At 34.0% G+C, this 72089-nt stretch overlaps 5 protein-coding genes and 1 long non-coding RNA gene across 8 annotated transcripts; 3 read left to right on the plus strand and 3 right to left on the minus strand.

Annotated features, from left to right (window-relative positions):
• Window positions 1-14861: 14861 nt before the first annotated feature.
• Window positions 14862-18772, minus strand: LOC141683097 (pentatricopeptide repeat-containing protein At4g33170). Its single transcript, XM_074487794.1, has one exon. It carries the CDS (start codon window positions 18634-18636, stop codon window positions 15898-15900), a length of 2739 nt encoding a protein of 912 aa, XP_074343895.1. The 5' UTR covers window positions 18637-18772; the 3' UTR covers window positions 14862-15897.
• An 813-nt stretch (window positions 18773-19585) lies between these two features.
• On the minus strand, window positions 19586-39414 carry LOC141684752 (endoribonuclease Dicer homolog 3a-like). 3 transcript variants are annotated; one of them, XM_074489860.1, is made up of 29 exons: window positions 38423-39414; window positions 37110-38302; window positions 36321-36399; window positions 33090-33229; window positions 32558-32738; window positions 31932-32045; window positions 31289-31423; window positions 31087-31156; window positions 30552-30616; window positions 30309-30440; window positions 29530-29682; window positions 28914-29043; window positions 28027-28132; window positions 27921-27933; window positions 27744-27776; window positions 27395-27555; window positions 26777-26995; window positions 26405-26664; window positions 25326-25597; window positions 24731-25254; window positions 24549-24640; window positions 24184-24419; window positions 23877-24086; window positions 23233-23712; window positions 22850-23122; window positions 21939-22265; window positions 21414-21612; window positions 20219-20330; window positions 19586-20096 (listed from the first exon to the last, which is right to left on the minus strand). In XM_074489860.1, exons 4-29 carry the CDS (start codon window positions 33218-33220, stop codon window positions 19889-19891), a joined length of 4836 nt encoding a protein of 1611 aa, XP_074345961.1. In that variant the 5' UTR covers window positions 33221-33229; window positions 36321-36399; window positions 37110-38302; window positions 38423-39414; the 3' UTR covers window positions 19586-19888. The 3 variants fall into 3 exon arrangements, with proteins under 3 accessions (XP_074345961.1, XP_074345959.1, XP_074345960.1); XM_074489858.1 differs by having other exon boundaries at window positions 27744-27933; XM_074489859.1 differs by lacking the exons at window positions 36321-36399; window positions 37110-38302; window positions 38423-39414 and having other exon boundaries at window positions 27744-27933; window positions 33090-33300.
• A 1031-nt stretch (window positions 39415-40445) lies between these two features.
• Window positions 40446-44240, minus strand: LOC141684464 (uncharacterized). The gene is made up of 2 exons (XR_012560641.1): window positions 44046-44240; window positions 40446-42734 (listed from the first exon to the last, which is right to left on the minus strand). It is a non-coding gene; the product is annotated as an uncharacterized LOC141684464 (long non-coding RNA).
• A 9496-nt stretch (window positions 44241-53736) lies between these two features.
• On the plus strand, window positions 53737-55065 carry LOC141687077 (uncharacterized). The gene is made up of 2 exons (XM_074492230.1): window positions 53737-54036; window positions 54228-55065. The coding sequence occupies exon 2, from the start codon at window positions 54244-54246 to the stop codon at window positions 54751-54753; it is 510 nt and encodes a 169-aa protein (XP_074348331.1). The 5' UTR covers window positions 53737-54036; window positions 54228-54243; the 3' UTR covers window positions 54754-55065.
• Window positions 55066-56015: 950 nt separating this feature from the next.
• Window positions 56016-57355, plus strand: LOC141686437 (uncharacterized). Its single transcript, XM_074491472.1, has 3 exons — window positions 56016-56101; window positions 56333-56795; window positions 56903-57355. Exons 1-3 carry the CDS (start codon window positions 56016-56018, stop codon window positions 57353-57355), a joined length of 1002 nt encoding a protein of 333 aa, XP_074347573.1.
• Window positions 57356-57756: 401 nt separating this feature from the next.
• LOC141686438 (uncharacterized) lies at window positions 57757-58584 on the plus strand. Its single transcript, XM_074491473.1, has one exon. It carries the CDS (start codon window positions 57757-57759, stop codon window positions 58582-58584), a length of 828 nt encoding a protein of 275 aa, XP_074347574.1.
• The last annotated feature ends 13505 nt before the right edge of the window (window positions 58585-72089 follow it).

Below are 72089 nucleotides of genomic sequence, written 5' to 3' on the forward strand. Positions count from 1 at the left end.
ACTTGATAATCATTTGTCATGTTATACAGGAGAGCATGCTTTACGTGTTTATATTCTTGTCTGAATAGTTGCGCGGCTTTTTCTGGTTTGTGTGTTGAATTACATATCATATTGTGTTAAGGGTGGATACTCCTTTGAGCCAAAGAGTATGAATCAATAGCATGTGTAGTTTCTTGATATGCTTGCCGATTTTTTTTGGGAATTTACCAAAAATACTATTTTATGTAAAATTATTTGTGATTTTACTAACTTCTGAAAAAAAATTGTAAAAATATTATTTTACTTTAAAAATATTTGCAAAAATACGATGTTGCATAATAGTTGCAATTTAGTGTAAATTGTACAACTGTTTTAGGTTGCATTTTATGTTGCATCATAAGTTGCAAATATGGTTGGATTTTTGTGATATTAGTATAGTATGGTCCCGCAGTGCACTCATTTGCAACACACATATATATATGGTTGCTAGTTGCAGATATGGTTATAAATGTAATCTACCTATTTTTGCAAATATTTTTTGAATAATAGTATTTTTGCAATTTGTTTTAAAAAATGACAGTATTTTTACAAAAATTTTATAAAACTTGGGTATTTATGAAAAAGACCCTTTTTTCCATAGAGTTACCATACCTGGTTTTTGTTTTGCTTGCTTTCTATATTATTTAGAGATGAAACTATTTTAGTTTTAGGGCTGAGTTCTATGGAGTCCACCTTTTTATCGGAGTCCTCGGAGTCCATCTACGTTCTGCAAATAAAATATATTGTAAAACGTGTTATTTTGCAAAACATGTTACACAAATAGCATAACTTCAACAAAATCATGCAAATCTCATATATTTACGGTACAATATGTATGTTCTGCAATATGTTCTGTAACATGAACATTTATGTTCTGCAAACTAAACATGTTTTGTAGAATATATATTTTTGCAATGTTCTGCTTGTAAAATATATGCAATCTACAAGATTTTTGATAGAATAGTGATGTTTGTCGAAAAATAATATGTTTTGCAATATTTTAAGCTATATTTTACTTGCAGAACATATATGGACTCCGAGGACTCCAATTAAAGGTGGACTCCGTAAAACTTTACTCTTTAGTTTTATTCTTTATATCATGGAATGCTTGGCTTGTGTTTTTGTGCGGGGTTTTAGGATATTGGTTGCCTTTTTCTTTTTATTTTTTTTATTTTAAAATTCATAAATAATTTTTCATTAAATTTTATTGTATAAAATATGTTTTGGTTTTAGTAGTCAAACCGGCCATCTGGTTTTAATCAAGTGATCTGGTTGTATTTTTTAATGGTCAGCATGATAGTTTTTTTCCCCGTAATTTCTTACATGTTTTTATGGCTTTAAATCAATTTTATTCTTGTTTAGTAAAATTGTTACTAATCAGTCTTGCTTTATATAGTTTAGTTTTTTTTTTAAAACCCACTGGTATTGGGGCTGAGTATAAATTACCCAAACCGACTGAAACCGCCCAATTCAAACCGACCAAACCGAATTTTACGATTTACTAACGGTTTGGTTCGGTTACGGATTGTCATTTTAAAAACCGAATTTTTACGGTTTGGTTTCGGTTTTTACCTCCAAACCGACCGATATAACCGAACCGAACCGAATATTTAAATATATTAATAAAGTGTAATTAATAATAAAATTATTATGTACATGTAAACTAAAACATATAAAAGAACTAATCATAATATATTTTATTTTAAGATATAAATATTCATGTATGTGTTATATTTTCACTATTTTTATTTTTATTCAATAAAAGCATAAGAATTGGTTGTATTTTTTTCGTACGTTTTCTTGCCTCTTTTTTATTTTTCAAAGTCATTATTTTTATATATATTCTTTTTGAATATGATTATAATAGAAAATATAATTCTATAATATGGTACAAAATTTCGATTCTTATTTACAATTTCAAATTTAATTTAATTTCTAACTTTGTTTTATAGGAAAAACGGTTTAAATCGAAACCAAACCGAACCGAACCGTTTTAAACAGATTGGTTTGGTTTGGTTTTTTCACATAACGGTTTGGTTTTGGATTGGATTTTAGAGAAACCCGCTAATTTCGGTTTGGTTCGGTTTAGACCCTCCAAACCACCCAAACCGACCGATGCTCACCCCTAACTGGTATGCCTACATGTACTTGGTTGCTACTCCCCCTGTCTCATTGAATTCTATACATTACTTTTCGGCACGCTTTTCAATGCTACTTTAAAGCATAACTCCACAATATTTTTTTAATTTTTTTTTTCTGAATAAAAGTTTCATGTTTAAACTTTTATTCAAAAAAAAATTTAAAAGAAAACAATATGAAACTATACTTTATAGAATCTCAAAATACGTGCAAACAGAATACGTATAGAATCCTGTGGGACGGAGGTAGTAGTTTTTTGTGGACCCATAATGTTTATTTTTTTTTTAATTTTTTTTGTTAAAGTCGTGTCCGTTTTTTTTGACACGCCTTACTTTTTACTCTGTTTGGCTTGGAAATATTGGTAACTGGTTTTGTGTATTAAAGCTCGGGAATTATTGTTGTGATTTAAATATTGAGCAGTTACAATATGAGTATTTAATTGATTTTGCCTCGGTGATTCTATCGCTGCTTTATATTACTTAAGTTTGCATGTTTTATGTCTCGTGTTTTGTTTTCGGACAAGTTAATTACTTTGTATCAACTCCTTGTCAGTTTGAAATTAAATATGAAATATTGTTGTTCAAAGATCGAATGATTTTGTCACCAACAGGATTAAATTTCTGTAAGGTTGGATGATGTCAATAATACCGTTTGTGCGTTAACCAAACTACCTGGATATCATTTTATCAATGAATTATAATATGGAATATTTGATTCAAAAATATGATTGTTTTTTTGTTTTTTTTATGATGTGATTATATTTGTACAAAACTGTTATGTGTATCTTTATATTATCAATTAATTTTGTTGATATTTTAATTGATAATTATACTTACTAGTTTTGTATATTATATTGTTCTTTTCAGAAATGTCTGGAGTTGACGGAGTTAGCTTGTCTGGGCATGTAGCTGCCGATGCAGTGCCTAATGCGGCGACCCTTGTGGTGCCAAATACGGCTGTACCGGTAACCGCTCAAGCGGAAAAATCGGCGAAATTCAGTGGGCTGGATTTCAAAACGTGGCAACAAAAGATGTTATTCTACTTGACCACGTTAGACTTTGCGAGTTTCTTGACTGAGGATGCACCTAAGCTGAAAGAAGATGAGTCTGATGTTCAGCTAGTGAGTACAGTCCAAGCTTGGAACCACTCATATTTCTTGTGCAGAAATTACATAATGAACTGTTTGAGTGATTCACTATATAAGGTGTATAGTGTGCTAAAAATGTCCAAAACTCTATGGGACTCACTTGACAGAAAGTATAGAACCGAGGATGCGGGTACTAAGAAGTTAATAGTGGCCCGACTCCTTGAGTTTATGAAAGCCTTCCAAGTAGCCGTTATTATCGAGAAATTCCCCCCGGTTGGAAGGACTTCAAGAATTATTTGAAGCATAAGCGCAAGGAGATGACAGTGCAAGACCTTGTCTTAAGACTCCGTATCGAGGAGGACAATAATAATCGGTTTGTCGGCTCTTCAGATGCTAATGTTGTGGAGGTCAAGAAGAACTCCTAGTTCAAGAAGGGGAAACCAGACAAGAGGCCTAATTTGGGACCAAAAGCTGGAATTTCTAAGAAGAAATTTCAAGGAAAGTGTTTCAACTGTGACAAGATGGGTCACAAGTCAACTGAGTGCAGACTACCGAAGAAGAAAAAGAAGCACGAGGCCCACATGGTAGACGATGTGGCTCAAGACATATCTGAAATCAGTCTTTTTGTTGTGGTTTCAGAAGTGAACCTGATCGGCTCTAATCCGAAAGAATGTTGGATTGACACTGGTGCTACTAGGCACATTTGTTCTAGCAAGGAGTTGTTCCACACCTTCTCGCCAACTGAGACTGGAGAGAAACTTTTCATGGGAAATTCTGCAACATCTGAAGTCCTTGGGAAAGGCAAGGTTGTGTTGAAGATGACATCTGGCAAATAGCTGACTTTGAATGATGTCCTATATGTACCGGAGATCCGAAAGAACTTGGTTTCTGATTCATTGTTGAACAAGCATGGATTCCGTATGGTGTTTGAATCTGATAAAGTTATTTTGTCTAAAAGGGGAATGTTTGTGGGAAAAGGTTATGTAACCGAAGGGCTATTTAAGCTCAATGTAATGACCGTGAAGAGTATTAATAAAAATAATTATTTTGATTACTTGCTTGAGTTTTCCAATTTATGGCATGGTAGACTAGGTCATGTTAATTATGAAACAATGCGTATATTAATTAACTTGAACCATATACCAACATTCCAAATTAGTTCTCCACACAAATGTGAAATTTGTGTGGAGACAAAATTAACAAGATCATCGTTTCAAACAATTGAAAGGCATACAAAACCCTTGGATTTGATTCACAGTGATGTGTGTGATTTAAAATCAAATCAAACAAGGGACGGTTATAAGTACTTCATTACTTTTATCGATGATAATACAAGGTTTTATTATGTCTACTTACTTAAAAGCAAAGATGAAGCTATAGAGAAGTTTGAGCTCTATAGAATGAAGTTGAAAATCAACTTAAGGAAAAAACAAAATTAATAAGAAGTGACCGAGGTGGTGAATATGTATCCCCTTTTGGTGAATTCTGTGTGAAACATGGAATTATTCACGAAGTCACACCGTATTCGCCTCAATCCAATGGGATTGCTGAGCGGAAAAATAGGACCTTGAAGGAAATGTGCAATGCAATGTTGCTAAGTTCAGGGTTACCTGAGAATATGTGGGGAGATGTTGTCATGTCAGCAAATTATCTTTTAAATAGTGTTGTGCAAGACATGCCTGTATCATAACAAGACTAAGTCATATTGACAACCCTAAGATTAGTTGTATTGTAACCTTAATCTGTAATTCATACGTGTACCACTTAATGTCTGTAAAATGTAAATGGAGCAGACTGGAGCATTTTTCTCTAAACAGTGTCAAGCCTAAGAATTCTATCTGGAAGAAGATCAAGAAGATCAGGCCTCAGAAGAATTATGAAGAAGCTTGAAGTTGAATAAATCTGTTTGGTGTAAAACATTCTAAGTCAAGATCTCTACAAGTCACAGAATTAGTGTTATAGAGAAATCATTCGAGAACTCCAGAATGACTTATCGAGAAGTCATTTAAACTCCAGAGAGTACCGACGAATGAGTAACATCTACCCGAAGGATGAGCAATATCTACTCGACGGATGAGGAATGTCTACTCGACGATTAAGCCATCACTACTCGACGGATAAACAACATCCACCGGGTGTAGAGAAATCAGGAATTGTCTGTCGAGAACTCAGAGATATCAACAAGTATACATTCATTAGAGAACTCTGAGTTATCGATAAGCCAAAGTCCATTAGAGAACTCTTAGTTATCGATAAACCAAAATTCACTAGAGAACTCAGAGTTGTCGATAAGTCTAGGCAACAATGAAGTTTCAGAGATATCGACAAGCCAACATGCCTATTGAGATGTCGAGTTCTCTATAGCTTAACTGAAGATCTCGAAGTGAAGAAATTTCTCTAAGTACTGAATTGCAGAACAGTTCAATATCCAAGGTTGCAAATCAACAAACAATTCACACAGCTGGATTGACAAGTCTACAAAAAGCAGCTTGAGAGATGTGCAAGATCAACGACAAAGATTAAATGACAGAGGAGATTAAAGTTAACACGGGATGCTAAAGATATGCTAAGCCAGAAATGGAAGATTTGCTTTTCTATAAATAGAAATGACAAGTGACAGTTTAGAAAAGCTAATAGCATGTTTATTATCCACTGTGTAAACCAGCAGTTAACTGAGTTATAAAGTTAACACTGGTCCTCTAGTTAAGTTAAGAAGAACAATCAGAATAGAAAAGTGTGTGTTCTCTCTCAAGAAAGAAACTAAGTTCTAAAACAAGAACTTAGAGATTTATTAGCAAAACACTGCTTGATTTTTAATATAAAATTAAGTAAGTTTTGAAGATCTTTGTTTTACATATTTTGCACAGCTATATATGTTTAACATCCATTTTACTAAATCATAAACAACAACCAACTGCTAAAGCCTAAGTCGATCGAAAATCAAACATTTAACCCAAAACACATTCACCCCTCCCCCTCTATGTTGTATTCATACCTAACAAGTGGTATCAGAGCAAAATCTGAAAGTAAACAGATTAGATCTTGGAAAAATGAATACACAGAAAATCAGTAGTATCAAGATTCCTCCCTATGATAAGGCCAATTACACTTTATGGAAAAAGAAAATGTTATTGTTTATAAGAATGGCCAATCATCTCTACATTGGTATCCTCAAGAATGGGCCCTTCACTCCTGTAGTTAGAGTTGAGGGAACCACAGATGGAGATATGGTTATTCCAGCTCATTATGCTCCCAAGGATCCTTCTGAGTATACTGAACCTGATAGAGAGGAAGTTTCTCTAGACAGTGCTTTGCAACTGATACTAATTGAGTCACTTGACAATGTAATGTATAATAACATTGTCAACTGTGACACTGCTAAACAGATCTGGGAAAAGATTGAAATACTCTGTGAAGGAACTGAGGAGGTTAGGTCAAATCAAAGAAGGATATTGATTTCTCAGTATGAGGGTTTTATGGCTAAACCAAATGAGGGTATTACTGATGTGTTTGAAAGGTTTGATAAGCTGATAAATGAATTGCAGCTTCATGATAAATTTTATAATGTTGAAGAAGTGAATTTGAAGTTCTTGCTCACTCTCCCTGACCATTTGGAACAAAAGATCTCTGCAATCAGAGAAGGAAGGGATTTGAGTAGAATTACACTGGAAGTGCTCTATGGGGTTCTGAAAACTTATGAACTTGAAATGATTCAAAAGAAGTCATTAAGAGCTGGTCAAGAATATGTAATGGATGGCTCAAGTGCACTGATTGTGAATGATGGCCAGACTTCTAATGATGAGCAAAGATTCCCAACTCCAGCAACTTCTACAAGTGAGAAAAGAGTCAATGACACTGAAGAGCAAGTCATACTGGAATTGGATGAAAAAGATGAGTTCTACACTCTTGATGAGCTTGATGAGCTAGACAAATCAATGACTTACTTGGCTAGAAAATTCTATAATATTAGAGTAAAGAAACCAATATTTTTCAAGAGCAAAGGACATTCCTTCAACAAAGACAGCAGCTGGAAAGGAAAAGGGAAGTACACTCCTAATAGCAAAATTGGCTACAAAACTGGATCTGTTGATAGATAAAAAATAAGGTGCTTTAACTGTGATGAGTTGGACCATTTTGCTACAGAATGTAGAAAACCCAAGAAGGCAAAGAAAGACAAAGCCTATCTTGAATTGGAAGTAAAGTATGATACTCTTCTAAATAAGCAATAAAGGAAAGCTTATATTGCTGAGGGTAAGAGCTGGGATGATTCAGATAATGATGAAGCTGAAGAAGTTGGAAACTATGCATTCATGGCCTTGGAGAAAGGAGATTCTTCATCATCTAAATTACAGGTACCAACTCTTACCACAATTGATTTAAATGTGAGTCAATATAAGGAAACCGTTGAAAAAATGAGCACAGAAATGTTCCACATTCATACAAGCATGGTTGCTGCAAATGAGGAAGTTAGCAGATTGAAAAAGATCAATGAAAAACTTGAGAGTGAAAAACAAGAGACTGAATTGTTGCTGGTTGAGCTTGATACTGCTAAGCAAGAAAATGCATACTTAAAGAACAAATTAAAGTGTGCAAGTGAAATTGAAGCAGTATTGAGAGAAAAGCTGGAGAAGAATGAAGTGAAGCTGAAATCCTTCAAAAATGCTTCTGATTTGATTGGCCAATATCATGAAAAGAACAAGCCATGTGCAAACATTTCCATTGGTCTTGATTATGAGGATTTGAACAACAAGAGAAAGTCTGTCAGTGACAAAGGGAAATCAACTGAAACTGAAGATGTTCCAATTATTTTGAAGAAAGTTGAATCACCTTTGTTCAAGGTATGTGAAGTGAACTTCAGTGAAGAAGAGTTGATCATCAAACATGAGATAGCTGATGAGGACAAGGAAAAGAAAAATGATGAGACAACTCAGTCTTCCATCTCTGTTGAAACACCAAAAGCCAATCAAGAAACTAAGGAGCCTGTGAAGGAGATTAAAGCTAAACAGGTCAAAAAGAAAAAAAAGAATAGAAATGGAAAGATTGGGATAAACAAAAGCAATAATTTTGCTTATGTTGCAGATGCTCCTAGAAAGAGGTGTGAGAATTGTGGATCAATGAATCACCTAACTCATCTTTGTAAAAAGGCTGTTAGCAATTCACCTGAAGGAGTCTGCAAGTACAATGAAGCTAAGGCAAATGATCCCTATTCATTTTGTGACAAGTTTGATTGCATTTCCCGCAACATAAAAGTGATGAAGAGTTGCTACAAATTGAGAATTGATCTCATAGAATCAAAAGTTGGTTCTATATCTGAAAGGGAAAATGCTCAACAGTCTAAGAATTCCATTTTATCTCAAAATTCTCATTCTACGTCTGCAAAATCAGTTAACAAGAAGAAAGTGCCCAACACAGCTTGGGTAGCTAAACACACTTAATCCTCATTGTGTGCAGGGCAAAGGGAAGAAGGTCATATGGATCATTGATAGTGGATGTTCCAGGCATATGACAGGTGATAAGGCCCTACTATCACAATTTGAGGAGATGGTTGGCCCTTTGGTGACCTTTGGAGACAACATCAAAGGATTCACAATGGGATATGGCAAGATTGTTTCTGGAAATGTTGTCATTGAAGATGTAGCACTAGTTGCTGGATTAGATGTAAATCTTCTAAGTGTTAGTCAATTTGCAGACAGAGGTTTTCAAGTTGTTTTCAAAAAAGAAGATTGTGCTTTTATTAGCAAAAAGACCGGTGAAATTGCTCTTAAGGGAGTAAGAAAGGGAAGCTTGTTTATTGCAGACTTAGACTCAACAAATAAGGAAGGAGTGTGTTATTTCTACACCAAGGCATCAGAAGAGCAAAGCAAAATGTGGTATAAAAAGCTATCTCACTTGAATTTTAAAGCAATCAACACCTTAGTCAAGAAGGAGCTTGTGAGTGACATGCCCAGTCTGGATTTTACTCAACTGGAAGTTTGTGAAGCTTGTCAGAAAGGAAAGATGAAAAGATCAAGTCACAAGTCAAAATCTATGAATTCCATAAGTGCACCTCTGCAACTTATTCACATGGACTAGTTTGGGCCAGTAAATGTCTTATCCATTTCAAGGAACAAATATGCTCTTGTCATGGTTGATGATTTTTCAAGATACACTTGGGTTGAGTTCATGTACTCTAAAGATGAAACTCCAAACATTATAATTGAGCACATCAAGAAAATTGAGAAGCAAGCTGAAGAAAAAGTTAGTGTGAAAAGATTGAGGAGTGATAATGGAACATAATTCAGAAACTCAACATTAAGTGAATTCTGCAAAAGCAAAGGCATTGTTCAAGAATTTTCAGCAGCTAGAACACCTCAACAAAATGGAGTAGTTGAGAGGAAAAATAGAACATTGGTTGAAGCTGCTAGAACTTTGCTACAAGATGCTCAGTTGCTAACAAGTTTTTGGGAAGAGCCTGTTAATACTGCATGCTACACTCAAAACAGATATCTCATCAACAAAGCTCATGGCAAATCACCCTACTCAATCATGTCTAACAGGAATCCTACAGTGAAGCATCTACATGTGTTTGGAAGCAAGTGTTATATTCTAAAAGACAACTCTGAATATGTGGGAAAATTTGACTTTAAATCTTTTGAAGCAATTTTTCTGGGATATTCATTGGAAAGAACAGCCTACAAAGTTTATGTGATTGATTAAAAGAAAATTATGGAAAGCACATATGTGACTTTTGATGATGACAAGTGTCCAGGCCTAAAATGCCTTGATGTAAATGATGCTGAAACCCTTGCATTTGAAAACCTAACCATTGATAGTGATTCTGATGAGGAAGATGAAGTTGTGACACAACAAGTGATAAATGAAGAAACCTCTGAACAAAATCATGGAAATGAAAGCTCTCTTCAGACACCTGAAATTGATGGCACAAACTCAGGGGGAGAAGGAGAAATGGAAATGACAGTCATGGTAATACTGAAGAAAATGATGAAGGAACTAGTCAACAGACACACACCAGAAAGTGGGATATGAGTCATACAGTAGAAGCTATTATTGGTGATCCCTCAGCTGGTGTGAGAACTAGAAGTGCAACTGCTAATGAATGCCTACATGCATGTTTTCTATCTCAAGTAGAGCCCAAAAAAACTGAAGAAGCCCTATTGGAACCTGACTGGATATGTGCTATGCAAGAGGAGTTGAATCAGTTTGAGAGAAACAAAGTTTGGAAATTAGTCTCTGCACCAAAGAATAGAAGCATAATTGGAACTAAGTGGGTGTACAGGAACAAAATGGATGAAAATGGAATTGTTACTAGAAACAAAGTAAGGTTGGTTGCTAAAGGCTACTCACAAGAAGAGGGAATTGACTATGATGAGACTTTTGAACCTGTTGCAAGACTAGAAGCAATAAGAATCTTTCTGGCATTTGCTGCACACTCAAATTTCAAGGTGTATCAAATGGATGTCAAGAGTGCTTTTCTCAATGGTGAATTAGAAGAAGAAGTTTATGTGCAACAGCCACCTGGCTTTGAAGATCCAGAATTTCCAAACTTTGTTTACAAATTACTTAAGGCTCTATATGGATTGAAACATGCACCAAGATCCTGGTATGACACACTGTCAAAATTTCTACTCAAACATGGTTTTGCTAGAGGTACTATTGATAAGACTCTCTTCTACAAGAAGTATGGTGAAGATATGATCCTAGTTCAAATCTATGTGGATGATATCATCTTTGGAGCTTTGTCAAAGATTCTCTAGGCTAATGCAGAGTGAGTATGAAATGAGCATGGTGGGAGAATTGAGTTACTTCCTTGGCCTTCAAGTTAGTCAAAGAAGTGATGGTATTTTCATCAGCCAAACCAAAAATGTGAATGACTTATTCATCAGCCAAACCAAAAATGTGAATGACTTATTGAAGAAATTTGGTATGGTGGATAACTCACCTGCATCTACATCAATGTCTACTGCAACCAAGTTGGATGAAGATAAGAAAGGCAAGAGTGTGAATATTTCAAGCTATAGAGGGATGATTGGATCATTGCTGTATTTGACTGCTAGTAGACCAGACATCATGTTTGCTACTTGTCTATGTGCCAGATTTCAAGCCAATCCAAGGGAATCACATTTGATGGCTGTCAAAAGGATTTTCAGATACTTAAAGGGAACTCCTCACTTGGGATTATGATATCCTAAGGGAACTGGTTTTGAAGCTGTTGGATACACAGATGCAGATTTTACTGGATGCAGGGTTGATAGGAAAAATACTAGTGGAAGCTGTCAATTTCTTGGTCAAAGACTTGTGTCCTGGTATAGTAAGAAACAACAATCTGTGTCAACTTTCACAGCTGAGGCTGAATATATAGCTGCTGGAAGTTGTTGTGCTCAAGTGCTTTGGATTAGAAATCAGCTAATAGACTATGGTCTAGTGTTACACAAAATTCCTATTATGTGTGACAATAATAGTGACATATCTATAGTAGCTAATCCAGTTAATCATTCTAGAACAAAGCACATTGATGTTAGGTACCATTTTATCAGGGAACATGCTGCAAATGATACCATTGAGCTCATTTTTGTTCCAACAGAAAAACAATTAGCTGATATTTTTACTAAACCTTTAGATGAAGCAACCTTCACTAGACTTGTGAGTGAAATTGGAATGATCAATTCTTCATCCTAAGGCAAGAACTCAGCTAATATTTTGCAGCAGATTAATTTCTAATAAATCAACCTAGTCTGATTTAATTGGAAATTAACTGAAATATGAATTATAAATATTTTAGAATCTCTGTATATTTGTTTTTCTTTAAAAACTCAAAAATTAACTTAGAATATTTCAAATTCTAAGTAAACTGCTTAGTGGTTAATTTACATCTTAAATGTGTAAAAATTAGCACAAGGCAGAAAAACAGTACTAAAAGGTATAGAGAACTGAGTTCTCGATAAGTCAAAATGACTTATCGACAAGTCATTTTAGAGTTCTCGAGTGAGTCCTCGATAAGTCAATTTACAGACTTCTCGAATGACTTCTCGATAAGCTCTATTATGACTTATCGATAGGACCATGTAGAGTTCTCTAATAGTGTTAATTCACAGAGTTCTCGACAAGGATATTTTGAGACTTATCAATAACTCAGAACTAAAATAATTTAATTCAATGAATTATTTTAGACAAGTACTTTTGAAAAATTTATTCTGATTTTAATTTGATTCAATTCAAATAAATTAGAATTATTTCAGTCCTTTTTGGACACACTGGGCATTTATCAGAGTTCTCGATAAGTCACTTGACTTCTCGAATGTACCTTTTTCATTTTTAAAAGTACTTCTCGATAAGTTTAATATCAAATGTTTATTTGACTTCTCGATAAGTATTTTACTTTTTCTATAAATACCCAGACTTCTCCATTAATATTAACTTGGAATTTCTCAAAACTCTAAGTAAACTGGATATTTATTATGTCATATCTTCCATATGTGAACTTAATAAATAACAGATCAAAAGAAGCAAAAAGTATGAAAAACTGAAAAAATTTAATTCAAAAATTATGTTCATAAAAATACTTTTGACATACTTAGTCTCTAAATTTCTCTAACTTATTGACACATTTACATGCTTATATGATTTCTTGCTTACGTGGAAATATGTTAGTCCAATGTTAGTAGACTTGTACATTATTTGTGTTGCTTTGCGTATGCTGATAGTGATAATTTTATATGATTGCTTGCTGATAGGGAGAGTTACTTTTGTGTAGGGAGTACACACTTATTTGCATGGGGAATAGTTACTCTTTAAAATAAACTAATATTCTTGAGTACTTGCATGGGGAACAGTCGCTAGTCATTTCTAGCTGTCTAGTAGGCTTATGTGATTATTACTCCTATTATCCGGGTAACTCAAGAGTCTCTTGATTTCTATCTTTACTCCCTCTATAAATTAAAACGCTTCACTCTTTATCACTCATCACTCTCCTACTCTCAACAAAAACATCAAATTTCAAACTCACCTTCTGTTCATCTCTCTCTCTCTCATTCAAATGGATGCCCCAGTCTTCTACAGACTTGTTAGTGGAGCTTATCTACCGGTTCATCATTTGGATGATGATTTGGTATATTTTGATCCCTTCGGACTTCGTGTCCGCATCAAGGGGGTAGTTTACAGCCCCTTTGATGTTCCACTTGAGGTCTTTTACGGACTCTCGTGGGATGATCAAATTGACATTCTTTTCTTTGAGATGGAAGCCTCTTTCGAGCAGGAGAGGTGAGCAAGGGAGGCTGAGCAGCAACGCCTTGCTACTTTGGAGTTGCAGGAGAGGATCATCTCTCTTGCACACTCCATGTCCAGGGCTTACCAGCGCAGGGCAAGGAGGTTGGAGGCTGAGAAGAAGAAGTCTAAATTAGAATAGTTAGGATTAGGATTTACTTTATGTAATCTGCATCTTAATGTACTCTATGTTTAATGTTAATGAAATTATCTTCTTCTTTATCAATTTGTTTTTGTTGCTTGATTGTTTATGTCATGATTGCCTTGTGTTTACAAATTGATTGATTATTAGTTTTCCTGTCATAATGCATGTAACTGTATGTCTCAATGGTTATGCCTAATCAATATAGATAAATATGTTCAATTCATTACAGGTTCAACACAATCCACTCAGATAATAACAGGAGATTCAAGTTTCAATCAACAAGTATTTGTGTTAAACTGCAGCTAAAACATTTCAACACCAAACTGCGGTTTACCCAGGCACAGCAACACAAACACAAACTAGAACTTTCAGACAAGAATCAGAACTTTCATTAAATATGGAACAGCAACACAAACACAAACTCAAACACAATCCCACTCAGGTAACTCTCAAAAGGAACCTGTTTTATAAAAGGACAGCAATATCTTAATGACCTTCAGATTGATTCAGTTGTTTGAGAAAAGAATCCACCAAACATGAAAGTTTATCAGTTTACAGAATATTTCATGAATATCACTAATGCACCTTCATGTGCACAAACAGTCCTCACAGACTGAAATGTTTGAGGGTAGTACTCCTGAGGGGGAGCTATCTAACTCCTCTTCAATTCAATTGGAGGTTCCTCAAAATGGAACAACTCCCCTCATAACTCTAACAGAAGCCGTCTCAGCAGTCAAAGCTAGAAGAACAATTGCCTATGACAGTGTCATAAAAAGGGCAATCTTATCACATTTATGTGACAGTGCTCTGCAAGGTGCACAAAGGTTTGAGGCTGGTGTACATGACAGTAACCCAGTCAAATACTCTTCAATTCCATTGGAGGTTCTCACTACAAGTGGAGGACAACACACTGTCACAACCACAGAGCAATCTGTGAGTCAAACCGTGACCCCAGTCATAGATGCTTATGCACTCATTTTTCTGGTGAAATGAGTATGATTAGCCCTATATGGTCTTCCTCTAATCATATGATCACATATTACCTCTTCTCAGCCACCTCTTATTTCTGTAGGTCAAACAACATTTGAGCCTTTCATGTGAGAATAAGAGAAAAGATTGAGTGAAAAATAAAGAATAAGAGAGGCAGGATCCTTCCTGGAAAAAGGAAATAAATTAAAATAAATTTTTGTAGAAACCAAATAGGGAGCCATTTCTAATTAGTTTCATCTTTTGTGAGGGAAAACAATAATTTCTAAATAAAAAATTAGACAACAATTTCATCTCAAGGGGTGTTACCAAGATCAAGATGCCACTCATTTGAATATCAAAAGAGACTAATTTTTAACCCTATACATATACTCAAAGAAAACAGATGATTTCTGTTGTAATTCTCTTTAGTGTTTTGTGTACGAGGGGAAGTTGATGAACAACATTCTATATACACTTCTCGACGATGATACAATGTGCTATCAAGTATCAACAGTTAAGCATATTTCACTTGTGTACTTCTTGTTCATAGATGATGTATATGTTCCTCAAAGTCATCAAGTAGAACCCAATTTAACCAAGTCGCGGAAGGAATCAAGTAGATGCAACTCACATTGTTTTCTAAAGTTTCTGTCCCAGAATTTGGTGTTCCGCTCATCAATCCATCAGGCTCCATAAGATACTCCAACCTGAAGCTTGCATAGCCTCTGTATACTCAAAAGTCAGACTGATCCGATACAATAGCGATCTTCTTTACAGCAACTGTGCTTGTAGCAATAAGTAGAAAGCACATTGCTACAGATGACAATTGCTGTCTTCACAGATAGAACAACAATCCACTTCGTTACCATGACGACAATACTGTCTTCCTAACGTCAGCTTCTGTCAAAGAGAGCATGCCTTGCTGCTTTTGAATTTCAAATACCGTTGAATCGTGACTAGTCACTAGTCAGTGCATGAATAGGGCAAAAATAGACTTCCAAATTTATGGAATAATTTTATACGCATATACATTGTCACAATGATACACGCAACTCACAAGCATATACAGGTTCTACTAGAACAAGAGGTATCTAGGGGTTACTTTCTGTCATGTCTCCGGTTCAGTGTATGATCTTGCTTCATAACTTACAGTACAGAACCTGGACTATAATCTGACCGAGTTCAAAAAATAACTATATACATCTCAGAGCACCTCGTTCACAACTATATTATACATTCTTTTTCCTGACAAAATTTTAGGCAACTCACCATTGATTTGTTACCAGAAATCTCCACAAGAACATTTCCCACCACTGAAGCGATGAAATCTATTTGCATCTCTCAAAATGATTTCACGGCTTGACACCTTGGATATATATTTGATGGCATTATGACAGTCCCCACAAACTCTAAGGTTCTTAATTACCCGGATTGTCGTACATGGAGGAGTGCTTAGCAGCCCGAAAGCTATAGCTAGCTTCTCACTATGGTAATAGAGAGCACGTTCCTTTTCTTCATCCTCCACATCAAGCAATACGTAATCCTTATCAGGCACGTATCCATCTATTTTTATCATCTTTATCATTTCCTCTACTTTGCCATATATCACATCAGCATGAGGATGGGATTTATCATCCACCACAAACAAATGTACTTTATTTTTAACATCTATCCAACTAAACCCAGGATCCTTCTTAATATTCTTACTCTTCATCATTTTTCTAGCATCAGTTACCTTATCCCATTGGTTGGCACTCGCATAGATATTTGATAGAAGAACGTAAATAGATGATGAATCAGGTGGTTCCAAAGCTAAGAGCTGGTTAGCTATCCGCTTTCCGGTTTCTGCATCACCTTGACTTCTACAAGCGGCAAGCAGAGCTGTATACATTGAAGAAGAAGCTTTGTACGGCATTGATTCAATCAGTTTTTCTGCCTCTTCAACACGTCCTGCACGGCCAAGGGCATCAACGAGGCAGGAATAGTGCTCAATCTTAGGTTGAATGCCATATTCATTATACATTGACCGAAAATAGGAATTAGCTTCAGAAGTCAGGCCAGAATGACCACATGCAGAAAGAACTCCTATAAAGGTAACCCCGTCAGGTTTTATGCCAACTGATATCAAACTGTTAAAAAGTTTAAGAGCCTCTTTGCCATGTCCATGTTGAGCTAAACCAACTATCATCGCATTCCACGGGCCAATTTCCCTCACATTTACTCTCTTAAATAAATTATAGGAATCTTCTATATTCCCGCATTTAGCATACATGTCAATCAGCGAAGTCCATACAAAAGTATCTGAAACATAATAAGACTTGATCACATTGGCATGAATTTGTCGCCCTTGTTCTAATGCAGTTAAGGAAGAGCACGCTTTGATAAGAGTAGCAAAGGTGTATTCATCTGGTGCTATACCAGATTCCCTCATCTGATAATAGATTAAAAGGGCACGGTCCTCATCACCATTTTCCAGGCATCCCGAGATCATGGATGTCCATGCAACTTGATCAGGTGTAGGAATCTCTTGGAAAACTGTGTGTGCATCTGTCATGGCTCCACATTTAACATACATGTCAAGGATTCCAGATATGACAGTTAAATCCAAATCAAATCCGAACTTTACCACACATGCATGAATTTGTCTGCCTTGTTCTAATCCAATCAAGCGGCTGCAGGCATTGGCCACAGTTATGAACGTGATCTCATCTAACCTCTCGCCACTTTTCTGAATTTTAGCAAAGACTTCCAACGCTTTTTTACAATCGTTACAAGTTATATATCCAGACATCATAGCATTCCAAGACGCTAAATCAAGCTCGTCTTGATCTTGTAGAAGGAACTCCGCTTCATTCATTCTTTCATTTCTAGAATAAACATCAATAAGAGCTGTGAAAACAAACTTATCGGCAACCAAGCCAGTTTTTAGTGAATGCGCATGAACTTGCTCACTGAGAAACATTTCTGCAAGCAAAGAACAAGCCTTCAATACACTGGCCACGGTAAAATGATCAGGCCTCAAGCCAACAGATAGAAGATCCGAAAACAAAGTTAATGATTCCTCCTCCAAACCACCTTGTACACAACTTGATATCATTGAGTTCCATGAAACCAAATCCAACTCCTCCATGTGATTGAATACTTTTCTTGCAGTCATTAACCCATCTACCTTTGAATACATGTTAAGAAGACTATTAGCTACACGCACATCACTATCTAAACCTGATTTAATAGCCATTCCATGAATTTGTTGCCCCAACTCTAAGTTATAAATATTAGTTATTGCGGACAGAAGAATTACAAGCGTCACATCATCATAGCGTACCATTGACTTGTTCATATCCATAAAACATGCAACAGTAGCCCAACTCTCACCATCTTGGTGATGCCTAGACAAGGTTTTGTTCCAAATCATAACATCATCGACATGATCATACATAAATAACTTATAGGCATAGGCATGAACCTGGTTCATAAACGTTTTTTCTTCTTCCAAATCAACCGTGGAAAACCCACTAAGAAAATATTTTACACTATCAGCATCCAAATAACCACTCCTATGAAACAACGAGAAAAAAAGCAAAAATTGTTTCCGAACCCCCAATTCCATGTATCCCTTAAGCATCACATTCCACAACACTGCATCCCTTTCGAACATATTATTAAACAAAACCCGAGCATCCTTAATTCGACCAAACTTACAATAAATATTAACAAGAGCTCCTGAAACAAACGAATCCATCTCTAACCCAACTTTGACCGAATACCCATGAACCATTTCCGAAACCCAAACATACCCCGACATCAAAGCCAATTTCAACACCGGAGCCAACGTGTAACCCGAACCACCAAACGAACTACCAACAAAAAGCCTAAAAACACGAAACCCCTCTTCGACATTCCACTCACCACTCCCCGCGTAAGCCGCCAACATCGAGTTCCACGAAACAAGGTCTCTCTCAGGCGCTTTATCAAACACATTGTAGGCATACTTAAGAGACCCACATTTCCAGTACATTTTAATCAAATTATTAGTGAGGAAACGATCTGCATTGTGGCCGGAAGTGATAATGAGGGCATGAATGGTGGTTCCGAGGAGTAAATTGGATGTCGAGGTTGCGAATCGAAGACGAGAGAACCAGGGCGAAGATGATGAAGATGTTGGTGGATAGTTTGGGGTTGAGAAAGAAGAGAGATTGCGGGAATAAAGAATTATAATGTTTCGAATCGGAGATCGCCGGAAAAAAAATGGCCGGAGGTTATGGTGTAGCTGATGCATTTAGATACAGAGTTTCCCTCCAATATTTTCAAAAAGGGCTTATATAAGGGGGAGTTCGTAATTCGAAACGAGTCGAGTTTTTAAAATATCGAAATATTAATATTTTGATTTTTAGAGTTATGATTAAAATTTGGTCGAATTAAGTGATTGATTTTTACAAAAATTAACTTAAATCCCGTGCGAGTTTCCGTTAATATTTAAATTTTTTATTTATCCCGTCATATTATAATTTTAAAATTATTTATCTAAATATATAATAAAAATAAATTTATAAAAAAATAGTAGGATAACTGTGGTTATAGTTTAATATGACAAATATAATATATCTAGTAGTTTAACAATTCAATAGTTTAGCGGATATATAACCCTATTTTTTTATTTTTTTAATAATAGGATATGCTGAGTTGTAATTTAATAATTTAGTAGTTTAGTGGATATATAACACTATTTATTTATTTTTTTAATAACAAAAATTAAAGAATAACCATTGAACCAAATTATACTACATTCCTATTATTATAATATAGTATAGATATAGATAATATAGTATAGATATAGATAACATTTAAATAGAAAGGGTGGTGACATGTAACATATTTTTACATATTAGGTATATTTTTAAATTTTTTCTTGTCAACTAGATATTATAATCAATAGGTACATTCCGTTATTTATCAAATGACATAACTTGCCGCATCACGAGTTTCGAGCTTTGATACGAGGAGCATATATACCTTGCAAGTCCCCATATTATTACAAAAGTTGCTAGCTACACACTTGGAGAAAGTTTTGGTAAACAAATTTGGGTTTTCTAGCATTTTCTTGCTCGTCAACATATAAACAGGGGGTTAAATTAAAATTTCAACTACTATTTTGTTTTTTCAAAAACTTGGTTTGGAAATTCCAAAAGTATTGATGAACTCAAATTTTAAGCTCAAAATCACTGTTCTAGATCTTCCTACCCTCAATAAAAACTAATTAGTATATAACATCATGATTTGCCGATGCTTAGAATCCCCCGTTGCTCGAGCTCTGATAACATGCAAAGACAAGCCGAGTCGAAAGAACTTTTCTTGTCTGCTCTAGGATGTCCACTCATAACAATAACATCGCGATTTGGAATTGTAAAGGTGATCTGCGACACAAAGCTACTGAACCCTTGCCTCACTTCAGGGCCTTCTCCGATTTTAAAAGGAAATCTGCGATGGAAGTTGGCTACGAAGTCAAGACAACTGAACAAAAAATTGTAAAGAACAGAAGAGTGATGGAACTGTTAAGCATCAACTAGGAAATAATTTGTTGTTACATAACTTTCACTTACCTTGACCTCTCCTCTGTGGTCTCAAATTTAGGCAATGGCCATTGTTGTTTCTTGCATACATCATAAAGAGCGATTCGTGGCCCACCTTTGCTCATATTAATTGATTCGAGAACTGCATGAATGAAAATGAAAACAAAACGTGCAGAAGAGGTCATTATCTTAAATGTAGATAAAGAAGTTGAATGTTCTTAATTAGTGTCGAGCGGGGAGATGTTAAAGAGTATAAGATCATGTTCGGGCCTTTCACCACCTTAAGGTTTTAGAGCGACTGGTTACTTAACAGGTGACAGGCATTTGCGGATAAAGAAGTTGAATGTTAATATTCAGTGTTGAGCATATAGACAAGTATTTGCACTCTACAGAGTAAATTCATTCTGTTTAATTCACTTTACATGTGCATATAACCAACACAGATGTGAAAAGACCAAAGAACATTGAACTGAATAGTATCCCGACATCCTTATGAATTCCATCTCCTCAATACTGTTTAACGAAGGGACAACTAAATTATTGTATTCTTATATGTTTGCTTACATGGCATAAGCCATATATGCAATTGATCCATGTCACTTACTAAATTGTCTACTTGCTACTAACTAGGTCACAGGTTTGAACACTAGAAACAGTCTCTTAATGAAACAATTCCAGACTCCAGATAATTAGGGTAAAGCTTTGTATATCAGAACTTTCCATAAGATATTACTGCCGTAGGAGCCTTGTGTACTGTGCACAAAATGCGCATTTACCTAATCAGGATTGGGACAGGGCTGACAGGAAACTAAATACCTCTATCCTTGCAGATTGTGATTTTGAAATTGCTTACCCAGGGATCACATAGAAGAGCACTAGCATCACAAAAACAAATAAAAAATACCCAGGGTAGACATGTAATAGCATACTATTGTTGTTTTGTGAGTCAAGCCGTCGCACACCAAAAAATAGTAAAGGAGTTCATATATTGCAGTATTGCACATGTTTAACAAATTCTTTAAAGAACAAAGTCAAGGACTTTTATCTAATTCTAATCTACATGCTGTGTATGTTGTATAGCTCCTTCAATAAGCATGAAGTGATTACTGTTGTTATTTTGGTTTAGTTACTAAAATTTAAAATTACTAAGCAACAGATCCATGCATTGTAAATATAGCTATTTTACAAATAAATGGAAGAAATTGAAAATAGAAATGGAACATACCGATCATATTGTTTTTAGGACCATTGACACTAGGAGTTTGAGTCGTGGTTTGCATCTTACATGCCTTTTGCCTCTTGGGGGATGAAAACAGAGTCAAAGCTTCAGGATGTTCTTTGTTGCAGATCGTAATTGCTGAATTCAGGGGAGAAGAGGCAACAGAAGAGTCCTTAATTTGTTTTCGCCGTGAAATTCCTCTACCCTTTTATTAGGAAACAAAAATATATTATGAGTGAAGAAATGTCATATATCTTTATAATATGACATGGTTTAGCCATTGGTGGTAGACATTATAGTCAGGTAATCAGTATAAAATGTTAAAGATTTTAAAATTAGGAGATTTGATTGCATCAGACAATCCAAATAAGTGACCTTTCTCGAATGACTTGTACAAAAGTAGAAAATATGCATAGACCAACGATTATATCAAGATATCAAAATTCAAGTTCTAGAAGTAAATTCAAGCACTACGCAATAAGTCTCCACAGTATTCTTCTATCACGATTCTAATTATAGGGATAGGCTTACTTCTAGATCTTTTAGCAACTGAAGAGCTGCCTGCGCCTTTGCAGCTTTCCTGGTTTGTCCAGATCCCTCTCTTATCAACAGTGTATCTTTTAGCTGTACACTAAGCTCAGCAAACATCACTTCTCCTTTAGTTAGACAATTGTCTTTAACAAATAACCCGAGAGAGTCACACAACTCAACCAATTCACGGAGCGGGGGTAGTTCAAGTTTATCGGGTGTGACGATTGGTGATAATATCGGCTTAAAGATTCTCCACACCTCTTCCAAATTAAGCCTGCTATCAATTAATATTGCCCCAGCAATACTCTCCACCAAGTCACCAAGTGCCTGTAGCAAACATAAAGATTTTAAACTGCGGGAGGACGATAAAAGGAAAAAATGAATCCTAACTGCAAGCCTAAAGATGTAAGATAATAGTATTACACATTTGAACACCAAAGTTTATGCAAGTATTCTGCATTTAATGAATTAATAAGACTAACAAAATAAATTTTATTAAACCGAGGTAGTAAGCATTTTATGTAATATATCTAATTCTTATTTCCTTAGATTACTTAATCGATGTATCTTATATAATTGATCCTATAATGATTTTGCTTTTTTGTGTCTAGCTCTCCAATTGCGAACAAAAATATGTATAATGATGATACTGGCATGCAGTTGGATCATTGCAAAGCATAGCGTCTTGATCTCGGAAAGTATTCAAATTGTGAATTACAATGTAAGGGGCATACATCAGATGTGTCCCCTATTGTTCTTAGATGAGTAAAACTAGAGAGATTTGCATTTTAAGTGCTACTCTATTACTCTTAGTTGTCTTTTGGTGTTTTTTAGTGTAATTTGATTCATGTTAATGAGACACGCTAGTCACAATCATGTACTATCCACCTCACGAAATGACTTATTCTCACCTTGGGACATTTTGCAGCAGAGGAAGTCTTGTTGCTGCTGTACGAACCTGAAGCAAATCCTGCAAACTTAACTATTTGATCTCTGAGAAGCCCAGAGGAGTGTTGGAGATGAAGATGAAGATTTTTTCTGACAGCCGCTTCTGCAAATTTTTCATTATTGACGGAGGCCGATCTCAAGTCTGTTAAGTCGCCTGGATCAATATTCTTGTGCCTTTGGTACAGGTACCATGTAATAAGTATGTCCAACACGGAGTCACCCAGAAATTCAAGCCTCTATCAAAGAGTTGCAAAAGAAAATGCCAAATCATACATCACTTGCGCGTTACATTAGAACTAGATGTAAAATTATGCAGAAATAAAATCAATACTGATACATTATATACCTGATAACAATAGCCACAGCCCACGTCTTGCTCGCCAGAGGCATGTGTAATGGCCTCCAGTAACAGACCCTTGACCAAGAATTGATACTCTAACTTCGACTCTATGATCCCGATCTCTATTGCTTTTGGGCTGTAAAGATGGAAAGATGCCTTCATAATAGCTTCATCAAGCAGCGAGTGCTGAACTTCAACATCCATACCAAACCATTTCATTAGTTGAATTGAGGCAATCAGTCCACCTCCAACATAGTATGCTCCTATAAGGGCCTCAAGGCAATCAGATATAGTTTTAGAGCTCATCCACCTATGACCCCTATCACAGCACTTTCCAACCATAACTTTGGTGTCTTCTGTTATAAACTTACTGTCTAGAGGGACATAGGCTGTATCCACTCCATGTTCACACGGAAAAAGACGTATAGACTGCTGCCCAGGCGCAGTCCAGCGTCGTGGATCAAAAGGACTATCTCGGATATACCCCTGTCAATATATGATGCAGGATAAATTTCCACAGTAACTTGTTTAGTTTAAGAAACTTCACTACAATGCAAGATGGGTCTCTGACTATGCTCTGATGCTAGACATAAAAAGAAACAAAACGAATAACACACTTACACAACTGTATGTAGAAATAGATATAATACCTGTATCTTTTTATCAGTTCCCAACTTATGCAAAGTGGAGTTACGAACAGCATTTGTGCGGCAGTTAGATAATTGACCTTCATGTTTGTTCGGATATTTAAGAAAGAGGTAGCAACTCGTTGCATATTTCAAAACTGAATCTCCAAGTAACTCCAGTCTTTCCATGGAGAAACTCTCATTACATTTCATAGTTGTGAGAGCTTCCAAAATCTAAGGATAAAACATAATAATTAGATTATGTAGGTTCAAAAGATATCGAAAGTAATAGTATAAAGAATTAGTAACTTGGACCAAGTAAATCACGAACCAGTGAGCTTGATATTTGAATGTTTCCACAATCACTATTAATCTCTTCTCTAAGTTGGCTGGCCAACATTAAGGACTCCAGGCGGTGAACTATCGATGGTAGCAAGTACACTGACTTTAAAACACTTAATCCTACATAAACAAAAACCAGAAGTTCTGGTGGCATGCGAACAAGGTCGTAAGGCTTTCTTTCAACCTTTTTACTGCTGGTTTCATTTTTCTTTTCAATTAAATAACCTGATATTTGCATTAGAAAATAAGCGCAATCAGTAAAGCAAGAATTTTATTTTATTTAGATGTCGACTTTAACAGGGAAAAAATGTTAAGTCGTGTTATAATATGATTAATCACTACTAGAAAACAAACCTTCTTTGAAATCAACGAGAAGATTGTGAGCTTTATGACTTTGTTTCAGTAGCAATAGAGGCTGTGCAGGACGTACAAGAGATATCCCATACCTTATTGAGGGAAATGATTTAGATGATAAGTTTAGTAAGGTCAACGATGCATGCAAAGTAAACAGCGAATTTAGTAAATGATATACTTACTGTTTCTGAAAGTAGTCGGTAAAGGACGTATAATTTATTGGTGCTTCATCAGAATATCCATCAAAATTACTATCAGCAGAAGTGTCCAGAAGTACTTCAACGACAGAATAAATTCTTCCCGTGTGAACTGATACAACGACCATATCTTTGATATTCGGTATAGGAAGTACTCCGTTTGCGAAGTGTATATTACCTACAGAACTGAGATCGCTCCAAGTCACATCATTGTTTTCTGAACCCCCAATAACACTGCCTGATTGTACAGCACTTAACCAGGCATTTATCTTGAGAAACTCAACTGCAGAACCACATGTCTCTATTATCGTCCAATCAATTTTCCAGGTTTCTTCACTAGGTATATTTCCAAACTCCAGTGGTAAAAGCAAGTAGATATTTGATGGGTTCCATAGTGAGGCATCACTCTCAAACAAAAACTGTCTTCCTTTTTTCGATTTTGAGTTAATAAACAACTTCCCAAATACCCCATTGAAGAAAAATTCTTGGAAGCACTTTGACTTTCTCACCTGGAAGAATTATGCTTAGTAGAGATGATCATTCCAAAAGTAGACACATTGAGATAAATTTATAATTGTACCTGTTCTGCGTCCAAAAGTACTCGTCCACAAGAAGAAACTGAAGACTTGACAACCCTATCGACCAAGTATAAATCAACTTCCAAGTTTGCCACATCATCTTCAAGCTTAGACTCAACCAAAAGAATAAAACTTGAATAGTGTTCATCAGGAATGTCACATACAAAATCTAGTTTGTAGGCAAAAAAATATGTGTTGTCAATCATCTCGCCCCATGTCCCGGACAGTGCTCGAATAGATGTTGTTCCATGTAGTTCTTTCCTCTTTGTTGTTCCTAAAGACATAAAAAAGGAACACCTAGATGGTTATGATAAGAAAAGATGAATTACCAACTTGTATTGAAGATCTTAAACCATCATATGGATGTTGTCCTACATCCAATTGACGTGAAAATTAACTAAAACAATAACCTCAAAAAAAACAATTTCAAAACTAAAGAAATAACAATGATCACATGATAACTTTCAAGGGTGTCAATATATAATGGTAAGAAGATATTAAGTTTTTCTAGTAAAACTGTCTGTGCTGAAGCCTGAAAGGCAAGCCTGCACATACAATACAACTGAAGAAATAAAAATACTCATAGAGCAAGCTAGAGTTCTTGATATTGCATCTAATAATTTTCCAGACGAAAAACAAGATAACTTTCAAGGGTGTGTGAATAAAATGGTATGAAGATATTAAGTTCGGGTAGTAATACTGTCTGTGCTGAAAGGCAGGTCTGCACATTTAATACAAATGAAGAAAAAAGATACTCATAGAGCACACACTAGAGTTCTTATCTTTGCATCTAATAATTTTTCACTGTTGCATTTGCCAGACGAAAAACGGAGATGAGAACACGTACTTGACTATCCAACCCTATCATAATATCGTCAAGTCAATGCCATAAGATCGAGTTGCAGACTCATGGTAATACACAGTACTATATATGTACTTTAACTGGATATATGATGGAACAATTCCCTTCAGATGCAAACACATTCAAAAAAATGCAAAGTACTTTTCAACTATCATATAAGCATCAAGTTTAACAAATTATCAAATATCTTCTTTAAATACAGGAAGTCTACATACACACCTGCACTTGGACCTTTGTTCTTTACAATGGAAGCATTTTTATCTGGTTGTTCATTTACTGGGACAAGATGATTATCGAGAGCCCCAAGCTCATGCAATTTCTTACATGCAGCAAGGCAGACAAGCTGCTTTGACAGGTCGGAACTCCTACAAGAAGGGCCAGTTAAAGTTTTAAATGCTGCATTGGGAGGCAGCGTCAGTACACACTGATATAAGTTCTCTGACGATGAGATTTGAAAAATGGGCCTTGGACTGTAGTACCTGTAGAGAAATACTGTTAATCAGGAGATTATGATTAAGAATCCTCAGTCCCTACTCATTCGCGAAAGAGTGGAAAATATAGAATCCAAAAACAAAGCAGAAAATTGTATACTTGTCATGTGGGAGTTTTTGACAATATCTGTAGATGATGCCCACGCTAGAATCTTCAGTAACTGATGCTCCAGTAAGAGACACAACGTATGTACTAATATCTTTAGTATTACAAGGTTTTAAGATTGAGGCATCCTCTTCTCTGTTTAAAGCAGTATCTCGCATAAGATACTCGCTTTGTATGATATCAAACATCTGCTCTCTTTGCTTTAAATTTCCCCTGCACAGATATACTTTGTGAGGAATAAATGCAGTCTATAAATTATGAGTTCAATCCCAAGTACCATTTCATTCACAAATTTACTTTTGAACAACAATATTGTTTATTCAATGATTTGTTTGATTTATCTAGATCAATGTGCAACATGTTTCTGTTGAATCTTTAACACACCCCCTCAACCGTACCATACTTTTCGCTACGATTAAACAAATGGGGGTGGGAGGACTCGAATCCGAGTCTCTCCCTAAACCAAGATCTGAAACTATGTTAAGTAATCAGTCACTCTAAAACCTTAAGGTGATAGAGTAAGGCCCGAATAGGATCTTATACTCTTTAACAGTTTCTGGTACAAAATTCTATGAGTTATAGTCAGTAATAATTGGGCAGACGTATATTTACCTCTCTAGCATCATCACATACTGGGAATTTTTCTGACGTGCCCTTCCCCGTGATTGAACATAACTACGAACTGTCGTTGGCAGGTCAAAGCGTATCACAGTGGAACAATTAGGCACGTGAATGCCCTCCTCAACAACATCAGTGGTAAATAAAAGGTTCACCTGACACAAAATATAAAAGACACACATGAAGTTTGTGCTAGTTCAAATTTGGGAATGCAAAAACTGTTTTCTTCAGAAAAAGTTGAATTTAGAACTACAAAATGGGTCATTGACTAATTAACAATATAATTTAAAACTTCTGGAAGCCCATAATATATGAGATACTTCTAAATTTTTGACAGAACTACCTTCCCAGATCTGAATGACTCCAATGTTTCCTTCTGCATTTTTGGCGTCAGGGCATCAGAGTTATTGGTCCCAGTTAGATATGAAGCCGAAATATGAGATAATTTGATAATTTTCTTAAAAACCCGTTCAACAACTTTTGCTGTTATGATTTGATCAACAAAAACTAAGCAACTTACTTGTTTGGCTTCCCTGCAATGAACCCCCCAAAAAGTAAAAGTTTGAGAATAAAATAACATATGGATCACATGTGAAAACATTGATCGATTGACAATGCTGGTTTACCCAAAAGACTGAAAAAACTGAAGGAGTTCATAAAGCTTCGTGGATATAATGCCTGTAGACACAGTCTTTGAATAGTCGTATCCCACTTCCAAAAAACTTTCATGGCCTGAATAATTTACAATATAAAACCAACAATTTAAACCCTAAATAGGAAAACTTTCCTGATTAGCAGTTTTAGATTAAAATTGGAACTCTCCTTAAATGAGCATGCAGAACCAATAAAACAGACTCTGTGATCAAGTCTTTACATAAGCCCCTCAGGCAACAGAGAGCTTTAATATGATTTTCCAGCTAATAATTGCTCTTTATATAAAGTTTTTTTTTACAAACTAATAACAACAGAAAATAAAGACACACAAGAGTTTGTAGTCTAATAATTGCTACTTGAAATGACACACTAGTACAAAATGATAAGATTCCAGTATATAAATGGAAATTCTTCATCTAAAAGAATAAAGCAATAGGACAGATGCTACTTCAGTCATTATTGTACGGGCTAAAATGAAGGGACCATCGAAAACATTTAGCAAACATACAGGATCATCAAACTAAGGTTTTGCATTCAGCTTACCCCACTTTAGAGCAATTGTTCTATAAAATCCGTAGAGGCTTCAGAGTTCCGACCTCTTACTTTCATAATTTCTTGAGTGTTTTATTTTCTCACATGGAATTCCAACTCTTACAACAAATTTTCCTAGTAAATTATATATTAACCAAATTTATATGAAGCTTCAACCACCAAGTCAATTTTTAATTTTAAATATACTTGGCATGGAAGGCTGAGATTTAAATTTTCCCCCATCTGGTTCAGGAAAATTGTTAGCCATGGACCAGCTCTTGATCGATAAAGAGAGAGAGATTTCAAATATTAAAAGCTAAAAAAATACCTTGGGGCAAGGATTCTTCAACGAGATATAACACCTCTTCTAGGTAATATTTAAATTGGAGAGAACTTTTCTTATATAATTCAAAATCCGTGTTGACATCGGGGGAGTTCTCTCTTAAGATTTTAACAGCCTACAATACAAGATTTAAAAATAAATGTCAAAACTATATGGAGTAGAGGCCTTGAACAACATATGAAAATTCAGGTAATCAAAAGGAGTTGAGAGTGTCATCTCAGATTGATAGTCAAAAGTGAGAGATTGTTAATTTGTAAAGCTTCAGGGGATTCTTTACTTTGTGAATAAAGAAAATATCATAACATGTAAAATGACAAGAGAAGCAGAGCATTCAGAAATGCTTACAATGATTATTAAAGAGACGGTGTATTTTACGAGAAATCCTGATGGTTTCACTTTAAAATTAATTTAATTTGTGTGTGTAAATACAGACTAATTTAATTTAATCTAAGTTTCAGATTATTAATGTAGAGGAGGAAAAAGGTAATTATATACTTGGAAATACGAACAATAACAACAATTACATATAAGCAAGGAATCTTCCTACATTTTTCTTAAATCCTCTCTTTGTAAACTTGAGTTAATTACAACAGAATCATACCTCAACAGCACATATGAGACCAAGATCGTCAATACAATAAAAAATCTTTTGATGAATGCTGGACATCCTGCTTCTAAGTGACTTCTGTTTATCATCCGTATCCTTGAAGCTAACAGGAAGTGATGCTTGCAACATGACCAAAGAGGCATCAAACTGTGCAAAGAAGATTGAATATAAATATCAATTTTACTGCAGGTTTAATAAGTGGCAATATGATATGGTCCGTCCAGATTACAGAATTCCTTTTTATAGCCACGTAACTGACTTATACACTTCAAGTCCACGAAGAGTTTCAGTTAAAATTTGTTATGTGATTATATTTAATTTGACACAGGAAAATATACATTGCAATAGACCTCAAAATTAATTTCAAGAACAAACTTTTGTTTTTAAAAAAATGATACTGACATCACAGTTAAAAGTTTAGTGGTCACAAGTCGATTACGTCCAGAGTGACCTGTTGACTCTTTTTTTTATCTGTGAAACAAATGGAGTGACCAATTTATTTATAACTATGTTACCCGGTCTCTTCATTTTACCTTCGAGTACCCGTGTCGGACACTCGACGACACTCGACACTAGGAAATGGACACTCAGACTTGGACACTTATTTTAGGCCAAAAACATATATATATTTTTCAAAATGTTGCCAAGTCCGATACTTGGACACGTGTCCATGTCGGACACCTCTAGCCAAGTCGTAACATAGTTTATAAGCTATGGGTGCATGCAGAGTGAACTAAAACATGTTACTGGTCCATGAAAACTTAGATCATAACCTTCAACCATGTAGACTGCAATTTCCTTTTTAAATCTGAACTGTAGCATACAGCAGGGTCATAAAATCTAAAGAGTTCCGTTGTAGAGGGGATGACTGATTCCTGTTCCGTCTTACTGTCAACTGAGTAAATCTGCATATTAAATAATAAATGAACTCACCCCATGTCAAATTAACAAGTAACACATAAGCAAGCACAACGGTGGAGTTTATAGATATATCCATTATAAGAAACAAATGGTACCTGAGAATCTAGCATGGATTCAAGTTCTGAAATTTGACGATCAGAGTCATTGACTGAAGACACACCTAGTAACATAATGTCTATTAATAGATGCAAAAAATGGAAGAAATAGTATTAATTTCCTGTTGACATTGTTTCTGTGGAATTTGATTCAATTTTCAAATAAGCCATCCCAAATAAAAAAAGCCTTCTTTTCTCCGGAAACTATCGTTACATGAACCTTTTAGAACATATTTAACTAGCTACAAGTTCCAGATCGAAACTATTCTAAACAAAAAAAACTGATATAATATTTTGAACGACAAAATAACTCATATATCTCTAATTATAGTCCATTTATACAATGACAGAAACAATTTGTCAACCGATACTCCTGCTAATCTATTCGGAATGTAGCCATACTCCAGGCTTGTATTCCAAATCAACGTATTTAATAATCTTTCACCAAGTTAAAGACAGTTGTTTCTTAAAAGAAACATCTTCAACAGAATACTTGTACTCAACTATCTATTGTTCATGAAAAACAAAATCTTACCTTTTTTAATAACAGGGGATGCAGTCATACCAAAAACCTTTGGCTTGTCTTCAGAATTGTGATAAAATTCCTTTAAAAATCAAACCATTAATCAGTAGAACTTTCAGTCATAGAAACCTATATAGAAGACAATTTGGCCTGGATTTCTACCTATATAAGAATGGTAAAGCCTTTTCCATTATATAATAGAAAGGAACTTTACCTTCATTAATCTTGCATAAGGGTGGTTACCAATAGCATGGTGGCATTCATCAAGTACTAATAAGCATATGATTTCAAATTTCAAAAACGCTTTCCTTAATGCATCTAGCAGAATCTGAGGGGTCATAACCATAACCTACAAGGTAAACAGGAGAAAAGAAAAGTGTAGGATTATTAACATTTTCATGTAGTAGGAAGATGTTAACATTGTATCAAGGATTACACAAAAGAAGCAATTAGAAACACAGATTCTCACTGCTTGACTGCTTCGTTCTTGTTAAAATTAACAAAATGTAACAGCTAAATCAACATTTGGAGAGGGAGGAAAGGAGAGAGGGAGGGGGGGGGAGAGAGAGAGAGAGAGAGAGAGGGAGAGAGAGAGAGAGAGTGGGGGAGAGAGAGAGAGAACTAGTAATTTAATTGGAAAAACTTAAATAAACTACAATAAATAGTATCATTATTAACTTGGATGTCACCATCTGCAACATTAAGAAATACTAATCTATAACAAAGGATAAGAACATAAGTTAGCGGCTTTCGCCTTAATGTTTCATTTAAAGGATACGTTCCATCTAATGCAGGAAAGAGGCTGATATCAGTACTTAAATAAGATTTGTGTGTACAGTGAAAAAGAAGCAACTCACATCATTTCGATTAATCTCCTTTTCCCAGGATCCAGCATCCCAAAAATCAACTCCTTTGGCACCATAATATTCATCAACTACGAGTTCGGTATTATCCTTTATAACCTCATATTGCTGCAATATACAAAAGATTGATTTTCCTCAGAAACAGAGAGAACGCAGAAAAGACGCGTAATTAGACTTCCCTCGCAGTAGACTGATACTTCGAGACGAGTAAAAAATGCATAAACAGCATAAGGAAACGTGATTTAAGGATATCACAAAATAGTACTTGAATATATAAGAAGAAATATCAAACCAGGGGATTGAGTACATAAGAATTGGTGAAAACCCACTCAAAAAAAAAACATAAAATAGAGAAGGAAAAGGATATCATCAGTCTTCAACTAACAACATAATTTCACATTTCAGATAACAGATAGGAAAAAAGGAGTCTGGGTTCTTGGAAAGATAAAAAGCACACAAACACTCAAATAAGAATCCAGAAAATCAAACAAGTAAAAGGGCATAAACTAAGACAACATAGATAGTGGAAATCTCGAAGTCAATACTTGATATCTTATTGAAAAGAAATCGAAACAAATTAGCTACAATTACCTGACATTAAAAAAAATCAAAGAACATACCTGGTGAACAAGGGCAACAGTGGGTGCCAAGAAAATGATCAATCTTTTTTTACCACTCAACTTGACAGATTTCGCAACTTCGTTGATTAGCATGACAGAAATCAAAGTCTTTCCAGCCCCTGTATCTAGATTTGCAATTGTATTTCTTCTCTTTGCAACTTCAAGAACTTTCTTCTGGTACCTATAATCATAAAATTAACATACAATTAACATCTTTAGATCACCCTATACATACAGTAAGGGCGCTGGTCCACATCCATCGATTGCAGGCAAACCATTTATCCGCCAAAATTTTCCGCGGACAGGAAGAATCCTAAAACCAAAAATTTAAGCACATATAGAGTGATTTGGCATGTATTAACATCAATTTCCCGTGTCAAGCTTATCTACGGAAATTTTTCTCGGACAAATGGTTACAACATGCAGGACCAGGACTCATACAATAAACATAACCAAGTACACTCAAATCAAGAAACAGTAATATATGCATTCTTGCTAACTAAAGATCAAAAAGAATCGAAAAGAAGCCTACTTTCGAGGCTCGAACCGAAGAAGAGAAGAAGTATCCACGTCCATGTTCTCCATTGGAGCAACAGGTGGGCTGTTACTCAAGCTATCAAAGTTTCTTTTTTTGGAAACCCTGTCTACTTCAGAAGTCTGCATGATTGATGTCTGTTTTAAGAAACACAACAAAGACGTGCAGTGTTGAATTATTTTTCTTTACAAAATCTTTTGAACAAGAATGAGAAAGGCATGAACAAGACTCCAAACAGTCATGCATACATGAATGTACAAATTATACACTGTGATATATGTTACATGTACGGGGGATGTAAAAGGACGTATAGAGTAACGGTGGGGATGAAAAATAATGGAGTGTATAAATGAAGTAATAAATCCATTCACGAAATTTCACAATTTTTTTGGGTTTTTAGGTTTTTTTTTTGGGTTTTTGCTGGGAAAAAATTATTTAATGCCTGTAACAAAAACTTTGAGGAAAAATTTATACAGTTAAACCTCTTTAAAATAATATAGTTGGAACCACGAAAAAATATTATTTTAGGGGGTTTATTATTTTATTGGATGTAAATATACATTGTGTATATTATGTTTGAACCGGAGAAAAATAATATTTTAGCGAGGTTATTACTTTATTGATTATTACTTCATCGAGATTCAACTGTATTTTTATAGTAAAAAATCTGGGTTGATTGATTTGAATAAAATTTGAATTTTTTAATAAAAAACAATTACAAAAATAAGTTATTTTTAATGTAAAATATAAAATCAGTATTAAAATATAATTTTGTAGAAATTTAAGATGTGGATATAATCTAAAAAATTTCTGCACAAATCTTACATAATTTATTAAATATTCATTTTAAAAAAAGTGTATATAGATGAACAAAGAGATACGACATTTTTTTCACATTTCTTTAACTTTTTAAAAAAAATTAATGTGAAAAGTAGCTGGTAATACTTGGAAAAATTATTTTGTCACGGTGCAATTTCCTAGGACAATCAGTGATTGTTCACTGTTCAGGGCCTTCAGGCACAATTTATTTTGCAAGGTGGGTAAATTTGGAATTACAAGAAAAAAGGTAAAAACCAATATAAGTAGCAAATTTAGAAGAAAATTTCTTCTTTTTCAGGAAGGCATATTACATAAAATATACTATCTCAGTCCCACCCATTTGCTGACACGCATTTTAAAATGGATGTAAAGTATAGTTTTATAAAAAAAATTTAAAATTTTTCTGTTCTGAATGAAAATAGGTTGTTTAAACTTTTATTCAGAAAAAGAATTTTTTTAAAAAAAATTATAGAACTATACTTTTTATTTATCTTAAAATGCGTACGGGGAGTAATATTTTTCTATTAGAAGTGATCTTTAACACAAGTATCTAGAAAGAAACTATACTAATCAGGCAACCTGTTGGACCTAGACCCACCCATATTGAGAGGCCCACTTGTATAGAAAGGCCCAAAGTCAAAGCCCACTTAAAAGCTATAAATATAGGTAATACATTGTAAAAAAGGTAGAATTATTGAATGAATCAATGTTACAAAAGAACCAATACTTGTAAACTTTAAATTAAATACACACTTAACAGACTTGAAAGTTCATGTCTGATCTATCCTTACCAAAACACAGACCCAAATACTAAAACATAGAGTGAAAATTTAACACTCATATCTTTCAGAAGCAAGAAATGTGTATGCATCCATGATTTTGGTACATATAATGATATAAACTTAAGGACGGAAGTGCGGAGCCAAGGGGACGGACTAACTTAGACTGAAACTCAGCTAAACTAAGATTTTTAATTGAGAATTCTTTCAAACTCCAACTTTTGGCTAGTAGAAAGTCAGTGTAAACACAGGGGGCGGACCAAGGGGGCCAACCTAGATTAAAACCCGGCTGAACTGAATTTTTTTATAGAGTTTTATTTTTAAAACCAACTTTTTTATAAAAAAAAAAGTAGAAAATGTGTTTGAAGCACCAGCTAACATTCAAAAATTAGTGATAACTCAAATTATCCCCGGCTCTTCCAGGATCCTGGTTCCGTCACTGTATAAACTAAGAATAGTCATTCTAAATAGGATATAACCTGATTGGCTATTTTAAAAGAGAAGCCTGAACAAACTTGCTGGATAGAAGCCTGAACAAACTTGCAGGATAGTTAAATCTTGAAATTATCCGCGTAAACAAAAATTTACATCAACTCAGTACCGCTAAAGTCAATTACAGAAGCAAATCTTGTAAGACTTGACATTCAACTAATAATTGTTATATATGTAAAACAATCACAGTATATACAGAATGCACGAAAAATGGCAAACAAATTTATTATGGCAAATCTAAGATGAAATGCAGCAAGCGCTAGATAACCTTTAAATGCAATAATCAATATATGTCTGTTTTTTGAATGAGAGAATGCGATAAGAAAATCAAGATCTAACAAATTTGTATATAAGATAAATTTAAGAAGACAATAACAATATATAGTGCAAGTACAAATTAGGGGGTGACGCGTTAGTTGTGTGAACGACGAAGGCTTCCCAAGAATTGCAAATGCATTGCATTGAACTATAGATTGACCTTCAAGGTGCAAACGTTTAATTGACCTTTAAGAAGCGATAATCAATCAATACAGTATAAAATATATTAAAACTTGTAGACTCTAGAGTGACCTAGTGCACAACAATTAATATTTATATGTACAAAAATTGATACAAATTTTTTGTAATAGCTCTTTTCGACATTTCAGGAGCAAACAAAGTGAATTGGTATTCCATAGAATCTAAAACCTTCTGATTAAAACAATGTCGCTGCTTAAAAATCAACAAAATATAATGAAGAAGATATGAGAATACTATACTTACAGATAGGAGAACTGTTGAATGGATGTGTCGACCAATTGTTGTTAAGGAATATTTATACCCGATAATTTAGGGTCTAAATTAGGGCTAAATCTAACGGTCTGGTTTATTGAAATGACAACTATACCCCTAACCTCGATTTCAAAAACCTCGTTATTTCGGTTACTTGTAGACTCTAGAGTGACCAGACATCAAAACCTCGATTTCAAAAACCTCGTTATTTGCATTATATAGACATCAAACAGCAAGGGAAACCAACATTCAAAAAGGCCCTTAAGATCTGGCTAAAACACGTCATCAATGAAACTAGACTACATAAAGCAACATCAATTTTATATAGATAAGGTTAAAATAAGATGGATATCCAAAGACAGCTTACAGAACCAGATAGAAGAAACCAGCCTGATTCTGATGTGTAAAATGATGCATCTGAATATAGAATAAGAGGATTAAAAATCCTGAAATGACACGATAAAGCACAATTATACACATCGAACATGTGCTATACTAGAAAACCAACTGCAATCCATTAATTTTTCAGGAGAATGGGTAAAACTTAAAATTTAATTATTTTCATATTCTGGCAAAAAAAATTATTTTCATATTATTAAGGAAACAAAAATTAGCATAAAAGGGAAATAAGTATAAATTCACTCTGGTCATAATTTTTGTATAATTTTCTTTCTGATTCTTCCTATATAATTCATGCTACTGTTTGTTTTCAAGATCAGGTACGATCATGTTCATTGTCTTTCTGACTATATGACTATATATACACAAATTCATCAATTTACATTGTATAAGCTACAGAAGATAATTTACCTTGCTCAAGATCTAATAATGAAGCAAGAAACATGGGAGGAAAAGTTATAAATCATAAACCGTACTGGACCAACTTATATATTTCTTGAGAACACAAATCGCAACTAATTTTCTTATTAATTTTTCATTTTTCAAATGGCCATAAATTACAATATCATATCTATATTCTCCAGTTCCCAACATGTGTTGAATAATGGGAATGCTTCAGCATATGTAGACATACAAATCCGGTGGCTAGTGCAAGAGATAGACTAATGATATATACAACTGTTGGCTAGTACTTGATGCGACTGAGTATCAATGCAATGTTATTTATTGAATATATCAAGAAAAGATCAAAGTTTACCTGATATCTGCTGCCCAGTCTCTTTAAACCTTGTGGAAAGTTCACTTAGCTTTCACGTGTTCCAAAAGATGCACAACTGCATCATCACGTTACACTGCTTGTCAGCACTATGGATATTTAACTGGACTAGAAAGAGTCGGTAAGATCAGAATATTTTTTTGTGTATGAATATAAGATGGACAAATAGAAGGTAAATGTACCCTCTACTACAGGGAAGAAGCCAGGATTTCTGGCGAAGGTGCAAATTCCTAGCTCAAAATATGTAGGATTTTAAATTTAAATATGGTTATTTTATTTTTTAATGATCTTAAGGAGTATAAACTTGTAACTAGAAACCAAAATATACTTTATATAGAATACGCAGGCAACAACTTACGGTCAACATAATATAGTTTATATATCTCTTGCTTATAAATAAAGGATACGTTCCTCAAAATTAGGCATCACGTGAAAATCGATTTTATTAAGGTACAAAGGTAAATTCAATGACATGTACACATCATGCTCTAAAGTTGTTTTGTCCCGCAATTTGGTGTTCCAGCAATCAATCCATCTGGCTCCAGCATTTTCTTCGACTTGGAGCTTTAATAGCCTTTGTATACAGAAGTCAGACTACTCTGATACATGGTGAACTCCTTCTTAGCAGCTATCTTAGTAGTGAAAACAATTAGTAGATTGCAAAAGGCTAGAATCAAACCAGAGAAGGTATAAAGTAGATAACAAGAATGTACTAGTTACAAGTAAACTTATTCATTCATAGATTAACAAGTAACAAATTAAAGAGTGTGCATTAGCTGAATTTGTATCTCAAAGTCTAATAAACGATGTATCTTAGGGGCCATTTGGAACATGGGATTTCAACCCTGTAAACAAAAATGAGAATGAGGTCCTAATACATTTTTGTATTGAAATCTCATTTCCATCCTCGTTAACCGGATTGAAATCCCATGATCCATATGGGCACTTAGATCACACATAAAACAAATGAAAAAAACAAAACTAAGATAAATACTTCAGTAATAATTTGAGAGAAAAGTTGGAGTTGCGTAAAAATAAATCTCTACATTACCATTCTTCTTGATAGATGGAATAATGTGTTTACATATCACGACAACATTCATAGCCTTCCCAACGGCAGTTCTATTGGAATATTGCGCTGTGCAGGTTTCAAATTGCAAGTACCTTCATTGTACCTGATTTGTAAATGCAAATTTTAACTACAAAATCTTCAAATGAAATAATTGTATGCATAAACAAGAAGAGCATGAAAGCATATATAAAATTATTCAAGAACAAGAGAGATAAAGGTTTACTTTCTGGATCAGATTTATGAAAGTAGAAGAATATGGTTCCGTTATGTCTCCAATTTGATGTTATAACAACTCCTCTACTATGAGCTTACCTGCTTGCATAGTTGCATGTCAAAACATAAGTACAAAACCTGGGCCACAATCTGACTGAGTTTAAATTAACTAATGTACATTTCAGACCACTACTTTGCAATTATTTTACACAACATATATATGACTATATATACATAACTCATAATTGATTCGATCTTACCAGAATTCTCCACAAGAAAATTAAGTACTAAATCGATGGAAATATTTGCATCTCAGGAAATGAATTTACGTTTTGAGACCCTGGAACATATATATGATTTCACTATGATGATCTCCACAAAAAAAAGTTTCTTTCTTACTCAAATTCTATTAAATGTAGGAGTGCTTAGCAGCCCGAAATTTAACAAAAAAAAATGCATTTTCTTCATCGTACAAATCAAGCAACACGTAGTACTTATCAAGCACTTGCTTATCTTCTTTTATCATCCTTACCATATCATATTTCATCTACTTTGTCATACAAAACACCAGCGTCTTTTATGTACCGCCTTGAACACTACAAGTAGCAAGCTAAACTATATACATTAAAACCTCGATAAATGAATAATCACGATAAATTAATATTTTTCCTGAGTCCCAACATAACAGAAGACAATGTATGTTTAACCTCGATAAACGAATAAATAGCTCTGATTCTAGACGTATTCATTTATCGAGGTTCAACTGTACACTGTCTGACTTGTTCTAATCCTGTTATAAGACCTCTCGGGAGATTTATCGAACATATGGCATGCAGACTTGCGAGATAAAATTGTCTGTGAGCAAGCAGAGTTGAGAAGAGAAGAGAGCTCGTGGTGTAAAATAACAAGGATGTTTTTAATAGGTTTCGCCGGAATCGGAGAAAATTTGGCCGGAATTGAAGTTGTAGTTGGTGGTGCATTTAGAAACAAAGTTTCCCTCCAAATTTCACAACCAACTGTTTTATGATTATATAGTTAGTAACCAGGTTCAACACATACATAAATTAAAGAAATCATTAAATATATTCCTTTTTTAAAAAAAAAATATTACAATTACGTTATTTTTTTGAATTTTTTTGTAAAAATAAAGTTACAATTTTTATTTGATTTACTATCAAAAGGAGGTTTGAGTCTATAGAGACCACGGAGACTACTTGTGTTCTGTAACCAATATCTTGCATAAAAACATTACAAAACGTATTATTTTACGAATTATATTTTATAAAGATCATTATTTTATTCAAAATCTTGAAAATCATACATGTACTACATGTAGAACATTACAAAATGTTTTATGTTTTATTCTACGAAACATGTTTAGTTTGCAGAACATTTGTTCAAATTGCAAAACATACACATTATACTTATTAAACTTAAATGATCTTCAAAAATTTTAATAAATTAGTGATATTCGTAAAACATACTTCACAAAATAATATATTTAATACTCCCTCTGTCCCATTGAATTCTATACGTTACTTTTCGGCACGCTTTTCAATGCTCATTTAAAACATAATTCCACAATATATTTTTTTTTTAAAAAAATTCTGAAAAAAAGTTTCATGTTTAAACTTTTATTCAAAAAAAAAATTTGAAAAAAACATTACGGAACTATATTTTATAAAGGTCTCGAAATACGTGCAAACAGTGCATGTATAGAACTCCACGGGACGGAGGGAGTAGTGTTTTGATTGCAGAATATATGGTCTCCGATATCTCCACAGAACTTTCTCCAAAAGGTATTTAATATAACTTTTTAATGTCTTTTAGAAAATATTGCAGTTGTTTTTTTTGTTATGTTTGAAGTTGATTTTGGTCACAGAATCATATTATTGTAAAAAATTTAAATATTTGTGTTTCCGTAAAAAATATAACTGATAAACGTATTTTTGCAAACTATATTTTGTTTTCAACTTTAAACCGGAAATGTTATATCTTATTAGATAAACTCAAATTTGCTTGATCATAAGAAGTGATGAAGAAATAACTTTAGCCATGGACAAGTTTTGGATATACTCCTAGAAATATATTCCACAATGAAACATAAGAAGAACTTGCAAATTATTGGGTAGTGCTATCACATTCCATTTCTTCCTAATACTAAAACCTTCTTCTGGCTGATCAATTTCATTGGTTATGTTCTGTAATGTGCCAAAATAAACTTCTGTACCTCCTGACTCGGTATATCGCAACTTCTGAGGATCAGAAAAATCAAGGCCTTGTTCCTTGAGCAGTAGTTCTGGACAGCTGTTGGAAGTCTTGTCTGAGTACGAGAACCTCTAGTATGGTGGCCAGTTCCAGCACATATATAAACCTGGAAATGCAGGTCTACTGGTGTGGCTTCAATCCGCAACATTGTCAGATCCTGATTTAGAACTGGATGACTTCATTCACATGAAGCCCATGCAGCTCTATTAATCTCTCTTGTCCTCTTCCATTTCCTTGCGCCTCTGAGTTATGCGGATTCCTGCAATTTGAGAAGTAAATTGCACAGGACAAACAGAATCATTGCAAAGTTATACAGCCGGGGCCAAATGCAAAATCAATAAATCCCCCAAAGTATATAGTGCACTTGCAATGAATTCAATGCATTTACAGAGGCAAAGAAGGGAAGGGGATCGTGTCTGGAAAAAACTTGAAAATCATGATTCAATATAAAGGCCCTGTAAACATCAGAATTCACAAGTATGACAATATCCTGGATAATGATGATGGTTGTAGCCATGGAGTGCTTCTTAATGATATAGATCACAAATATTCGCAGGTATGACAGCATCCCAAATAATGAGGATTTTTGCAGTGATGGAGTGCTTCTGAATGATTTAGGCCACAAATATTCAGTCATTGCGAAATCCTGTATAGAAAGATAAGCACCCCAAAATGTAAGACAAACAAAATTATCAAGAGGTGCCCAAGCAAGCACTTTCCTGACCCTTCAACAAATGTGAGTTGAAAAATGCATCTAGAACAGAAATTAAACACAATCTGCTGCTGATAAATGGATTCTTGAGCCAAGCATGAGTTGCCTTCATTTGCATGCTGTGAAGTGGTCCTTTTAAGCTTAATTCTTTATTCTTACTAATTATGCCAGTCGCGCCTAGTTATAATACAATTAATAGAGTGGTGATTAGATACTACATGGAAATTTGCAATTTGTAAGGGGCCAATACAAGTGTTTAATATAATAGAAACAGTGCAAATGTTTTTTTTTGTCTGGAAACAGTGCAAATGTTTTAACTTTGCACGGACGGGAAAACAAAGGAATTAAATATCACCGTGGTCATGAGGCAGTTTCTTGATTCTGATTTTGGTGAGCAGGCACCACTCTGGTAGTGAAAATGACACGCCGATAGTTTTGAAATATTGACCTGACGGACGGGAATTGTTTTACAATGGCGTGAATCAACATCAACACAGCTGGACTTGGACAAACACAAATGCGGGATGGTACAAACTCAAGATATCGGCATACCTCCAGCTGAGTAAGCATCTCATTGGTCAGGTTCAAGTCACCACCAATTAACATGTACGGCCAAAATCTGAAGATGATTAAAATCTGATCTATCTAGCATCAAACATGTTAGAATTCCCAGTAAAGAAAGAACCCTTCCTAACAGCGTACAAAAGAATATCTTTCCTCATAATTTGCTTATCCCAACTCCCTAGGTTTAGAATGCAATTTAAGATAACCGGGCAAGAGCGGATGTTCAACATATGGTACAATAGAAAATTCTTTTCCAGGCAAAGCTACCACCATCAATTCGATAAGAAGACAGTTCCTGCTGTTCCTTCACCATCAAAGCATTCGCTTGTGAAGCAGGAAACCTTGACATTTCATTGCGATCGACTACTGACAAGATTGAGAAGGGAAGGACAATAAATAATGGGACCTCACCCTTATCAATTACCTTAAAGTCAGGAGTGATATCTCCAGGGAGTTGGCAGTGCCTGTATTGATTCATTAGAGTTATCTGAAATAGATGACCCTGATCTATCTAAAACTGTTTTTCCTAGTGATTTGTTGCCACATCTGCTCCAGTAGTGGTTCCTGGGGATATTTAAGAGCAGAGTAGAAAAAATTAACAGCGTCAGGATTCAAAGCTGTTAACTTAGAAGAAATACTTGGTTTTCTGTCAACAGTCAGAGTCCGTTTATTGTACAGGCTCATTACTTCCCTTCATATTTAAACAAAATTTCTGTTACATGCACAAAGCCAAATGAATCTGAAAAAATCTGCTGCTGTGGCGGATGTCACCCAAATCCTGCAGTAGAAAGCAAATATATGGGAAGATGGTTAGTCCAATATACTTAAAGGTCTATTAGATTGTCGTAATGCACCTGAACGTAACTCTCATGTTAGAATTTTATGACACGTCGTATTTGGACAGTCACAAGTTTTACACAGTAAAAATGAAATTTCAACAAAAACTTGACATAAGTTACAGACTAAGGTGGTCCTACATTACAAAGTGGCACAGGCGATGCAGTTTCTTAAGTCAGGACATAACCTGAAATATGCAAAGTGTTACAAAAAGCACAAAAGACTCGGCTGATAGGCAAATACCTAATTATGACAAAAACAATTACGAGAGTACAGCCCTCCAATACGACAAACAATTGAGCGAAATTTGTCCAATTCTCGGACGTAAGAATCCTTTTGTCACATACTTTCGTGTGCATAAAAGCACGTGACTTGACTGTTATACATACCAAATTTGTCTCCATGTTAGATTTTCATCGCACGTCATATCTACAAAAAAGGAAAGCCTACCAAATTGTTCCAATGCACCTAAACTGGGATTTACATGTTACAATGTCATCACTCATCAAATCTGGAAAGTCACGAGGTTCACACACGAATACTAAAGCTAAACGCTTCACCAATAAAACTCCGAACAAGCTGGACTTGTACTACATCACAAAACATCATACGCAATGCAATCATTTATAAGTCGACATAATCTAAACACAGCAAATTTACCTCAACTAGCATAAAACGCTCAACTGATAAGCCAATGGCAAGTTAAGAAGAGAACAGCCATATGGCCCTCTACTACGTCTAGCAATAAAGACAGAAAATGTCCAAAGTAATCCAAATGCTTTCGTGACCATGAATTACGTGACTTGAATGTTCACACATAACAATGAATCCATCATACCAAATTCACTTCCACTTTAAGATTCTAAGTATCTCCGTAAATTCCTTATATCTACAAAATTACAGAATCTAATGACTTCAGTTTTGACAACATTCTACAAGTCATAAAACAAAGCAATTCTGAGCTTTATGAACTAGTATATCAAATATAGACAAGAACATTTAAATATAACATTTTAGCTGCTTAGTTAAAGTAAATACTTAAAACAATACTGGCCTAAAAAATTAGTTTAACAAGAAAAGCACACAAAATTTAAGTAAAATTTTAAAGTTTTTCTTGCCCCAATTCAAGTAATTAAGAAACTCAACAACATATTATAACCCAAAATGTGAAACTTTAATCAGAAATTAAAATAAAGACAGCAAACTAAAAGCCATATGATATGATTACAGCAAAAAGTTTGTAGCTTTATACCTTAATGAAGCTCTGGGGTTGAGAAAACCATCACTGGATGAAGATGGGGGTGAAGCAGGAAGTAAACACACACAAAATTAGCAGTAATTTGGTGAAAAAGAGGACATGATATTTATTTTTTTTAAAAACTATTCTTAAAATTTAAATTTATAACAATTTTTTCGAAGATGGATAGAAAGATTACGAAAAAATTAGTAAGTATGATATATTACATGAAAATTAATTTTATATAAGATGCAATTTTTAATTAAAATAACATACAAAATATTGAAAAAAAACTCAAAATATATCATTTTTGGAGTTTAACTGATTAAAATATCAATTGGCAGGACTATCCATCCAAAATACCCACAAAATATGTATTTCACGAATGTGTATTTATCTTTTAAAATGTTGACATAGGATGCGCAGGCATAATATGCATGCGTATTGCCTTCAAGATTTTAATTCTATGCACATGACTAACATGTGTATAAATAAAAAAAATAAAAAAGAAAGACACATCTAGACATGTGTGCTCTTTGCTAAAATTTAAAATCAAATATGCATCTTTCAGAGCCGTGTTTCGTAAGTATTTTGGACGGACACTCCCGCCAATCAATATTTTGAGCATTTGTCTCCCAAATGGTGCATATACGCATCTTCCAGAGCCGTGTTTCGTGACGAACACTCCCACCCATCAGTATTTTGAGTATTTGTCCCCCAAATGGTGCGTCAAAATACATACCATTTGGGGGACAAATACCCAAATGCAGATTGGCGATACGTTCCGTCCAAAATAACCATACAAAACGCATGTAGGAGATGCGTATCCACATTTTCAAAATTTTAAAAAGAACACGCATACTAGCGTGTTCACTTTTGGATTTTATAAAATATGCATCACAAGGATGCGTATTCTTTTATGACTAAAAGATACATGCGTGTACTTTATAAAATTTTAAAAAGATGAATATGCATGTCTTAAATGCGCATTTTGTGAATATTTTGGGCGGAACGTATCATCAATCAACATTTTGGGCAGTTGAAACAGAAAAGTAGTGTATTTTACACATTTCCCACCAAAATCCTGGCCTTTATATACATATTATAGCTTATATAAAATACAATATTAAAATAAAAATATTTTACATGGATAAAAATATTAAAACTTTGTACACCATTTTTTATAATATTTTCATCCATACGATTAAATTTTGAGAAAATTGTTGAAAACATGATCTTGAGACGGTAAGATAAGAAATTTTCTACCCCGCTAGGTAGAGTATTTTTACCCTTAAAATTTACTCTTTTGAGTAATTGATAAAATAAAAAATTACTGTTTTCCTTTTGCAAATATGTAGTTTTTTTAAAAGGTTTATTTATACATACTAAAAGATTATAAATTTCATGTAGAGATTTCAGACAGATAAGTCGGATATCCGTAATTGCAATTGTCGAATTAAAATACCGATAATATCCGCTTTATTTTCGAATACATATAATATTCCCTTTTTTCGGATACGAATACGGATATTAGATTTTTTGGATCTTTTTGATGGCCCTTCCATATTGATGATGATTTTTTAGAACATTTTTTTACGATTAACCTCAAATAATATTTTATATAAGTATAAAGTATTTGTACAATTATATAAAATTTAAAAATATATATTATTTAATACATATAAACACACTATAATCTAATAAACAAAATTTAAGTTATATATAATTACATAATTTATATAATTTAAATATCATTTATATATTTAATTTCGGAAACGAATATATAATATTCAGATACAAATAATTTTTATTTTTTTGATACGAATGCGAATTTTTCAGACAAATATTAATTTTTTTGAATTTTTCATGACACCCCTAATTTCATGTGCATCAAAAATTGAAGCAATAGATGACATACTCAACGGACACGACGCGTCATCCTGAGAATTACTCAAAAAAGTTTATAGTATATATTATTTTTTTTATTGTAGGGAACCGTAGTCGCTACTATTTGTTTGTAACAATCAAAATATTAGTTACAAAAAATAGTATAATTAATTAGAATGAAGGACAAAAAATAGTAAATGCAACAATCAAAATTTGCAATATTTCAGTATTTATATAGTTGTATAATAAGTTACACTAACTTATACTTTTAAACGGATAACTTTTTAATATTTATTATATAAGATTTGTTTTTTTAACATATAATTTTTCATTAAAAAATTAAATTTGTAGATAAAGTTAAAAAACCATTTTTACTATTAGCCTAAAAAGTGACCTTTTTGTGGTGTTACTGTTACGGATGGTAAGATTTCTAGAATCGACAGGCATCACACTAAATTGACGTGAACAATTTTACCGGACTCGGTTTTTATGATTTTTTTGCTATGATTTCATTTTATTTTCAAAAACCAATTAAAGTGAGGTTCTAATTCGATTTTTTGGCCGATCGGAACAAAACCGGTTCCAAATATCCAATTTCTATCAAAACTAAACTGAAATTTGACTAAATGTGACGTATTAAATTTATAATACTTATATTATACATTTATGTAATATATAATAACCGATCACTTAAAAACCTTTAAATAGTAGAGTAAGATTCGAATAATATCTTATATTTTTCAACACTTTCTCTCAAACTACTATTCAACAAACAACAATATAAACCCGTCAAACAGATAACATCATCCCACGACAACATTAACCACAAGTTATTGGGGTGAAAGGACTCGAACTCTATATTATTTCCTAACTGAATTTTGATACCATATTAACTAACCTGTAACTCTAAAACTTGAAGATATTATGAAAAAGTCGTTGTTAGGAGTTGTCACACATCATTTATGGGAGGGGCAAATTGCTAGAACATAAGCAACCAGTTAACTCCATGAGTATGAGACCTTCTTGGAAGTGACCCATAAACAAATCTGTGCGGACTCAACCTAAAACGAACAATATCATACTAATATGGAGTTAGACCTGCTTAACAAGCCCAACAAGTGATATAAGAGTTTCACGTTATAACAGTTCATAACGATCTCAGACGGACTCCCAAAATGGACCTACGAATAGGCAGTTGGGCTACCCGATATAGGCTCTAGGAAAAGGCAGGTGAGCCTTCCAGAATGGGTCTAGGGGAGTCAGAAGGATTTCAGTATGGGTTAAAGGGGAGTCAGATCACACAATCAGGTGGAAGATTCGACAGGTGTCAAGCCCGATATGTGAAGGGGGAGATTGTTAGGAGTTGTACAACATCATTTGTAGGAGGGCCAAATTTCTAGAATATAAGCGGTCTAGTTAACTTCATTAGTATGGGGTCTTTTGGGATATACTCAAAACAAATCCGTGCAAGCTCGATTCAAAGTAGACAATATCATATTAGTGTGAAGTTAAGGCTCGTTCGCTGCCAAAAGCCCCATGTGACTTTTATGTTATAATTATAACACCCCCGGCCACACGGTCAAATACCTCCCTTCTCACCAGTAAACTTGGGATCACGAGCGCTCAAATTTGGAGCACTAATATGCCTTCGTCTCATAATAAATTGCGACAATTGGGTGGCAGAGTCGAACCTAACTAATTTTTCAGCCTTAACTCTAATACCATGTTAAGTTCCCAAATTTTCTAAAATCTCATGGTATCATCATGAATGTTTACCCAGATCATATCTTATATCATTAACATTCCTCGTCACTCGAAAACCTATTTTTTGGGTTTAAAAAATGGATCAATATGTTGTTCATCATTTTTTGGGCCTACATTGCGATCCTTTTTCTCCAATTACTAGGTGAGGATTTCGTCTCAATTCCCCACCATAATATAATTCAGTCATAATATTTCAAATTAATGAGAATTTTGTGGGGTTAAAAGTACTCGAATTTAAGACCTCTCACAACTAGAACATTGATGCCATCTTGAGTAACTAATTTCTTTAAAATCATAAGTTAGTGGAGAAAAGCGCCAACATAATCTTATACTCTCGATATATATATATATATATATATATATATATATAAAAGTGAGAACTGATTATATGATATCTCAATTTAAGTAACTAATTTGAGAAACTAAATAAAGCTAGTTTGAATAAATTAAGAGCAGGTTAAATGCTTGACAAATAAGATCAATTGACTTTATTGAAACATACTTAAAATAAAAATTATAATCAATTAAAATGAGTAAATATAACTGATAAGTAACTAAATACTTCTGCTAATATTATTTTCAGTGTTAATCTTCTTAATCGAAGATTGTCATCTTTTTTTAAATGTATTATCTTTTCCCCTTTTTAACTATGAACCATGTAATTGCTAATTCAAATCATTCATATTATACATGCAATAATTTGGAAATATTTTAATTTCAAATAAAGGAGTTGTCAATTAATTTTTTTAGATATTTATTGGGTGAAAAACCAAAATACCTAGCATTTGGGGAGATTTATTCAAAATGCTGATTTGCGGGATGCGGACTTCCTTATTTAAAAATCTGTAAAGAACACGCATGTTGTACATGAGTGTCTTTTTTTTAACTTTTAGCAAATGCACATCATGAACATGCGTATTTTTACTAAATTCAAAAAAAACACGCATGCTTAGTATGCGTGTTCTTTACAAATTTTAAAAAGACTGAATATGCGTGCTAAAAATATGTAATCCGTGAGCATTTAGGGCGTAATCTCGCGCATACACTCATTTTAGGCACTTAAAACTGGAAAATAGTGTATTTTGGATATTTTTTATATTTGTTTTGATTGATATATTTTTTTAAGTGTTGGCTAAGACCAGAATTGAAAATCCGCAATTCAGTTTGGTTTCCGAACTATGAAGTTTAATTATTTTGGTTCAAATTGGCTATAAATATTATATTTTCAAGTTTTTTTTTGCGATTTTACTATATTCTAAAAATATTTGTAGAAATACGATATAACCAAAATCAATCAAATAATTAACTAGTTGTATCAAGTGTTTAGATTAAATTCGATGTTGCGTTTAGTTGAATGGAGTTACAAAAACCTATCACGATTGTATGTAGTTGAATCGAATTGCATAAAAAATAATTTTTTATAATTTTTCTTTAAAAAAATATATTTTTATAAAAAAAATTAAAAATTGATATAATATTAAATTTTGTTTTTTTTGCGGGAGATTTTAAATTTTGTTAACAACAATTGGACCGACCGTTTTTCATGTCGTGCTCGGCCTACGGTGAAAATCGGAAACAGAAAGCACGTTGCTATTTAGAGCAATCGATTGACCCACACGTACGTAAGGATGCGCGTGATCTGACATAGACAAAAGCATATTTGCTTTCACAACCCGCAATAGTACATGATAGCCAGCTAGCTGGATGATGGGATGACTAGATCGCTCTATTCGGGTGGGTCATGGACCATCTGTCCGGTTCAGATAATCCATTTTATTAAATCTCTTTTGTTATTCTGAAAATGACTTTTCAACACAATATGTATAACCAGATTTCATGTTCAATATTCATGTGACGATGTTACAACATGTAGCTAAAATTTAAGATCGAGGGGAATAGGTTGTTGGGGGAATTTTAGGAACTTATGTGCAACTAATGAAACATTTGTCTATAGAATAAATTAATGCTTTTCGGAACCGTCTCGAGTCTCGATTTTTAATTTTTAAAGAATGGATAATTGAAAAAATTAATTTTTTACGGACATATTTTTTATATACATAAAAAAGTAAAATAAATTAAAATATAGGAACAAAATAAATTTTAAGGTCACATATAAAATATCTAGCTCATAAATACTATCAACATATTGTTTTTTTAAACTTTTTTTTAATTTTTTTTATCGTATATAACCTTCAGCCGCTACTTTTCGGGTGCGTACTGGTAAACCCTACGGCCTTACACAATAACCTGCAAATCAAGTGAATCAAAATAAACTGCATTTAAGCGACATACTCTGGTTTATGAGATATAATCATAAATTCTCCTTCCGTGGGATTCGAACCTGACCAAAACACTTTTTTAAATTACCGTTGAGCACAAAAAAATAATTCGCTTAGGGTTTGATATACGGTCGGTCTTGATACTTTTATGAATATTATTCAATTTATATGTATAATCTCACGCATCTAATTTTTAAAAAAAATAGCATTTAGATGTACTAAATAAATAAAAATCAAGAAAATAATTATTGAAAATTAGTATAAATGATTTTTTGGTTTTGTTAAAAACACCAACTCACAGTTAATATTTTACTAGTATATAACCCGTGCGATGCATATTTATTTTAATCATATTGTAAATTATAATTTTAATATGTTGCTGATGAGATTCGAACTCTATACTCTCTTATATATTGTAAATTACAATTTTAATATGTTACTGATGAAATTCAAATCTTATACCTCTTATTAAGGCTTTAATTCGGGCTGAGCAAGCCAAATTTCGAGCCGGGCGTAATTCGAGCCGAGATTAATCAAGTCGAGCCGAGCCGGCTCGTTTAGTCAAACGAGTCTAAACCTCTGCCCGAACTCGACTCGTTTTATTGCCGGCTCGTTTAGCTAAACGAGCCGGTTTTAACGAGTCGGACGAGCCGACTCGTTTAATTTTACACTTAATCGAGTCTAATCATCTACCCGAACTCGACTCGTTTAATTTCACGAGTCGAACCGAGCCGACTCGAATAATTAAACGAGTAGTAACCTCTGCCCGAACTCGACTCGTTTAACTAAACGAGCCGAGTCGAGCCCAATTCAACTAGTTCGAGCCGGGTAAACTCGCGAGCCGCCCGACTCGAATGACAGCCCTACCCCTTATACTCCCTCCGTCCCTCGTTATTTATATTGGGGAACATAAGTTAATCAAGTTTTTTAAGAATCTAATAAAGTATGATCCACTATATTATTTAATTTTTTTCTTCTAAATGACAATAAAATGTTTCATTTTTTTTATGAAAAATAAAAAATTGTAAAAAAGTGAGTGAGACGGAGAAAACAATTTGTAAGGTTATATCTTAAGGATCTTATCAATCTGATATGAAATATCTAACGGTTTAAAATTAGAATTGAATAACCAGTCCGACTATTAACAAAACTTTCATTGTTTCGTATTTAGTATAATTGTATCGATCCACGGTTATTTTAATCACATTATAAATTATAATTCTAATATGTTGCTAATAAGATTCAAACATTATATTCCCTTATATATATTATAAATTATAATTTAATATATTTTTGATGTAATTCAAATTTTAATAGTTTTATTATTTTTCATATAATAAATCTGATCGCAATTTTTTTTATCAGGACTCCATCGCAATTTATTGTTGCATGAAAAACACACTTTTAGTTTATACAACTGTACCCTGGGACCTGAAATAAAAAGTTGGTTAATATATAGTAATCAATTAATTATCTGATATACTATGTAGTATATTTTCACTTTCCATCTTCATGCGATGCGAACTACAGTCCAAAATGTCAAGGTATACTAGTTTGTCTGTGTAATCATTTCTTGTGGGCTTAGATCACTTTCACTAATTAAATTCTTAAAACTGATTATTAAGCTAAGTAATCAAGTGACACACAACCCAAATTGAATGATTGCCCAATTTTCATACCAAAACATACTTATCAAATAATTAGCAAACTTATTAGTCTAATTACTCAATTGAACTTAATTGTAATAATACGTACCGATTCGTGTTGCTTCATGTACAAATTATTAAAAACTTGTGTCAAAATAATAATTATGCTTCTAAAGACAATTAATCATGCACGTTCATGAGATAACTATGAAACTGAAATTTAATTACTTTAATTATTGACTGGTCAATATAATTTAATAATACATAAAATTGTGTTAGTTCATCACGCAAATTTACTTGGCAGAATCCTAGTCAAAATGTGGCAATATATTGTAAATATAAAATTTAAACATTAATAGTTCAAGAAAAATGTTAGAATTCTCCAGTATGTTCACAAAATTGTTTTAAAATGATGTCTTGTTACATAATTACATAAATTGATTAACTCGAGCGTATATTCATATACACCCCATTAATTAAAACATAACCCTCTATAATTTGAAAGTTTTCTTGAACTATATTTTATAATCACTTATATTGATACAAATGAAATGACTAAGTCAATTTTTTTTGTAAAGGAATAGATGTGATAATATTTAAATTAATAATATTGAAGGTATCAGTTGATATACGAAATAGATTTCAAATTTATTTATCATGCACTGATTGATTATAAATTAACTATTAATAATGAACATTATGCAATCACTTAAATTCCACCAATAACATTTCTCAAATTATCAACTCACTAATGATACATTATTTGTACCCAACTTGATACTCCCTCACCGTTAGGGCTGAGCAAAAACTAGCCAAACCGACCGAAACCGCCCAGTTCAAACCGACCAAACCGAATTTTACGGTTTACTAACGGTTCGGTTTGGTTACGGATTGACATTTAAAAACCGAATTTTTTCGGTTTGGTTTCGGTTTTTACCTCCAAATCGACCGATATAACCGAATCGAACCGAATATTTAAATCAAAACATTAATATACATATATTAGTAAAGTGCAATTAATAATAAAATTATAATGTACAACATATGTGTAAACTAAAATATATAAAAGAACTAATCATAATATATTTTATTCTAAGATATAAATATTTATGTATGTGTTATGTTTTCACTATTTTTATTTTTATTCAATAAAAGCATAAGAATTGATTGCATTTTTTTCGTCTTCATACTTTTTTATTTTTCAAAAGTCATTATTTTTATATATTCTTTTTGAATATGATTATAATAGAAAATATAATTCTATAATATGATACAAAATTTCGATTCTTATTTACAAGTTCAAGTTTAATTTAATTTCTAACTTTGTTTTATATGAAAAACGGTTTAAATCGAAACCAAATCGAACCGTTTTAAACAAATTGGTTTGATTTGGTTTTTTCACATAACGGTTTGGTTTCAGATTGGATTTTAGGGAAACCGCTAATTTCGGTATTGGTTCAGTTTGGACCCCCCAAACCGACCGATGCTCACCCCTACCCTCCGTCCCTTTTTAGTTGTCACGTTTGACTTTGACGCAGACAAATTGACTAAAATTTGATCGAAATTTATTAATATTTTATAATTAAAAAAAATAAAAAAATTACATCACCGGAAAGTAGTTTTAATCTACTTTAATATATAACTTTTGGTTTTTTAAAATAATATAAGAATAATATTTAATCTTTGGTAAAAAATTGGTCAATTTAATTTCTATATAAAAAAATGTGACAACTAAAAAGTAATGGAGGAAGTAACTTGAAAACTACTTTATTCAATTCTACATTTTTAAAAAATAAAATAAAAAGGTAATGAACCGCATGCATAATCCGATTGTAAAAATCAAAAATTTATAACATCCGATTGTATTATTCATATCTTCATATACACATTCGTAACATCCGAATATTTTTCTTAGTAACAGGTCAAATTTAATAAGATCGATTTTCGATTTTCAGTTTTCGAACATGTAACAGATTTTGACGCACTTTAATACACACACAGAGTCGCATTGACTTTTAGAATGGAGAATCAGCACAGTAAAAATTATGACTAGGACGACAGTTACTGCGGCAATCATTGTGGCACAGAGAAAAGAAAAGATATAAAGAGTAGATACAACAAGAGAATGAATGAGAAAGAAAGAATAAGGGATAGACATAAACAAAACGTACGAGCCCAAACTTGCTAAATATAAATACACATACAGATAATTTGTGGCTTGCTAGAAATTTCTCAATCTCGTCAGTTACAAAACCTTTCTCACAAACTGCCAAACCGCTCTGCGGCTGTGAGATGTATATGATCTCTTATCTCCTTCTCATTTGTACTGAGTTTGTTGAGTCCGAAAGCAGCAAAGAAGGCGAGAAGGAGCGTTAATTTTAGAGCTAGTTCTCGTTTTCGAAGTTTCGTAGATTAATTAGTTCAATTTTGGTTAGTAATCGTGTTTGTTATATGATTTGTTTTACTTCAATTTGATTCAATTTAGGATTTTGTATCGATTAATTTGATTCAATTTATAATTTCATATAAGTCGATACACCAATTGTGTATCGACTTATATGAATTGTAATTAGATTTAGTGTTATATACTTACTTTTTGTGTTTGTTTTATGTGAATATAGATTTGTTAGAACAGCAATGGCGGAGACTGTGTATGAGGAGAAAGCGCCGGCGAGTCCAGGAAAGGCTCGATTACCGGAAGATTATGTTACGGTGACGGCAGAGGATAAGAAAGTGAGCGTCGGTACTCCACCGGCGGAAGTGGAGGTAGTCAAGTGTGACTGCTGCAAGTTAACGGAGGAGTGTACGATCGCGTACATCGCACGTGTTCGGGAGAGGCATCAGGGGCGCTGGATCTGCGGGCTCTGTGCAGAGGCTGTTAAGGACGAAATTGATAGGTCCGGATTGAGGATCACCAAGGAGGAGGCGCTGGAGCGTCACGCCAGCTTCTGCGAGGAGTTCAGATCTCCTCCCGAGAAGCCGACGGAGGAGCTGATCTCCGCGGTGAAGCAGCTGCTGATAAGGAGCTTGGAGTCGCCCACTAGTGTTCGGTCCAATCCGAGTAGTCCGAGGGTGAAGGACGGGTCGGATATTACTCGGATTGTGTTTGGGCGGTCGCAGAGCTGTTTCCCTAGCATGGATGGGTAACCGAACCAAACCAAAAATACTCGGTATATACTGATAACCTGAAGGCAATGCTCCAATTGAAGGCCGATGCTCCAGAGTCCAGCCAGAATAAAACGAATTAGTAAATAAATAAATTAGTTAAATCAGGAAAATAAGAAAAGATACTGTTTCAAAAGAAGTGAAGATGCAAAGGCTAATATATTAGCTAGCATCAGATCTTATTGATTCAGTGTGTTGGGTTAGTTTATTTTTATCAGAACTTTGTTATTGTGTTGTTTCTATTGTTGTGTTGTTTCTATTGTTTAGTATAATAATCTGCTGTTGATCATTTTATCTGTTTTGAATTGAATAAGTTTGACCATGTTATGGGGGCTGAATAAATTAGTTAAGTGTAGTGTTGATGATACTTTGTTGTTTGTTTTATTAGTTCAGTACAATTGGCTTATAGTGAAACATATGTTGGGGGACCAAGTGAACTGTTTAATGTTTGTACAGATTTGTTGTGTAGTTGCCTTGCTCAACTAATATGTCAAGGGAGCTCCAGCCTCCAAGCTCTCATGTTCACACATTCAAGGATCACACCTAGCAATTTCATGGAATGTAGTTGAAAAAACTATATATTTTGCATAATTTGCAAATGGTATTTGTATGTAAATTTTTGGTACATGATATCTCTGAAAAAGTAATATATCATCTTGTCTATTTTTTTGGACCTTCCGATACTTCTGTACGTTTAATTACATTTTATCTCGTCTCAACTCTGTCAAATTATTTCGCAATTGTTTAACTTTACTGAATCTTTCCGTATATATATAATATATTAGCTTGTACATTTTTTTATTTATATCGTAAATGATACTCCCTCTCTGTCGCAACTTTTATGCACAAATCTCAAGATACATTGAACGCATAGTAAAAATAATAATTTTTAATTTTTTTTGTAAATAAAAATTTAAGTTATAAATTTTTATTAAAAAAGTTAAATTTAAAAATTATTATTTTAACTATCCGGAAAGCACTTAGAAATGAGTGTAAAAATGTCAAAAGACTATTAAAAAAAATAGAGGGAGTAATTATATAAGATAACTTGTATTTTGGTACAATTCACGTATGCTTATCAATTACCTTCATTTTTCCGTAAATGTCAATTGTATCCTGACATTCGGTACGTATAATTTTAGGACAAAAGTTACGTTAGTCCTAGTTTGAATCGTTCACAAATGCCAATTATCCAATTTTCTGTACATACTATTTTTTGGAAATGAAGTAATGCTAATGCAACAATGGATTTATATGTCTCATTAGATGCAGATTTGGTACCATCATTAGACAATGAAAAGAAAGGTGCAATTATGCAGAGTGCTGCTTGGTCAGAGTCCCTGCAAATTTGAGTATCATCCCTGCAAATTTGAATATCAAGAGGGTGATCAAGAGGGTGATGATCTTTGTTTTACCGGAAAATTAAATGGTGAAAGACACATAGTTGCATCTGTAGTGTTATTAGACCTGCAATATAATATTAATTTTTTTATGGGGTTACGCAAATAGAGTGAACAAACTATATTTGGATACTTTTTCTTGATGTGTATACTGTATATAGGCTTAACCTGGAAGGCCTCCGACCCATAATATGTAACTGCTTATGGGATAAATCACGAGGAAAATATAATTGGGTTCAAGAATGTTTAGATCGTGGATTGGCTACACGACAGTGGTTGGATTTATTTCCATCACCAGAAGTCAGAGTATTAGAAGTTGCTATGTCCGACCACTTACCCCTTCACTTGCAATTAAACAAACAAATATACAGGAGAAAAGATAGGCGTTTCAGATTTGAGAATATTTGGCTCAGAAAAAGTGAGTGTGAGAACGTGGTTAAGCAGGGATGGAATGATACGGAAGGTTTGGACATTATTGAGAAAATCAATTATTGTAGTCTGAAACTACAAGAATGGGGAGGGGGAATAAGTAATGATTTTAAGCAGCAGGCTAGAGATCTTAGAGATCGGCTAAGGAAATTGAGGTCACGTCGAGATTCAAATGGAATTCAGTTATACAATGAGGTGCGATGGTATTTAAATTTATTAGAAAAGCAAGAGATTTTTTGGAAGCAGCGAGCAAAAAGCTTCTGGCTTCAAGAAGGAGACCGTAACACACGTTTCTTCCACAGATATGCCTCGACAAGAAAAAAACGAATGTGTTACAGAGAATAAAAAATATGGAGGGTGCATGGAGGGAGAGTACAGAAGAAATTCAAGTGGTTATTGAAGACTACTTCACAGAATTATTCTCATCTTCGGTGTTAAATGGTAAGCTGTCAGAAAGAGAGGAAATTAAAAAAATCTCAGATGAGGATAACATGGAGCATATGGCTGAGGTCACGATCGAAGAGGTAAAAGCTGCTGTCTTCTCTATGCATCCGGATAAATCTCCTGGTCCGGATGGATTAAATCCGGTGTTCTTTCAATCATTTTGGACAGTGGTAGGCCCGGACGTAGTCAAATTTTGCCGGAATTACATGAGTACTGGTATCCTTCCTGATGGAATTAACATTGGTCTGCCTGATTCCAAAGGTGAAAGTTCCTCAGACTATGGCGGATATTCGTCCAATTTCACTTTGTAATGTACTGGTTAGAATCCTTTCTAAAGTCATGACAAATAGACTTAAACCCTACCTCAACAAGATTATATCGGACACCCAAAGTGCCTTCATCGAGGGTCGATTGTTGACAGACAATGCTATGGTGGCGTTTGAAATAAACCGCTATATGCGAAGAAAGAAGCAAGGAAAACATGGTGTTGCAGGGTTGAAGATAGACATATCAAAGGCCTATGATAGATTGGAATGTGATTTTATTCAAAATATGATGATGAGGTTCGGATTTTATGAGGTGTGGATTGACAGACTTATGACTTTTATTCGTTCAGTTTCATACAGCTTCCTTCACAATGACGATGAAATTGGCCTAGTTAAACCTCAACGCGGAGTAAGGCAAGGGGATCTGATATCACCATATATATATAATGTGTGCAGAGGGATTTAATGCCATGATTCGAAGAAATGAAGCAACAGGAATTTTACACGGTGTTAGAGTGGCAGCTGGTGCACCAACCATTTCATATTTATTATTCGATGACGACTGCTATCTATTCTTTCGAGCCACAGAAACGGAGGCAGAGGTGTTGAAAAGAATTTTGAAGAGATATGAGGCTATATCGGGACAAGTTGTTAATTTCAATAAGTCGACGATATCCTTTTCTCCAAATACAGCAGAACAAGTGAGGCGAGAAATCTGCGATAAACTGGAAGTAAAAGAAGTTAAGACACCAGGGAAGTACTTGGGGATACCGATGCACATAGGTCGTAATAAAGTTACAGAGTTTGCTTTTTTACTTGAACGAGTGGAGCAAAAACTTCAGGGCTGGAGTAACCAAACGCTCTCAAAAGCAGGAAAAATTACGTTACTTAAGACATCAGCTCAAACAGTCCCAAACTTTTGGATGAATTTGATGCTGATACCCAAAGAAATATGTGACAAAATTGAAAAACGCATGAATGCATTCTGGTGGCATAGTGACAGTACAGGTGGTGGAATAAAATGGATGTCGTGGGATCGTTTGTGTAGTGCTAAGGAGGAGGGAGGTCTGGGATTCAAAAAATTGAAAGAATTTAATGTGGCAATGTTGGCAAAACAAGCATGGAGGTTGGTAAATAATGTTAATCCCATGGTGACAAAGTTTATGCAAGCTCGTTACTTCCCCGACACTGATTTTTTGAATGCATCACTTGGAAATAATCCCAGTTACCTATGGCGTAGTATACTTGCGGCTCATGATATTATTAAACAATGAGGTAGAAAGCGTATTGGTAATGGTGCTAACACTATGATGTGGAAATAACCATGGTTACCCGGCTTGGAGAATGGTTATTTAACATCAGAAATTCCTACGGGGTTGGAGGATGCAACAGTGCAGAGGTTGTTTGAGATCGATCAGAAAAAGTGGGATGAGGAGGTATTAGCGGACCTGTGTAACGAAAGAGACATGAATCTTATTCGTCAAATTCCTATACCAATGCGTAATAGAGAAGATGACTGGTATTGGAGTTTAGATGATAAAGGTGAATTTTCAGTCCGTAGTTGTTACAGGAGAATACATGGAGAAGCTGAATGTGTGGATAGAAATTACTGGAAGAAGATATGGAGGCTACAATTACCTGGGAAAATACTTAATTTTATTTGGCGTGCATGTCGAAAGGTGTTACCAACTGCAGCTAATTTACGTAGTAAACAGGTACATATTTCAGACACTTGTTCTTGGTGCCATACTAGTATCGAAGACGATATGCATATATTATTTCAATGTAGTTTTGCGCAAGAAGTCTGGAGTGTAATGGGATTACAGCAGTTGGTTTGACCCAGACAATTGATACAGTTATGGAGGTTATAAAACGGATATGCCAAAATGGAACTAATGATCAATGTGTAATGGTGGTCCTGTTCTGTTGGTGCTTGTGGACAAGAAGAAACAAGTGGGTGTGGGAGAAAGTAAATATGTCAGTATTCGGTGTTAAATCAATGACGTTGCAGCTTCTTGCAGAATGGAAACGAGCAAATGAGAGGCAGAGGAATAGCAGAGATACAGTAAAGCAGCAGCATCAAGGGTGGTGTAAACCGCCAGAAGGTTGGGTTAAAATTAATACTGATGCGGCATGTCGAAGTAACTCAGAATACATCGGTGCTGGATGTGTGGTACGAGATGACAGAGGCCAGTTCCTTCGTGCCAGGGCCAACACAATTAGAAGATGTGGAAATGCTCGTGAAGCAGAGGCTCTTAGTTTGAAAGAGGCTCTCTCTTGGGTCAAAGAATGGAGAACAAGCAAGTGCGTTTTTGAGACCGATGCTAAGCTGCTAGTGGATGCATTTCAAAGGAGTAGAGGGAAAACTAGCTTTGATACTATGGTAGAAGATTGTCAAGAGATTCTTAAACACTTTCAGGAGGTGTTAATCGTTTTTGTGAATAGATCTGTGAATGTGCCAGCCCATTTAGTTGCACAGGCAGCATATTCTTCGTCAGGTCCTCAGAAGTGGTATCATAATCCCCCTGATTTTATCATTTGTAACCTTAATTTGGAGGAGTTTTAATATATGCAAGTACGATTTACTCAAAAAAATAATTAATATTCAATTGTACCATCAATATAATTAATATTTTTATTTGTAACTCCTTTTGTCATTAGTCTCTTCTATATATAATAGGAAAACTAGTTGATAATATTCATGAGATTAAAAAGTCTCATTAAAAAGATTAAACTATCCCTGTTTTTAATATTTATATAAAAAATGTGGTTTGTGGGAATCGAACTCAAGACATTTCATTCACCTATACAACCTCATACCACTACACCATATTGTCACATGTGCTTTTTATCATACACATAATATGTAAGTGTGCTAAATGAATATTTTATTTAACTTTAAAGATAGTTACTTGAATTTCACAAAAAAAGATAATTACTTGAATATTTGTACATTTAATTTTAAAAAATTGAATTCCAGATATAAAGTTAGGCATAGTACATAAATGGATTATTATCTTATTTATTAATCATTTTTTAGTTTGAAAATATATCTCATATATTTTTATTATAAAAAGTAATTAAAATATACATATATAATTTTAAAAAAAATATTGAAAATAGAATCGCTTATATATAAATAATCTATATTGGTATTACATATTTAGATAAGTTCGAATTATAATGAGTAAATACATTTTAGTTTATTTCGAATTTGAAATTAGAACTTGGCACATTTTTCAAAAAATACTCAAAATTTAACTACATGACCCGGCCGAAAAATATCGTCACATTGTACGTTTAGTAAATTTAAATTACAAGCTCGGCGATAATATCTTACCAATAATGTGATTTTTTTAATATCTTATGTTAATATAAATTAATGTGTTTGAGGTCTTTATATGATCAAGTCAATTGATTATTTATATTAAAATTACTAACTTCACTGGTAACGCATTATTATTTTTGAGATTTGTCCCGATTTTAAGAATATTCGAAATTTGATATGAGAATTCACGAGATTTGTTAAAACTACGATGATATATTAAATCGATTTATTTTTCATTTTTCACTTTAAAAAACTAGCTTTTTTAAAATGAATTTTTTTAGATAAGAAATATTCATCGATTAAGATAATATTGTACAAATATTTTGACTTATATTCCAAATATTCTGAATTATTCAAATAAAAGTTATATCTATACTATATTGTAGCATTTAATTCAATGCATTTTATATTACTTAAAGAAAATATATATTATTTAATAATTTGAAGATATTAACCAGTTCAACTGATATTTATAAAACTTTATCGAATTGAAAAATATTTAATTTTAGGAGAATTGTATATATTGTTACCAAATTATTATATGAAGAAATATTTAATATTTTTCATTAAAATCAACTTTAATATTAACAATAATGTAAATTTTACATTATTATATAGATTATGATTGCAAGTCATTTTGACTTCAGTTATGTATTTTTTTATCTTTTTAAATTGAGTAATTTAATTGTAAGTTAGTAGTGAACTCGGTAATAATATAGATCAGTACATATAGTTTATTTAAATAAAATTCAAAATTTTGATAAACTATGTATTCAAATATATGTTAATTTTTAACTTTTTATTTGTAAAAATACTAACGACATTCTACAGATTAAATTTAATCATTTCGTTTTAAACATACACTGACTACACTGTTTATATTTATTTATTAAATACGAATTATACAACACAAACAAGAATATATATATATATATATATATATATATATATATATTGCTTAATGAGCTATATTAGAAACGTTGTGTAATTTGGTAATATTTTGTATGAAAATAATACACATTGATAAACAATCAACTTGTATTTGATATACGTTAGATATTATACAACATTTACAAATAAGAAAATAACTAAGAGCAACTCCAACAACCTTCTTGATAGAAGCCTAGTAGGATACCACATGTTGTTTAATTGGTTGTCAAGTACTACTAAAGGCTGGCCACCTTCTGTACTAACTATGCAATATAACAAGTGTTCATGATCATAGTGATCTCTCAACAAATTCCTTTACTTCTATATGATTGATCAAATTATGGAAAATAAAACAGCTGAAAAAGGAGTAGTAAAGTTATGGTGGTATTCGGAATGGAAACACATTCGTGATACTAAGGTGGACGTGGTTATTAAAAAGGTTATAGAATGCTAACGGGCAACAGTATAACCAGTTTAATATTAGGAACGGAAGGTAGTAGCGATTACGAACTGGAAAAGAATGGGTATTCAGAAGCAAAAGCTCTAATGCTAGAAGCTATGATGAGAGTCTGTACAATAGACTTGAAAGAATTTGGAATGATCACTTAATGCGGATTGAGTTTTCTCACGATAATAGATCGTATGTCAGGTATCGAGATGTCGTCTTATGAGATTTTTTAGGGAAGACAATGTCGATCTCCCTTATGTTAGGATGAAGTTGTAGAGCGCAAGATGCTCGGACCCGCAGTAGTCCAAAGGACCAGGGATATAATAGATCTAATCAGAGGACGGCTGGTAGTAACCCAAGATGGACATAAGAAGTATGCTGATTTGACTCGAAAGGACAAAGAGTATGAAATAGGGGACCTAGTAATGTTATAGGTATCCCTTGGAAAGGATTGATGAGGTTCGAAAAGAAAGGAAAGCTAAGTCTACAATTTGTTGGACCCTTGGATATATTAAGACGTATTGCGAAGTTAGCATATGAGCTAGCCCTACCCCCGAACATGTAGCAAGTTCATAACGTGTTCCACATATCAATGTTAAGGAAGTGTAATTCGGATGCCAGACAAATAGGGACATATGAGCGCATAGACATGCAACCGGATGTAACCCATGTGGAGCAAACAGGAAAGGTTATAGAAAAAAAAAAGGGAACAAGTGCTTAGGAGAAGGGTTATCAAACTAGTCAGAGTTTGATGATAGAACCACAATGTGGGAAAATTTACTGGAAAGTTAGAAAGTGCAATGCTAAGAGAGTATCCCTATTCATTTTCTACCTGATTCCGGGATGGAATCCTTTTAAGGAGGGGAGACTGTAATAACCTCAATTTTTGGAATTTCTGAAACCCTTATGAATAGTGTTTTGCTGATTATGCTGAATAAGAAAACTTTCCATGCCACACTATGTAGGGGTTCTTCTTTTGTTAGTCTGAGATCTTATTAGTATTTTATATGGGATATAAGTGTATATAAAGATCGTCAGAATCCAAATTCGAACACTTTGATTTTTCCCGAAAATCTACCAGATACCGAAAGAATTGAGTATAAGGGAACATGATAAAAAGGATTTAAATTCAAGGATTATAAGAGAGGATCATAAAAGGAATATAATGTATTGAGAAAGGTTAAGGAAACCTAAGTAATAAGATCCCGGGTATAATCCCTCAAACGATAAACGAAAACGAAAGTTAAGCGAACCGTATAACAGATCAGCGGTCATTAGCGAAGTAATTAGAAGCTAATCAAAGAGGTTAGTGAGGATGATGTCATCAAACCAATAAGAAGAGGACAAGTGTGGGAGGATGACATAACAAGGTGACATAAGCATGACAAAAAGGAAGTGTGTTGTTGGTTGATTCTTGGTCATGCAAAAGTTACCAAGGTTAAAAGGTAATTAAGCAAAACAAAACAAAACAACCAAGCAAAACAAATCACAAAACACAAAGTTGACTTCATTATCCAACAAGAAGCTCTCGGCTTTTCTTCATTTTCAAGGAGAAAAAAATCAAAATCAAAATCCAAGATCCAAGCATTGTTAAATCATGAGGTAATTATCCAAGGTTCCTTATACATAGATATAGCTATCCCATGAATCTAAGCTTCAATTTCATTTACAATCTCTTCCTAAAAATCATGGAAGAAGAGGGTGAATAGTGTTTTTCAAGAACTTAAATTTTTGTTCTTGAGTTTTTGTTTAGATTAAGCTTGGATAAGGACTTTCAAGGGTGATTCCAAGCTAGTTAATTGATTCTCCACTCTCCAAGGAAGGTATAACCCCTCCAAACCCTAACTTTACTTTGAATATTAGGTTTAGTTTTGTTGTTATGATTCATGAGAAGCATGATTCTTATAGACTTAGAGTGTGGTTGGTTTTGTAATGAGTTGGAGTTGTAAATCTTGGATTATTGATTAATGAACTTAAGTATAGTTTTAATTCATGTTTGAGAATAATATAAATTGGAGAACTTGAGGTGTTGGGGCTGTTTTAGTATGGTATGGATGGATTTTGGTTGTATGAATGAATTGTGGTTGATTGGTGGTTGGTTTGGAGTAGAATAAAAATTGGTAATCGCGTAAACATAGCCGTCGTAATGTCCGATTTACTTTAGACTGTTTTTGTTCTTAACATCAGGACCCGAGAACTCACTGTTAGGTTTTGACCATTGCCATGATTAGATAGTTCATGTTACGAGCTTCGTTTTGATATGTGGTTCGTTTGAATCCGATATACGGTTTAGGAGAAACGACCGTTTTAAGTAACGATATTTCGCGAACGAACCATTACCCCTCGCCTTACTTTTAAACATAGGTTAAAGACCTTAAATGACTAATTGGAGTATGAAACATTTATGTGAAGTGTATTATGCAGTTGTTAAGGCACTCGTGAAAGAATCGCCTTAAAACCCTTAATGGTTAATTTATTAGAAATGGTGGAGCCGAGGGTACTCGAGCGACTTAAGTGAATCGTTAAGTGCAAAAGCGAACGTTGGGGTTCAATTGGTTAAAGTCTAGTTTCTTAAGCGACCGGGGTTTAATTCTGACTTATGTTGTTGTTCATAGGTTATCGGACCCACTCTAAGCTTAAGTCTACCCCGGAACACTCAGGCAAGTTTTCTACCCGTTATACTGTTGTGGTGATGTATATATGTATATGCATTATCTTGTGATAGATGCATGTTGGTTAATTAGAAAATTTTGCGATATATTGAAGTATGCTGAGATGGTATATATATGCATGTCTGTTTCGTAATCTGGTTATCTATCTGTTGATTTCAATGCTTATAAGTTGCATAATACATATGCTAGAGATAAGCAGTAGTTGCGTATACCCTTAGGATAGGGGACCCAAATGTGAACATTTTCTAAAACCGGGAGTCGATGTTCCCGAGTATATTATATTATATATATATATATATATATATATATATATATATATATATTGATATAGTTCAAAACCATTAATCGAATAAGGTTTATTCGATAGCTTTATTTATTTAATGAATATTACTTTGAATATTCATTCGAGGACTTATGACTCGGTTTATTTTATTTAATGAATATTACTTTGAATATTTATTCGAGGACTTATGACTCTGTTTATTCTATTTAATGAATATTATTTTGAATATTCATTCGAAGGCTTATGACTCCGTTTATTTTATTAATGAATATTATTTTGAATATTCATTCGAGGACTTATGACTCCGATTATTTACTAATTAATATTCTTTATTTTATTAAATAATAATGTGTCGATAATCAAACTCACTTTTGATTACTCAAATAAAGATATTACTTTCGTATAAGTATATCTTTGGTTATTTAATATTCATTTCAAGTATAAGTTTTACAACTTCTACTTCAATTATTTTTATAAAGATTATTCTTTATGGGAATATTATTTAAATAATATATTCAGATATTTTCTAATATATTGAGACTGATTTATTTCATTAAATCAACATTACTCCAAACATTCTTAAAAATGTTTTCGAGTCTTCAAAATGATTTTAAAAGTTAGAGCGGATCCCAAAACTCATTTTTATAGTTAAGATCTTCCTTTCGAAGGGGATTTAAATACTCGCTCAAAACTTGAGGGATCCGGCTTAGTGGTGTATTTTACATTCGCAACGAGGTTGCCGTGTTGATAAATGAATTGATTACTTACCCAACGTTCGAGAAGTAAGTCCATCTATTGAGTCGGCATAAGCAACATGGGCTCAGTGGGCGTCCATGAAAGTGTAAGTGACTCAGTGGGAGTCCATCAAATGCGTAAGTGGCTGAGTGGAAGTCCAGCATAAGGTCCTATTGCGGCCAGGGTGATGACCAGTGGGGAATTCGTCCATCTACTAGTAGAAAAGGTTACTTATTGGTATCTTTGCCTGATCAGCAAGATATCAGGTTTATGCCAAGGTTTTCTCCTTTCCAAATTCATTGGATATTGCAACTCTGTTTATAATTTTCATAACAGAGATTTTCAAGGAGTGTATAAAATGTATATATATAGGTGTATATATATATCGGGACTTAATGAAGTATCTCGTAACTTCATTATTTATAATGATATTTCAAGGATTGAATCTATTCAAGTCTTATCTTGTAGTCTCATCTGGGTGATGAACTTTTGAAACTGATTATAACTTGAACGGTGGTAGTTCAAGTAGTATTCGGATATAAGTATATTGGAGTATCTTGTAACTTCATCTTTTAAACTTATATCTAGTAAATGATTATCTTGTGCATGTCAAAGATTTTCGGAAAAACGTTGAGACAAGGTTAGATATATGAGATCACCTTGCAACGATATTTTATACAGTTATAAACGAGAACCCTGTGTATATTATACATGTCAGAGGATTTCAAAGATTGTGAAAAGTATATATGTATATATATACTGAATATTTTGCGACTTGGTCGCGTTAAGATATCAGCTTGGTTCATTTCTTCTTGACCAAGACTTTCATGTGTAATATTCAGTATATATATACATATATACTTTTCAAAGGACCCGCAGTAGTCCAAAGGACCAGGGATATAATAGATCTAATCAGAGGACGGCTGGTAGTAACCCAAGATGGACATAAGAAGTATGCTGATTTGACTTGAAAGGACAAAGAGTATGAAATAGGGGACCTAGTAATGTTATAGGTATCCCTTGGAAAGGATTGATGAGGTTTGGAAAGAAAGGAAAGCTAAGTCTACAATTTGTTGGACCCTTGGATATATTAAGACGTATTGGGAAGTTAGAATATGAGCTAGCCCTACCCCCGAACATGTAGCAAGTTCATAACGTGTTCCACATATCAATGTTAAGGAAGTGTAATTCGGATGCCAGACAAATAGGGGCATATGAGCGCATAGACATGCAACCAGACGTAACCCATGTGGAGCAAACAGGAAAGGTTATAGAAAAAAAAGGGAACAAGTGCTTAGGAGAAGGGTTATCAAACTAGTCAGAGTTTGATGATAGAACCACAATGTGGGAAAATTTACTGGATAGTTAGAAAGTGCAATGCTAAGAGAGTATCCCTATTCATTTTCTACCTGATTCCGGGACGGAATCCTTTTAAGGAGGGGAGACTGTAATAACCCCAATTTTTGGAATTTCTGAAACCCTTATAAATAGTGTTTTGCTGATTATGCTGAATAAGAAAACTTTCCATGCCACACTATGTAGGGGTTCTTCTTTTGTTATTCTGAGATCTTATTAGTACTTTATATGGGATATAAGTGTATGTAAAGATCGTCAGAATCCAAATTCGAACACTTTGATTTTTCCCGAAAATCTACCAGATACCGAAAGAATTGAGTATAAGGGAACATGATAAAAAGGATTTAAATTCAAGGATTATAAGAGAGGATCATAAAAGGAATATAATGTATTGAGAAAGGTTAAGGAACCTAAGTAATAAGATCCCGGGTATAATCCCTCAAACGATAAACGAAAATGAAAGTTAAGCGAACCGCATAACAGATCAGCGGTCATTAGCGAAGTAATTAGAAGCTAATCAAAGAGGTTAGTGAGGATGATGTCATCAAACCAATAAGAAGAGGACAAGTGTGGGAGGATGACATAACAAGGTGACATAAGCATGACGAAAAGGAAGTGTGTTGTTGGTTGATTCTTGGTCATGCAAAAGTTACCATGGTTAAAAGGTAATTAAGTAAAACAAAACAAAACAACCAAACAAAACAAATCACAAATCACAAAACACAAAGTTGACTTCAATATCCAACAAGGAGCTCTCGGCTTTTCTTCATTTTCAAGGAGAAAAAAATCAAAATCAAAATCCAAGATCCAAGCATTGTTAAATCATGAGGTAATTATCCAAGGTTCCTTATACATAGATATAGCTATCCCATGAATCTAAGCTTCAATTTCATTTACAATCTCTTCCTAAAAATCATGGAAGAAGAGGGTGAATAGTGTTTTTCAAGAACTTAAATTTTTGTTCTTGAGTTTTTGTTTAGATTAAGCTTGGATAAGGACTTTCAAGGGTGATTCCAAGCTAGTTAATTGATTCTCCACTCTCCAAGGAAGGTATAACCCCTCCAAACCCTAACTTTACTTTGAATATTAGGTTTAGTTTTGTTGTTATGATTCATGAGAAGCATGATTCTTGTAGACTTAGAGTGTGGTTGGTTTTATAATGAGTTGGAGTTGTAAATCTTGGATTATTGATTAATGAACTTAAGTATAGTTTTAATTCATGTTTGAGAATAATATAAATTGGAGAACTTGAGGTGTTGGGGCTGTTTTAGTATGGTATGGATGGATTTTGGTTGTATGAATGAATTGTGGTTGATTGGTGGTTGGTTTGGAGTAGAATAAAAATTGGTAATCACGTAAACATAGCCGTCGTAATGTCCGATTTACTTTAGACTGTTTTTGTTCTTAACATCAGGACCCGAGAACTCACTGTTAGGTTTTGACCATTGCCATGATTAGATAGTTCATGTTACGAGCTTCGTTTTGATATGTGGTTCGTTTGAATCCGATATACGGTTTAGGAGAAACGACCATTTTAAGTAACGATATTTCGCGAACGAACCATTACCCCTTGCCTTACTTTTAAACATAGGTTAAAGACCTTAAAGGACTAATTGGAGTATGAAACATTTATGTGAAGTGTATTATGCAGTTGTTAAGACACTCGCGAAAGAATCGCCTTAAAACCCTTAATGGTTAATTTATTAGAAATGGTGGAGCCGAGGGTACTCGAGCGACTTAAGTGAATCGTTAAGTGCAAAAGCGAACGTTGGGGTTCAATTGGTTAAAGTCTAGTTTCTTAAGCGACCGGGGTTTAATTCCGACTTATGTTGTTGTTCATAGGTTATCGGACCCACTCTAAGCTTAAGTCTACCCCGGAACACTCAGGCAAGTTTTCTACCCATTATACTGTTGTGGTGATGTATATATGTATATGCATTATCTTGTGATAGATGCATGTTGGTTAATTAGAAAATTTTGCGATATATTGAAGTATGCTGAGATGGTATATATATGCATGTCTGTTTCGTAATCTGGTTATCTATCTGTTGATTTCAATGCTTATAAGTTGCATAATACTTATGCTAGAGATAAGCAGTAGTTGCTTATACCCTTAGGATAGGGGACCCAAAGGTGAACATTTTCTAAAACCGGGAGTCGATGTTCCCGAGTATATTATATATATATATATTATATATATATATATTTATATATATATTGATATAGTTCAAAACCATTAATCGAATAAGGTTTATTCGATAGCTTTATTTATTTAATGAATATTACTTTGAATATTCATTCGAGGACTTATGACTCAGTTTATTTTATTTAATGAATATTACTTTGAATATTCATTCGAGGACTTATGACTCCGATTATTTACTAATTAATATTCTTTATTTTATTAAATAATAATGTGTCGATAATCAAACTCACTTTTGATTACTCAAATAAAGATATTACTTTCGTATAAGTATATCTTTGGTTATTTAATATTCATTTCAAGTATAAATTTTACAACTTCTACTTCAATTAGTTTTATTAAGATTATTCTTTATGGGAATATTATTTAAATAATAATATTCAGATATTTTCTAATATATTGGGACTGATTTATTTCATTAAATCAGCATTACTCCAAACATTCTTAAAAATGTTTTCGAGTCTTCAAAATGATTTTAAAAGTTAGAGCGGATCCCAAAACTCATTTTTATAGTTAAGATCTTTCTTTCGAAGGGGATTTAAATACTCGCTCAAAACTTGAGGGATCTGGCTTAGTGGTGTATTTTACATTCGCAACGAGGTTGCTGTGTTGATAAATGAATTGATTACTTACCCGACGTTCGAGAAGTAAGTCCATCTATTGAGTCGGCATAAGCAACATGGGCTCAGTGGGCGTCCATGAAAGTGTAAGTGGCTCAGTGGGAGTCCATCAAATGCGTAAGTGGCTGAGTGGAAGTCCAGCATAAGGTCCTATTGCGGCCAGGGTGATGACCAGTGGGGAATTCGTCCATCTACTAGTAGAAAAGGTTACTTATTGGTATCTTTGCCTGATCAGCAAGATATCAGGTTTATGCCAAGGTTTTCTCCTTTCCAAATTCATTGGATATTGCAACTCTGTTTATAATTTTCATAACAGAGATTTTCAAGGAGTGTATAAAATGTATATATATAGGTGTATATATATATAGGGACTTAATGAAGTATCTCGTAACTTCATTATTTATAATGATATTTCAAGGATTGAATCTATTCAAGTCTTATCTTGTAGTCTCATCTGGGTGATGAACTTTTGAAACTGATTATAACTTGAACGGTGGTAGTTCAAGTAGTATTCGGATATAAGTATATTGGAGTATCTTGTAACTTCATCTTTTAAACTTATATCTAGTAAATGATTATCTTGTGCATGTCAAAGATTTTCGGAAAAACGTTGAGACAAGGTTAGATATATGAGATCACCTTGCAACGATATTTTATACAGTTATAAACGAGAACTCTGTGTATATTATACATGTCAGAGGATTTCAAAGATTGTGAAAAGTATATATGTATATATATACTGAATATTTTGCGACTTGGTCGCGTTAAGATATCAGCTTGGTTCATTTCTTCTTGACCAAGACTTTCATGTGTAATATGAGAATGCTCATATATTGTTAGTTATTATACATATTATTTTGGTGGACTTGTTGCTCACCCTTGCTTTCCTCTTTCATCACACAACATCAGATAGACAAGATGAACAGGACCAAGCTCCCAATTCGCGAGCGGATAGGAAACATTCCGCAGTTTCCTATAGGCGTTGATGTCGCTGTAGCTGAGGTAGGAACTACCAATAGGCTAGGCTTTCAACTCTGGATGTACCAAACTTATGTATCTTTATGAATTGTAATAATGGCAAAGAAATGTAAATTTATTCGGAAACCCTTTTAAGGTGTAATGGCATATAATTGGGGAATAAAATGACTCGTGTTATTTTTGGATATTCATCTCTGAGACTATAACTTGTGGTGTGTGTGTTTATTATGGGGTCACAGTACAGAGTAGTTGATTGTTTATTAAGATTGGGTGTTATTAAGGGAAATGGAACTCGTGACAACCCAGATCCCCGACCCCAGATTTGGGGGTGTTACAGAAATGGTATCAGAGCCAAGTGTTATAAACCTCAGAGATGATATGACGTTAAAATAATAAGTTCACTAAGATAATAAGAACTCTTGCCAAGTTCATAGTCGGACTACCTAACGTAGTACTGACAGTTAAAACCCTTTTGGGAACCCTTATAAATATCGTGATAGAAGCGTAGTTCGTTATCGTATATGGTAGCGGGACTCCGAACCCTAAGGTTAAGGAGCAATAACGTGATGATGTTTTATTACTTATTGGAGATCAGATTGTGGATCCGATAGAGCGTCCTAACGAGGGACCGGATGATGTTCATATTGAGGATGTAGCGGTTGAGGATGTTGTCCTAGAAGGGATTGTTGCTGAGAAGAATCCCGTGGAGGATTCTGACATGTATGAATAAAGGACCACTGAGGAATTGATGACTATGGTTAGGGAAACTACCAGAGGAAGGATTGGCCGGTTACTACCGGAGGTTCGTTCAAGTTCGTAAAGATAGTAGCCCCTTTAACGCGGCTTACTCGTAAGAGTGAGAAGTTCGAATGGACGGAGAAATACGAGAACAACTTTCAAGAACTGAAGCAAATATTGGGCCCCTATGATGGCGTTGCCAGATGGAAAAGGAGATTTTGTGATGTGTAGTGACGCTTCGCATAAGGAATTAGGGTGCTTCTTATACAGCACAATAAGGTAATCGCGTACGTGTCAAGACAATTAAGGGAATATAAAGTTCGATATCCCCGCCCATGAGCTTAGGCTCGTGATAATAGTTTTACCCTAAAGATTGGAGGCACTACTTGTATGGAGAGAAGTGCGAGATTTACACAAACCATAGGAGCTCTAGTACATTTTTACGTAGAAAGAGCTCAGCATACGCCAGAGGAGGCGGTTAGAGCTAA

This window comes from Apium graveolens, chromosome 9 (genome assembly GCF_009905375.1).
Source record: "Apium graveolens cultivar Ventura chromosome 9, ASM990537v1, whole genome shotgun sequence".
Classification (NCBI taxonomy): domain Eukaryota; kingdom Viridiplantae; phylum Streptophyta; class Magnoliopsida; order Apiales; family Apiaceae; genus Apium; species Apium graveolens.

What these genes read in the sequence shown, in the direction of transcription:
- LOC141687077 (XM_074492230.1), top strand. Translation starts at nt 54,244, where the DNA reads ATGGCGGAGACTGTGTATGAGGAGAAAGCGCCGGCGAGTCCAGGAAAG.
- LOC141686437 (XM_074491472.1), top strand. Translation starts at nt 56,016, where the DNA reads ATGGATTTATATGTCTCATTAGATGCAGATTTGGTACCATCATTAGAC. An exon ending in ATTATGCAGAGTGCTGCTTG is followed by an intron (nt 56,102 to 56,332) that starts GTCAGAGTCCCT and finishes TACTGTATATAG; the next exon opens with GCTTAACCTGGAAGGCCTCC. An exon ending in GAATTCAGTTATACAATGAG is followed by an intron (nt 56,796 to 56,902) that starts GTGCGATGGTAT and finishes TTTCTTCCACAG; the next exon opens with ATATGCCTCGACAAGAAAAA.
- LOC141683097 (XM_074487794.1), bottom strand. Translation starts at nt 18,636, where the DNA reads ATGTACTGGAAATGTGGGTCTCTTAAGTATGCCTACAATGTGTTTGAT.
- LOC141684752 (XM_074489858.1), bottom strand. Translation starts at nt 33,220, where the DNA reads ATGCAGACTTCTGAAGTAGACAGGGTTTCCAAAAAAAGAAACTTTGAT. An exon ending in CAAAAACTCCCACATGACAA is followed by an intron (nt 26,665 to 26,776) that starts GTATACAATTTT and finishes ATTTCTCTACAG; the next exon opens with GTACTACAGTCCAAGGCCCA. An exon ending in TCTCGTTGATTTCAAAGAAG is followed by an intron (nt 24,420 to 24,548) that starts GTTTGTTTTCTA and finishes TGCAAATATCAG; the next exon opens with GTTATTTAATTGAAAAGAAA.
- LOC141686438 (XM_074491473.1), top strand. Translation starts at nt 57,757, where the DNA reads ATGTGTGCAGAGGGATTTAATGCCATGATTCGAAGAAATGAAGCAACA.